At 36.6% G+C, this 62,260-nt stretch overlaps 1 protein-coding gene and 3 pseudogenes across 1 annotated transcript; 1 reads left to right on the top strand and 3 right to left on the bottom strand.

Annotated features, from left to right (window-relative positions):
* Positions 1-209: 209 nt before the first annotated feature.
* LOC124960269 (olfactory receptor 5D18-like) lies at positions 210-1,150 on the bottom strand (annotated as a pseudogene).
* A 7,569-nt stretch (positions 1,151-8,719) lies between these two features.
* On the bottom strand, positions 8,720-9,661 carry LOC124960315 (olfactory receptor 5D18-like). Its single transcript, XM_047519038.1, has one exon. It carries the CDS (start codon positions 9,659-9,661, stop codon positions 8,720-8,722), a length of 942 nt encoding a protein of 313 aa, XP_047374994.1.
* A 23,341-nt stretch (positions 9,662-33,002) lies between these two features.
* On the top strand, positions 33,003-33,617 carry LOC124959205 (complement component 1 Q subcomponent-binding protein, mitochondrial-like; annotated as a pseudogene).
* A 3,606-nt stretch (positions 33,618-37,223) lies between these two features.
* Positions 37,224-56,847, bottom strand: LOC124959206 (olfactory receptor 5L2-like; annotated as a pseudogene).
* Positions 56,848-62,260: the final 5,413 nt, after the last annotated feature.

The raw sequence follows: 62,260 nt of genomic DNA on the forward strand, positions 1-62,260 counted from the left end.
GTGTTATCACAATTTGTGATTAAATGTATTAACGATAAGAGAGATTGGTGAATTTTTACAAAAAGAGAGTCAAGTTTATTTCCTTGAAAGAAAACTCCATTTCTATTATCTTGTACAATATGATTCTATTAATTTTAATGTTATCCTTAAAACCAAACTTCAAGAACAAAACTTAAATATCAGGAACAAATGTCATGCTAATATGATGCTCAAAAAGAAGAGACTTTACTGCCCAATACTTTGCTGACAGTGTCCTTGACATCCTTATTCTCAGGCTGTAGATGAGGGGATTCAGCATGGGGATCACCACTGTGTAAAACACAGAGGCCACTTTGACCGTGTGCCTGGAGTTCTTGGAGTTGGGCACACAGTAGAGGAACAGGATGGTGCCATGGAAGATGGAGATGGCCGTCAGGTGAGAGGCACAGGTGGAGAAGGCCTTGTGCCTCCCCTGGCTGATGGCATCTTGAGGATGGTAACCAGGATGAACACGTAAGATGTGAGGATGATGAGCAGGGTGCTGACTCCATTGAATGTGGCAAAAACAAAGAGCAGCAAAGAGTTGATGTGGGGATCTGAGCATGAGAGGGAGAGCAGGGAGGAGAACTCACAGAAGAAGTGATCAATTGTGTTGGAGCCATGAAAAGACAGGTGCAGAGCAGAGCACGTTAATATCAGGGAACAGGCCGCCCCCCATGCATAGGATCCCGCCACCAGCACAGCACAGAGTTTCTGGGACATGGCCACTGTGTAGAGCAGAGGGTTGCAGATGGCCACAAAGCGGTCATAGGCCATCACTGCCAGCAGAAAGGTTTCGGTTACCACAAAGGTACAAAACAAAGAGTATTGTACTATACACTCTGAAAAAGAGATGCTTCTGTCTTCTGCAACAAGGTTTGCCAGAATCTTGGGAGCAATGGTGGAGGAACAGCAGAAATCCACAAAAGAGAGGTGACTGAGGAAAAAGTACATGGGGGTGTGCAGTTTGGGATTAATTTTGATTATGGCCGTCATCCCAATATTCCCTACCACCGTGACACTGTAGATAGTCAAAAAAAACCATGAACAGTGGGACTTTTAGTTCTGGATAATCTGAGAAACCCTGGAGGGTGAATGTAATCCCACTTTTATTTCTATCTAACAGTACCATGTTTTCTTTGGTCTGTAATATTAAAGTAAGTCTTGAAAATGAAAACAGTGAAGAATGATGTGAGGATATAGGAAACTTGATTCACTTCTTTACAGAGCCTGTAGAATGAAACAAAATCACTTCAGGATCTAGATTTTCAATATTCAAAGTAGACCACATGTTTAAATTTTAAAACGCAGGAACCATTTTTAAATTTTCTTAAGAATGCAATTATTGAAGTGAATCCTAAGTTCTCAAAAGTAATTTGGAATCTTAAGACATATGGGAAAATAATATAAAAATATGTATGACTATATTAAATAGATCTTGGCATAAAAATTTCAGCTGCCATTGAATTTTGTAAATTCACAAAAGTAAAGCCTAATATAGTTTAATGGTTTATCAGGTCAACACTGCAACCAAATTAATTTTGCATTTTGTTTACATGATACTGTTTACTGCCAGCAGCCTTAACACTTCTGTGCCTGCATTGTGAATTCCATATCTGAGCACTTTAATCTGTCTGATCCAATAAATACTATACCAAAATATATCATAATCAAGATTTCAGAGGGTATTCTTTTCAACTCTTTTCACATTGCCTCTGAATAAAATAGATAACAAAATTAGAATGAATTTTAAAGATGGTCTACTTGACTACATTGTTTTAGAGTTGACAAGAGAGAAGCCAGAGAAAGTTCGACCTTACCAATGACACAGCCCAATCTTCTCATCTGCCTTGAGCTCTTATCCTCAGACTCCTAGCCATGAGCCCATTCTTCCCTACACTAGACTCTAATCTGTATTTTAGGTCTAGATGCTAGCACATTTCCTTTGTTAATAATCACACTTTTAATTTGTGAGCAAAACCAAGGATTTCAAATATATCAGAAATAAACACATGGCACTGAAAATGCCACAGAGCATCAAAGGAAGCTACAGAATGAGATCCAGGGAACGTTTTCACGGGAGTATCCAGAGTAACTAACTGTACTGAAGAATCGACCAAAAACTTCCAATTACAAAGGCAATCTGTTTTCTATGCATCTCTGTGTGTCTCACTATCTCTCTCTGTTTCCTTGTTTCTGTTTCTGTCTCTTTGTCTCTCTGTCTCTCATTGGCACACAGTATCTCTTAGTTCCTATTGTACCATAAATGTCTGTCTATTTTTTTCTGGTAGAGTTGTCTGTGATCACATAACACAAGAAACAGTTTTCAGGTGGTGCATCAGTAAAATTTGCAAAATGAATGCAAACACATTCAAAGTCTCTGAGCTTTCTTATATTCATAAATATGGATATTTATGGCAGACTCAAATGTAAGTATTAAGTGTGACCTCAAAGAACAAAGAAATCACAAACACTCTGATTATCACATTTTTCATAACATTTCATTTATCTAAGGCCTTTAAAAATTCATTTTAAACCCATTTTACATAGAAGAGAATGACTCCTGTGATCCAAACGCTATTGTTATTTTGCTATTAAATTTATACATCTCTGTGTTCAGGAAACACAATACTGCAAATCTTCTACCCTATTGGCTTTTTCTCTCCAGTTTGCTTATTACATTTGCTCACTGAAGTCACATGTGCTTCCTGTTTTATAATCATAATGATGTTGGTAAATTTACTTTTTTCCACTAGAGTCTATTCTACCAGAATATATTTCATTTACTTATATCCTTGCCTACTCTACATTGGCTATGCCTCACAATTTGCAGAAGTGAAATAGTCCACATCCCCCCACTTTCCAGTGCTGTTCTTCCTCCTTGCACCATACCTGCTTTGAGGAACTAGGCTGAGCCAGAGCCTCAAATACAAAGCATGGCATGCAGTGCTTTCTTGTTTCTTGCAAACTCACCTTTATTTCTCAATGTAGTTCTAGAGTCACTTTCTTCCCTCTTCAGTTGTCCTTCTGATTGAAATAAATTTCAATCTTTCATTTGAATTTTAAACCTGATAAACCAAAGTTAAGATCTCTCCCGATTGGGAGGGAAACGTGTGTTTTTACACCTGTAGATAAAACCTTGGAGACCTGAGCCCTAGAGACCAGGTATTGCCCCACTCTCTAGAGGGCACAAAGCAAGCAACTAAACTAATCATCTTATCTGATAATTATTGTTTTAATTATGTGTTTTTTGATGAGCACATATAAATTCTGCATTTTATGGAGCTACTCTGTGACATTTCAATGTGTATACAATATATAATGACCAGATTAGGGTAGAGGTCAAATCTATCATCTCATCAGTTATAATTTCTTTATCTTGGGAACATCCAAAACACTCTCTACTAGCTTAGGAAATGTTCACTAATTATTATCAACTATAGTTATTCTAGTCTGCAAGGGAACATTATAAGTTATTTCTCCCACCCAGCTTCAATCTATGAACCAGCTTCTCCATACTCTGCTTCCCCAACATCTGTCCCAGGCTCTGGTAACCCTATTTTGTTGTTTACTACTGCATCAACTCTTTAGTTTCCACATGTAGGTAAAAACCTGTAGTACTTTTTCTGTACTGGTTAATTTTACTTAGTATATTTTTCACTTCCATCCATGTTGCTGCAAATTTGAGAATCTCATTCTTTTTATGACTGAATGTTACTCCATTTTTTTCTTTGCCTGCTCCATCCATCAATGGATACTTAGTTTGATTCCATATCTTGACTATTGTACATAGTGCTGCAGGAAACCTGTGAGTGCAGAAATTGCTTCTACATACTGAATTAAGTTTTTGAATTCATTTTCCAGTAGTGGGATTGCTCAGCACATGGTAGTTCTATTTCTGGTGTTTTGGGTTATACCAAGAGTGTACAAGAACTTCTCGTACTTCTCAGGCTCACCCATATTTATTACTTCTCATCTTTTTGATAATTGTCATTCTAAATGAAGTGAGATAATATATCATTGTGATTTTCATTTGTATTTTCTGATAAAGTTATTGAAATATTCACATAATTCACTCAGAGTTAATTGGGTTATTATGGGATTTTACTGAGTCATTCAAGTTGCTTATACATTGTTGATATTAATCCTTTGTTGGAAGAATAGTTTGTCCCTATTTTTTTTTCCATTTGGTGGGTTGTCTCTTTACTCTGTTGGTCATTTCCTTTGCTCTGCAGATGGTTTTTCATTTTATGTCATATCATTGGTCAATTTTTTTCTTGTCTTGCTGTGCTTTGGGGGTCATACCAAGAAAACCTTCAGCCAGATCAATATCTACAAGAATGTCCCCTATACTTCCTTCTACAACTTTCATAGTTTGGGATCTCTGAGCTATTAATGAATTTTCACTTGATGCTAGTACAAAAGATCAGAGTAAAAGATCCAAGTCAGGTATCTTTTTAAATTTGTTTCTGCACATGGATGTCTGGTGACCCCAGCACCATTTATTAAAGAAAATCTCCTTTCTCTAATGTAGTTTTTTTTTTCTTTTTTCTGTCTTTGCCCAAAGTCAGTCAACTGTAAATACATGGACTTATGTTTGTGGGCTCTGTGGTGCTCCTTATATGTCTACGCTCATTCCAGTAGCATTCTGAATATTTCTTGTACAATTCAGCCATAAAGCTGTCTATCTGATCCTGAGTGTTATTTGCTGAGGAAGTTTGTATTCCTGACACAATCTTGGTAATTACTAGAGTTCTGTTTGGTGTTTCTGCATACTAGTAGTTCAATTTTGTGCAGTTATATGTGTCTACAAATTTATCCATTTATTCTAGGCCTTCAATTTGTTGGTGCGGAGGTGTTCCTCACATACCTAATAATCACTTGTTTTTTTTTTTCTTTATAGAAAAAGAATTTTGAAGAGTTCAATATTAAGAAATAATAAAAGCTTGAGGAGACAGATATATTTAACATGATTTAAACATTACAAAACATACTCATGGTATCTTATTATATCTGCAATTTTTATGTTTTTCTGTATAAGTTAAAAGTAAATTTAATTTGAATAAAATAACTATGATGTAGAATGGAGAAGGAGGGTTTATTTATTTATTTATTTATTTGAGTGAGGGACACACAGCTTCATGGTTTTCAACATGACAGATGCAAAGAGGGTGAGACACCTTACCTTTATTCTCTCTCCCCTGCCCTTGGTAGAAACACCCATGGCTATAGATACTGCGGCCATGGAAACACAATCTGGACTAGAGATCAACACTTCCCAGTTCATCAGCTGATTTTAAGGTTTGCAGGATAAGTACCTCAATAAATTCCTGTTGGAAAATAAATATATACATTTTTCCTGATTACACGTTTTTTTCTAATATCCAGTGGAGAGGAAAGTAGGTTGTTTGGTGTTCCCTAAGTTCAATACAGAACATAATTTTTAAAATTCATTCATATTTTCAAGACTAAAATTGGAGTATTGGACTGCTGGTTCCCCACCGAGCACTGCTCTTTCCAGGAGAATCTGATTGCATTGGGAAAGTTGTCAATGTCTGGGAGAGTTTTGTTCCCACAGCAGGGAGGAAGGGCTACTGATGCCTGGGTGCAATGGTGCCCAGCTCCTCACTGTGCACTTCTGTTCCTTCCCACTACTCTCCCTAGCCCAGCACAGAACATACTATCTGAATTTATTTCATGGTCCCTATGCATAGAGTGAATACTATGAAGGTGCAGCTTTAAAATTTCTCATTGTATTTCATTTTTGATTCTCTCACATTTTATCTGTATGTATTTATGAGATGCAATGTGAGTCTTTTGTTCATGTTCATATTGGGTGGAGATCAAACAAGCTAATGTTCATCTCCATCACCTTTTATCATTTCTTCATAGTGAGTGCATTTGATAACACTCTCTTCTAGCTATTTGGAGAAATACAGTACTTTGTTTTTGATTATACTCCCTCTTCTGTGCCATAGAGCACCAGGACTTCTTCCTCCTACTTAGTGGTAAAAGCTCCTCCCTCTTTACACTACCCAGCCAATGTCAGTTGCTCTTCTATTCTTAAGTACCATGGAATCAACTGCTTAATATTCTACATGTGAATGAGATTATAAAGATTTTGCTTCACTGTTCCTCCCTTATTTCACTTAACAAAAGCCCTGCAGATCTGTGTTGCAGATGACAGTGTTGGATGAAATAGAGTGAGCCACATAATGTAATACCTTATTATTAAAATATTATATTGGCAAAGTTATAGTAAAACACATGAATGGATCAAGAAAATGTATGTATACATTATAAGGTTCTGCTCATCCATAAAGAATGAAATCATATCATTTTCTGATAAATTTGAGAATCATGATATGTTGAATAATGAAGGGTCAAATGTTTTCTCTCATATGTGGAAGGTGAAGGGAAAAAAGGATTTAAAAAATGTGATGAATGAAAATAGAAGAACAGGAGAACAGAGGAAGTGGATCTGTGTTTAGGGAAGAGGGGAAGAAACAGGTTGGCTCTTGGGAACTACATCAACAAAACTATGCTGTGTGCATAAGTGAATATATTACAGTGAATCACATTTTTATATATAATTATAAAGCAACAATTTAAAAAATGAAATAGAAGAGAAACCAGTAGAATAGAGAGAGGGGATCAGCAGGAGGGAAAGACAAAATACCAAAGAATGAAGTGGGGTAAATTTTGAACTCGTGTGTTTGAATATGTCACAAGACAGAACTATCATATATAATTAAAATGCACTAAATGTAATAAAAAATAACTAATTAAATAAAGTGAGATATCATATATCTTTAATAGGTAGGTCATTAGGCTTGAAAAACTCTTTGTGGCTGGCTTCCCAAATTTCAGAAAGCGAGTGACTATAAAGACTGTATTCCAAGACCCTCCAAAAGTCACTGGTTAGAAAGAGCAACATTTAATGGGTGTATCAACCGGATAATTTAATGCAGATCTGATCTGGACATGGCTGGTATTGACTTGGTTTGTTTATCTATATAAGATATGCAAATATTCAAAACGCTCTTTAATACATTTAAAATGTGTCTGCTCATGAGAGTATGATTTATTTCATGTATGTGGTACTGAGGATTGAAACCAACCTGCAAATTGAGCTACATTCGCAGTCAGTTTAAATATTATATTGAAATGGGGCCATACTAAGTTGCCCAGGCTGGCCTTAAACTTGTGATCCCTAGCCACAGTATCCCAAATTCCTGGAATTACAAGTATGTGGCATTGTGCCCAGGTCACAAGAATTATTTGACTCCTTATGGGATAGAAAATTTGGCTTGAGGAAACAACCACTTGAGCTAAAGAAGAACCATTTTATTCCTAATCAAATAGTGTACATGAAACAAACACTTTTAGTATTGCTAAAGCATTTAAAATAGTATCACAATAACAAATAACTATGAATCTACATAAAAGTATACACCAGGTTAATTTTTTCTCATTTAATAAAATATATGGAAATTTATTTTTTGCATTGCATTGATGAGAAATTGGAATTTTACCTAGAAAAACTGAGTAAAAAGAAGGAAAATGTGGCTATTCAAAAAACTAGTTATTAACCCCAGAATTTGTATAATTTAATTAGTGATATTACATAAATTAATGCATAGCTTTTAAATTCATTTTGAAGAAGATTATGTAGGTGGTTAGTTTTAACACTTACAACAAGATAAATGAACTTGTTGCTGAGAAGAATTCAGAGTTTATGTTCATGCTCAGAACAAAAAAGTTTCTGTAAAATCGAGAATGTGTGTGATATCATCAAAGACAGAATAACAGCTCAAAATACATGCTAAGCAGGAACTCAACTCAGTCTTTTATGGCTTAACATAAGAGATTTTCTAAGATCCAGCCTACCATTTCAAAGCCTCTGGGGGAATGTGTCATAGATTATCACACTACCATGCAGAGCTACTTTAAAACTATGTCAGGAAATAAGGCATCTTTAATTCAAATTTCTATCACAACAAGGAAATTGTTTACACTACTCAACACACAGACACATAGCTGTACATATATACTTGTGTCATATTATGTCAATAAAATATTTGTTAAACCTTTGAGTTAGTATTGCATTCTTACTGCTTTGGTTTTATGTATACACTATTCTTTTTTTTTTTCTGACTAAAACTCCTTCCTCACTGAACTACATCTCCAAAATCCTGTCTTTCTCTTTTCTTTGGACAAGTTCACATAATATCTATTTTACAAAAATATCCCTTTCAAGTTTTTAGTGCATTTAAACATTTCTTTTTCTGAAACACCCTATGATAGTTATTATTTTCTGTCTTATGAATTAGCCTCTTATTATATAGGCTTATTGACAGCTTAGTTATGTCAGATATCTTATAAGAAATAAATAAGGAAGAAATATTTATTGAGCTACAAACAGCATCCCATATGATATATAGGCTTTTCTTTAATCTTCACAATATGATCTTAAGTTATCTCATATTATTCCACATTGTAGGTTCAATATGGATAATGAGAAAGATTACTGATGCTTTTAAGCAATAAAAAGAAAGAGTCAAGTTTATTCCCTTAAAGGAAAAATTCATTTCCAGTTCACTGTACAATATTAACTCTATTCATTTTAATGCTATCCTTAAGACCAACTTTCATGAACACAATTTATATGTCAGGAACAAATGTCATGCTAATATGATGCTCAAAAAGAAGAGACTTTACTGCCCAATACTTTGCTGACAGTGTCCTTGACATCCTTATTTCTCAGGCTGTAGATGAGGGGGTTCAGCATGGGGATCACCACTGTGTAAAACACAGAGGCCACTTTGACCGTGTGCCTGGAGTTCTTGGAGTTGGGCACACAGTAGAGGAACAGGATGGTGCCATGGAAGATGGAGATGGCCGTCAGGTGAGAGGCACAGGTGGAGAAGGCCTTGTGCCTCCCCCTAGCTGATGGCATCTTGAGGATGGTAACCAGGATGAACATGTAAGATGTGAGGATGATGAGCAGGGTGCTGACTCCACTGAATGTGGCAAAAACAAAGAGTAGCAAAGAGTTGATGTGGGGATCTGAGCATGAGAGGGAGAGCAGGGAGGAGAACTCACAGAAGAAGTGATCAATTGTGTTGGAGCCATGAAAAGAGAGTTGTAGAGCAGAGCATGTTAGTATCAGGGAACAGGCCGCCCCCCATGCATAGGATCCCGCCACCAGCACAGCACAGAGTTTCTGGGACATGGCCACTGTGTAGAGCAGAGGGTTGCAGATGGCCACAAAGCGGTCATAGGCCATCACTGCCAGCAGAAAGGCTTCGGTTACCACAAAGGTACAAAACAAAGAGTATTGTACCATACACTCTGAAAAAGAGATGCTTCTGTCTTCTGCAACAAGGTTTGCCAGCATCTTGGGAGCAATGGTGGAGGAATAGCAGAAATCCACAAAAGAGAGGTGGCTGAGGAAAAAGTACATGGAGGTGTGCAGTTTGGGATTAATTTTGATTATGGCCATCATCCCAATATTCCCTACCACCGTGACACTGTAGATAGCCAGAAAAACCATGAATAGTGGGACTTTTAGTTCTGGATAATCTGAGAACCCCAGGAGGGTGAATGTGGCCCCACTTTTATTTCTGTCTGTGAATACCATGTTTCTCTCAGTCAGAATCTGAGAGTTAATCCTGAAAACAAAATGTTAAGATGAGTGAGAACATATGCAGTGGGTTTAACTGCCCTTTCCAAGTTCATAAAGTACATCTTTCAGAATCTGGTTATTTATAGGAAATTGACAGCATGTACACAATTTAAAAGTATTACAACCTTTTTAATATTAAAAACATATGATTACTGAATTAAATTATGAGTTCTAAAATATAATTTTAATACTTACAAATACAAGAAATAGAGATGAACATACTAATGGCCATTTTAATAAATCTTCAGATAAAACTTTCAACTGTCATTGAAAATTATAAATTCATACAAGATAAAACTAATTATCAAGTGATGATGATTCTCTCAGCCCTTTAACCAGTAAAAAAAAAATCAGAAATTTTGAAATAAGTTAATTTTTATAAATGTCTGTTCACAAAGTGACTTGCTAATGCTTAATCTTGTGAATTTGTTTTTAATTCCACACATCACTTAAATCTGCTTCTATGACCCAACAGCTGTCATATCAAAATAAATCTGCCTTAAAATTTCAGTGGGTATTCTCTTTGACCTAAGGAGTTCTATTATCAATCTTTGACCAATGTATGAAGGGAAAAGTAAATAAGTAGAACAATTTATCAAAGTATTTATTTTACCTTTTATTCTAGTGCCAAAGAATCCTTGACTTTCCCAAGTACATGCACACAAAGAACCCTCTTCTAATCTATAACTGAAGCCCAGAACCTCAGGCCTACATGATGGATTCATTTCTCAACTAGCGGTTTCTGGTCCTGATTCTAGATTTAGATACTCACATGATTTTTTTACTAATAGTCATTGTTTCAACAAGTGAGCAAACTGGAGATTCTAATCATATGGAAAGTAATTCTGTGACATCCATATGCCACAGAAATGTATCAAAAATCAGTATCAAGATGAAACACATTGGGTACTTTTGTCTTTCAGGAATAACTGACTATAATAAAACTGATAGATTCATCCCTTTCCTGGGTATCATGCTCTCTCTCTCTCTTTTCTCTCTCCTTCTCTATCTTTATGATATTCAGTATTTTCATTCTGTGCCTATTTTACCTGTGAAAGGGAAGAACTAACAATTCCATGTAGTAGTGTACCATGAAGACATTTCATGGGGGGTAGAGGGAGGGTAAAGAAAAACAAAAACATATTTCAGTTGTTGCTGCCCAAAACCTCTCATGCCTATCTATGATTGCAAACTTCCTCTGTTATTTCAGGAAAAGTTATCTCTAGTCACACAATGTAAGAAATTGTTCCCACCCAGTTCATCACTAAAGTTGTCCAATCATATGCAACACTGACATTCAATGAATATATCTGTTACTATCCTTATGAATTTACCTTTTAAAGAAAAACCCCAAACAACCCACAAACCAGACATTCTAGTTATTACCTGTTTTTCTTACTATCACATTTTATTTATGTAAAGAATTTTAAATTTTATTTAAATCTACTCTTACATTTAATGCAATTACTCTATCATCACAAATGCTATTATTAAATCCCTGGTAGTTTTTTTTTTACTTTAACTTTTAGTCCAGGCAAAAATGATAGCTGAAATATCCCTCCCATTATTTTTTCAAAATTGTAATTGTTATTTTTGCTATCAGTGTTTACACTCATGTAACATTAATCAAATAGGGTTGCTTTTAATAGTCTATTCAATGTCTATTTCATTTTAATTATACATCCTATCTTGACAACTCCTTCAGAATTTGCAAAAATGAGACAATACCTAACACCAAAATCCTCAGCGATCTTTCTCCCCTCTCTGGTAACTTTTTTTTGTGATACTGTTGAGGGGCTTAGTTGAGCTGGCCCTCTAATATGAACCTTTGTAGAAAGAGTGTACTTACTGTTCCTGGCTCACTCACAGCTGTCTCCCAAGAAATTTCTAGTTTTAAAAAGGGTCAGTTTCCCATAATGAAATTTAAATCCATCTGTCTTTTGAATGTTAAAACAAACCTGCTGATGGCTAAGCAGAAGCTCTCCTGGTTGGGGCGATGGACTACTTTATATCTACAGTTAGTCTTGGAAATAAGAACCCTAGAGACTATTAACTGCTTCAATCTCTTGAGGTCACACATAAACAATTAAAATTAATCACCTCAATTCGATGCAATACTAACATGTGAGAAAGTTGAGAGAAAAATATAGCAGCATCAGGAGCATTTCATATGTGACATATATTGAATTCACCTTTCCCATACCCTCATCACTGCTATATGGCCCATAAATTTCATAAATTTTATGCTCCATATAATTCATTTATGAAAATATATGAGTCATCATTATCAAACTGATTTCCTAATATTTGCTAGGCATAATGCTTTTCTACCATATTAAAGAATTTGTTCATATTGGAAAGGTGAGAACATTCAGCTTTTCAGGTTGCAATGCTTCATTGATAGTTAACCCAGGAAGTTATACAAAGGTCAACATTCAAATGAATAAATGATCAAGTCCTTGTTAAATCTTGACCCTGGAGACAACAGCCAGGCCCATAGGACCCCTGGATGGACTGACTGAGCCCTGGATCCAGGATCCCTCAGCCCGACAGATCATCCCCTGCCTCTGGGGCCCTCACATTGACTGACTGCTCCCTGCTGCCAGGACCCCCAGACCAAATGAGTGTGCACTATCATCGAGACCCCAGACCGACTGATTGCACCCGGCCTCCAGGATCCTGCAACCACACCAAACTCACCCTACCTCCAGGACCCCTGCCTGACCAACGGCACCCCACCCCCAGCACCTCCAGCTGACCACATCCACAACCGGAGCTGCAGCTCCCCATTTGCTAACACATTTGGAAGCTAGAGTGGCCATCTTGGACAATCCTGGAAGCCATAGCTCCCATTTTTAGATGGGGCAAATCCCATCCTGAGATGCCAGCTGGAGACTGGAAGCTTATTGTCAGGTACCTCTCATGCATCAGGCTACTGAAGACTGGGAGGTTTGATTACTACATGACTGTTATACTGTAGATTTTCTTTTTTCTCCTTATTGAAAAAAATTAAGTTTTATTTCTTTACTTTTCTTGCTCTCAATTCCTTTTGTTTACCTGTTCTCTCAGAGTCATTTTCTCCCCTTTTGCATACTAACATCCAATTTCTTTTGATTACACTCTCACCATTTCTATTATCTAGAACTTCTGTATATTCTTTTCTTATCCATTAAGAGCTACATTCTACATCCCTGCATCCTCTTTGTCCTCCATTAGAAACTGCAGACCTTATTGCAAATCTGTTTGTTTTATTGAAGATAACATTTGAACTCATTCTGTTTATTATGAGAATATTGTTATTTTCCTCATAGGGGCATTTGGTCTAGGATTGCATAGTGTCTGAATTGGGCACCGCTAATACTGATCTCCCCTTAAAAAAAAGGTTTTGGAAACCTATAGGGCCACTATAAGCCTATAGGGGGAAATCTGTAATACTCCAGATCTGCACTGCTAGAGGGGAAGATACATGAACAACATGAAAAAACAAGGGAAGAAAATGATCCAAACAAATCTAGATTCTATATTAATGGGATCCAATGATAGTATGTTAGAAGACATGTCAGAAAAGGACTTCAGATTACACAGGATTAAGATGATTGGGGAAGCAAAGGTTGAGATTAGAGAGCAAATGCAGGCAATGAATGATAATATCAATAAGCTGAAAGAGCAACTGCAGGAAACAAAAGAGCATTTTGACAAAGAGATAGAGATTCTAAAAACAAAACAAACAAACAAAAAAAAAAACAAAAAGCGGTAATCCTTGAAATGAAGGAAACAATAAACCAAATAAAAAACTCAATGGAAAACATCACCAAAAGACTAGACCACTTGGAAGACAGAACCTCAGACAATGAAAACAAAATATTTAATCTTAAAAAGAAAGTTGCCCAGGTGCCTTTCAAGGCTAGCTTCTCGGAGCAGACCACCCAGTGAGAGGCTTTCTACATAGAACCAGCCACAAGCCCCGAACCAACGCAGAGCTTCGATCTCCAAGCAGCCTCTGGGATTAGGGTAGGGCAGCCAGAGACCTCTTCAGGTGGCTCTGCCCACTCCGGCTGCAGGCTATCTTCATGGGGCAATCCAAGATGGCGGCCTAGAGGGTGACTGCACCCCCAGTCACTCCAGAACCCAGGAGTTAAGAAGGGGAGGCATTGAGAGACTCGGACTGAAATAGAGCCACAGGTGAGTTTGCCCACTGGGTAAAGCTCGGCCTGAGTGGCAGGCCCAGATAGAGGTGGCTTATCGGAGCCGGGCAGGGCAGCTAGAGTCTTCCACAGGCAGTCCTGCGCACTCCGGAGGTGGGCCCTGCCCACACAGCCAGCTTCTCCAGGTTCCCTGGAGCGGGCCCGCTAGTGAGAGCCTTTCTGACCAGAACAAGCTCTGAGTCCTGGAGCCAGTGCAGCGCAGTGTACTCTGGCACACAAGCAGCTTCAGGGACCAGGATAGGGCAGCCAGAGACCTCCCCAAGTAGCCTGGACCCCTGCAGTGGGAGGTGCCTTTGAAGGCTAGCTTCTCGGACCAGACCGCCCAGTGAGAGGTTTTCTACATAGAACCAGCAACAAGCCCCCGAACCAACGGAGAGCTTCAATCCACAAGCAGCCTCTGGGATTAGGGCAGGGTAGCCAGAGACTTCTCCAGGCGGCTCTGCCCACTCCGGCTGCAGGCTCTTTCCACGGGGCAATCCAAGATGGCAGCCTAGAGGGTGACTGCACCGCCAGTCGCTCCAGAACCCAGGAGTTAAGAAGGTGAGGCATTGAGAGACTCGGACTGAAATAGAGCCACGGGTGAGTCTGCCCACTGGGTAAAGCTCAGCCCGGGTGGAAGACCCAGATAGAGGTGGCTTATTGGAGCTGGGCAGGGCAGCTGGAGTCTTCCCAAGGTAGCCTTCCACACTCCGGCAGAGGGCTCCTCCCACACGGCCAGCTGCACGATGCAGGCCCACAATGAGAGCCTTTCCGCACAGAGCCAGTTCCAAACCGTGGAACCAGTAGGGGGCTAGGGGCAGTTTTCTTCGGATGCGCTGCTTTATCAGATTCCTCCAAGACATCAGGCTACTGAAGGCTGGGAGGTGATACACTGGAAATCTACCGGGACACTATAAGCCAATAGCGGAAAACTGCAATATCTCAGGGTCCCACTGACAGCTGACCAATATGAGAAAACAAGGGAAGAAAATGTCCCAAACAAACCTAGATACTACATCAATAAAACCCAATGACAGCACAGCAGAAGAAATGTCAGAAAGGGAGTTCAGAATGTACGTAATTAAAAAGATCAGGGAAGCTAATGAGGAGATGAAAGAGCAAATGCAGGCATTGAAGGAGGAGATGAAAGAGCAAATGTAGGCATTAAATGATCACACCAATCAACAGTTAAAAGACCAAATACGGGAAGCAAGAGATCATTTCAATAAAGAGTTAGAGATACTGAAAAAAAAACAAACTGAAATCCTTGAAATGAAGGAAACAATAAACCAAGTTAAAAACTCCATAGAAAGCATAACCAATAGGATAGAACACCTGGAAGACAGAACCTCAGACATTGAAGACAAATTATTTAATCTTGAAAGCAAAGTTGGCCAAACAGAAAAGATGGTAAAAAATCATGAACAGAATCTACAAGAATTATGGGATATCATGAAAAGGCCAAATTTAAGAATTATTGGGATTGAGGAAGGCTTAGAGAAACAAATCAAAGGAATGAACAATCTATTCAATGAAATAATAACAGAAAATTTCCCAAATCTGAAGAATGAAGTGGAAAACCAAGTACAAGAGGCTTATAGAGCTCCAAACATACAAAATTACAACAGACCCACACCATGGCACATTATTATGAAAATACCTAACATGCAAAATAAAGACAGAATTTTAAAGGCCGCGAGAGAAAAGAATCAAATTACATTCAGAGGGAAACCAATAAGAATATCAGCAGATTTTTCAATCCAGACCCTAAAAGCTAGAAGGGCCTGGAACAACATATACCAAGCCCTGAAAGAAAATGGATGCCAACCAAGAATCTTATACCCAGCAAAACTTACCTTCAAATTTGACGATGAAATAAGATCCTTCCATGATAAACAAAAGCTAAAGGAATTTACAAAAAGAAAGCCAGCATTACAGAACATTCTCAGCAAAATATTCCATGAGGAAGAGATGAAAACAACGATGCAAATCAGCAACAGGAGGCTCTAGCCTAAAGGAATAGCCAAATAAAGGAGAAACCAAATCATGTCAAAAACAAATATGAGTCAATTGACTGGGAATACAAATCATATCACAATAATAACCCTGAATGTTAATGGCCTGGATTCATCAATCAAAAGACACAGACTGGCAGATTGGATTAAAAAGAAAAATCCAACAATATGCTGCCTGCAAGAGACTCATCTCATAGAAAGAGAGACCCATAGACTAAAGGTGAAAGGATGGGGAAAAACATACCATGCACACGGACACAGCAAAAAAGCTGGAGTATCCATCCTCATTTCAGATAATGTGGACTTCAAACCAAAACTAGTCAGAAGGGATAAAGAAGGACATTACATGCTGCTTAAGGGAAGCATAAATCAGCAAGAGATAACAATTATAAATATCTATGCCCCGAACATTGGCTCATCCACGTACGTCAAACAAATCCTTCTCAATTCCAGAAATCAAATAGACCACAACACAATAATACTAGGCAATTTTAACACACCTCTCTCACCACTGGATAGATCGTCCAAACAAAAATTGAATAAAGAAACTATAGATCTCGACAACACAATCAACAATTTAGATTAACGGATATATATAGAATATACCATCCAACAAAGAACGAATACACTTTCTTCTCAGCAGCACATGGATCCTTCTCTAAAATAGACCATATTTTATGCCACAAGGCTACTGTTAGCAAATACAAGAAGATAGAGATACTACCTTGTACTCTATCAGATCATAATGGATTGAAATTAGAAATAAATGACAGAATAAAAAACAGAAACTTCTCCAATACCTGGAGATTAAATAATACACTATTATATGATGAATGGATAACAGAAGAGATCAGGAGGGAAATAAAAAAATTCTTAGAAGTAAACGAGAACAAAGACACATCATATCAAAATCTCTAGGACACTATGAAAACACTACTTAGAGGAAGATTTATTTCATGGGGCGCATTCAAAAAAAGAAGTAGAAATCAACAAATAAACAACTTAACACTACAGGTCAAAGCACTAGAAAAAGAAGAGCAGACCAATACCAAAAGTAGTAGAAGACAGGAAATAGTTAAAATCAGAGCCGAAATCAACGAAATCGAAACAAAAGAAACAATTGGAAAAATTAACAAAATAAATAGTTGGTTCTTTGAAAAAATAAATAAAATTGATAAACCCTTAGTCACACTAACAAAGAGAAAGAGGGAGAAAACTCAAATTACTAAAATTCGGAATGAACAAGGAAACATCACAACAGACACGAGTGAAATACAAAACATAATTAGAAGCTATTTTGAAAATCTATACTCCAACAAAACAGAAAACCTCGAAGACATCAACAACTTTCTAGAGACATATGAATTACCTAAACTGAACGAGGAGGACATACACAACTTAAATAAACCAATTTCAAGCAATGAAATAGAAGAGGTCATCAAAAGCCTACCAACAAAGAAAAGTCCAGGACCAGATGGGTTCTCAGCCGAGTTCTACAAAACCTTTAAAGAAGAGCTCATTCCAATACTCCTCAAACTATTCCATGAAATAGAAGAGGAGGGAACCCTCCCAAACTCGATTCTATGAAGCCAATATCACCCTGATACCTAAACCAGACAGAGACACATCGAGGAAAGAAAATTTCACACCAATATCCTTAATGAACATCGACGCAAAAATTCTCAACAAAATTTTAGCAGATCGCATACAAATATATATTAAAAAGATAGTGCACCATGATCAAGTGGGTTTTATCCCAGGGATGCAAGGTTGGTTCAACATTCGGAAATCAATAAATGTCATTCACCATATCAACAGACTTAAAGTTAAGAATCACATGATTATTTCAATAGATGCAGAAAAAGCATTCGATAAAATACAGCATCCCTTCATGCTCAAAACACTAGAAAAAATTGGGGTAGTGGGAACATTCCTAAACATTATAAAGGCAATCTACATAAGCCCATGGCTAATATCATTCTAAATGGTGAAAAACTGAAAGCGTTCCCCCTAAAAACTGGAACAAGGCAGGGATGCCCTCTTTCACCACTTCTATTCAACATCGTCCTTGAGACTCTAGCCAGAGCAATCAGACAAACGAAAGAAATTAAAGGGATACGAATAGGAAAAGAAGAACTCAAACTATCCCTGTTCGCTGATGACATGATTATATATTTAGAGGAACCTGGAAATTCCACCAGAAAACTTTTAGAACTCATAAGTGAATTCAGTAAAGTAGCAGGTTACAAGATCAATGCTCATAAATCCAATGCATTTTTATACATAAGTGATGAATCTTCAGAAAGAGAAATTAGGAAAACTACCCCATTCACAATAGCATCGAAAAAAATAAAATACTTGGGAATCAATCTCACAAAGAGGTGAAAGACCTCTACAATGAGAACTACAGAACACTAAAGAAAGAAATTCAAGAAAACCTTAGAAGATGGAAAGATCTCCCATGTTCCTGGATAGGCAGAATTAATATTGTCAAAATGGGTATACTACCTAAAGTGCTATACAGATTCAATGCAATTCCAATTAAAATCCCAATGATGTACCTTGCAGAAATAGAGCAAGCAATTATGAAATTCATCTGGAAGAATAAAAAACCTAGAATAGCTAAAGCAATCCTCAGTAGCAAGAGCGAAGCAGGGGGTATTGCAATACCAGATCTTCAACTCTACTACAAAGCAATAGTAACAAAAACGGCATGGTATTGGTACCAAAATAGACAGGTAGATCAATGGTACAGAATAGAGGACATGGACACAAACCCAAATTAATACAATTTTCTCATACTAGACAAAGGTTCCAAAAATATGCAATGGAGAAAAGATAGCCTCTTCAACAAATGGTGCTGGGAAAACTGGAAAACCATATGCAACAGAATGAAATTAAACCCCTATCTCTCACCCTACACAAAACTCAACTCAAAATGGATCAAGGACCTCGAAATCAGACCAGAGACCCTGCATCTTATAGAAGAAAAAGTAGGTCCAAATCTTCAACTTGTTGACTTAGGATCAGACTTCCTTAACAGGACTCCCATAGCACAAGAAATAAAAGCAAGAATCAACAACTGGGATAGATTCAAACTAAAAAGCTTTCTCTCAGCAAAGGAAACTATCAGAAATGTGAAGAGAGAGCCTACAGAGTGGGAAAATATCTTTGCCAACCATACCTCAGATAGAGCTGCTAATTTCCAGAATCTATAAAGAACTCAAAAAACTCTATATGAAGAATACAAATAATCCAATCAACAAATGGGCTAAGGAAATGAACAGACACTTCACAGAAGAAGAGGCACAAGTAATCAACATATATATGAAAAAATTTTCAACATCTCTAATAATAAGAGAAATGCAAATCAAAACTACCCTAAGATTTCATCTCACCCCAATTAGAATGGCGATTATCAAGAATACAAGCAACAATAGGTGTTGGCGAGGATGTGGTGAAAAAGGAACACTCATACATTGCTGGTGGGGTTGCAAATTAGTGCAGCCACTCTGGAAAGCAGTGTGGAGATTCCTCAGAAAGCTTGGAATGGAAACACCCTTTGACCCAGCTATCCCACTCCTTGGTCTATACCCAAAGGACTTAAAATCAGCATACTACAGAGATACAGCCACATCAATGTTCATTGCTGCTCAATTCACCATAGCCAGATTGTGGAACCAACCTAGATGCCCTTCAGTTGATGAATGGATAAAGAATCTGTGGCATATATATACAATGGAATATTACTCCGCAATGAAGAATGATAAAATTATGGCATTTGTAGGCAAATGGACAAAATTGGAGAATATCATGCTAAGTGAGATAAGCCAATCTCAAAAAACTAAAGGACGAATGATCTCGCTGATAAGCGGATGAGGATATATAATGGGGGGTGGGAGGGGTTAGCATTAGGTTTAGGGTTAGGTTTAGGGTTAGGGATAAGGAGAGCAGTAAGAATGAAGGAAAGAAGGACTGTATAGAGGGAAAAGAGGGGTGGGAGGGGTGGGGGGGAAGGGGAAAAAAGAAACATCATTGCCCTATGTAAACGTATGATTAAAAAAAAAAAAAAAAAGAAAAGAAAGTTGCCCAAACAGAGAAGATGGTAAGAAATGATGAACAGAATCTCCAAGAACTATGGGACATCATGAAAAGACCAAATTTAAGAATTATTGGAATTGAGGAAGGTACAGAGATAAAAACCAAGGGAATGAACAACCTATTCAATGAAATAATATCAGAAAATTTCCCAAACCTGAAGAATGACATGGAAAATCAAATACAAGAGGCTTATAGGACACCAAATGGACAAAATCACAACAGATCCACACCAAGGCACATTATAATGAAAATGCCTAACATTCAAAATAAAGATAGAATTTTGAAGGCTGCAAGAGAAAAGCATCAGATTACATATAGGGGGAAACCAATACAGATAGCAGCCAACTTCACAACCCAGACTTTAAAAGCTAGAAGGGCCTGGAACAACATATTTCAAACTCTGAAAGAACATGGTTGCCAACCAAGAATCCTATACCCAGCAAAACTAACCTTCAGATTTGATGATGAAATAAAATCCTTCCACGATAAACAAAAGTTAAAAGAATTTACAAATAGAAAGTCTGCACTACAGAATGTTCTCAACAAAATATTCTGTGAGGAGGAAATGAAAACCAACAATGATGGTCAGCAAAGGGAAGAACTACCTTAGAGAAAAACCCCTCAAAAGAGAAACCAAGCCAAGTTAATAACCAAAAATAAGCTCAAATGACTGGGCATACAAATCATATCTCAATAATAACCCTGACCATTAATGGCCTAAACTCATCAATCAAAAGACATAGACTGGCAAAATAGATTAAAAAGAAAGACCCAACAATATGCTGCCTGCAAGAGACTCATCTCATAGAAAAAGACATCCACAGACTAAAGGTGAAAGGATCGGAAAAAAACTACCACACACATGGACTAAGTAAAAAAGTGGGGGTTTCCATCCTTATATCAGATAAAGTATACGTCAAGCCAAAGTTAGTCAGAAGGGATAAAGAAGGACATTTCATACTGCTTAAGGGAACCATAAATCAGGAAGACATAACGATAGTAAATATCTATGCCCCAAACAATCGTGCATCCCTGTACATCAAACAAATCCTACTCAATTTCAGGAATCACATAGACCACAACACAATAATTCTGGGTGACTTTAATGCACCACTGTCACCATTAAATAGATCTTCCAAACAAAATCCAATCAAAGAAACCATAGAACTCAATAACACAATCAATAACCTAGACTTAATAGACATATATAGAATATTCCATCCATCAATGAGCCAATTCACTTTCTTCTCAGTAGCAGAAAAAGCTGCAGATGCATAAAAAGCATTTGACAAAATACAGCACATCTTCATGCTCAAAACACTAGAAAAAATAGGGATCGTAGGAAAATACCTGACATTGTAAAGGTTATTTATGCTAAACCCATGACCAACATCATTCTTAATGGAGAAAAACTGAAACCATTCCCTTTATAAATGGGAACAAGACAGGGTGTCCTCTTTCACCATGCCTATTTAACATTGTGCTCAAAACTCTAGCCAGAGAAATTAGACAGACTAAAAAAATTAAAGGGATATGAATAGGAAAAGAGGAACTTAAGCAGTCACTATTTGCTGATGACATGATTCTATATTTAGAGGATCCAAAAAACTCCTCTAGAAAACTTCTAGACCTCATCAATGAATTCAGCAAAATAGCAGGCTATAAAATCAACATGCATAAATCAAAAGCATTTTTATACACAAGTGATGAAATGTCTGAAAGGGAGATGAGGAAAACAACTCTGTTTGCAATAGCCTCAAAAAAAACACAAAATACTTGGGAATCAACCTAACCAAAGAGGTAACAGATCTCTACAATGAAAACTACAAAACATTGAGGAAAGAAATTGAGGAAGACCTTAGAAGATGGAAAGATCTCCCATGTTCTTGGATAGGCAGAATTAATATTGTCAAAATGGCCATACTACAAAAAGTACTATACAGATTCAATGCAATTCCAATTAAAATCCCAATGATGTACCTTGCAGAAATAGAGCAATCAATCGTGAAATTCATCTGGAAGACTATGAAACCCAGAATAGTGAAAGCAATCCTTAGCAGGAAGAATGAAACAGGGGGTATTGCAATACCAGATCTTCAACTCTACTACAAAGCAATAGTAACAAAAACAGCATGGTATTGGTACTAAAATAGACAGGTAGATCAATGGTACAGCATAGAGGACAAGGACACAAACCCAAATAAATACAATTTTCTAATACTATACTAACGTGCCAAAAATATGCAGTGGAGAAAGGATAGCCTCTTCAACAAATGGTGTTGGGAAAACTGGAAATTCATATGCAACAGAATGAAACTAAATCCCCTATCTCTCACCCTGCACAAAACTCAACTCACAATGGATCAAGGACCTTGAAATCAGACCAGAGACCCTGCATCTTATAGAAAAAAAGTAGGTCCAAATCTTCACCTTGTTGGCTTAGGATCAGACTTCCTTAACAGGACACCCATAGCACAAGATATAAAAGCAAGAATCAATAACTGGGATAGATTCAAACTAAATAGGTTTCTCTCAGCAAAGGAAACCATCAGCAATGCGAAGAGAGAACCTACAGAATGGGAGATAATCTTTGCCACTCATACTTCAGATTGAGCCCTAATTTCCAGAATATATAAAGAACTCAAAAAACTCTACACCAAGAATACAAATAACCCAATCAACAAATGGGCTAAAGATATGAACAGACACTTCACAAAAGAAGATCTATAAGCAATCAACAAACATGAAAAAATGTTCACCATCTTTAGTAATAAGATAAATGCAAACCAAAACTACCCTAAGTTTCCATCTCACCCCAATAAGAATGGCAATTATCAAGAATACAAGCAACAATAGGTGTTGGAGAGGTTGTGGGGGAAAAGGTACACTCATACATTGCTGGTGGGACTGCAAATTAGTGCAGCCACTCTGGAAAGCATTGTGGAGATTCCTTAGAAAACTTGGAATGGACCCACCTTTTGACCCAGCTATCCCACTCATCGGCCTATACCAATGGACTTAAAATCAGCATACTACAGAGATACAGCCACATCAATGTTCATAGCTGCTCAATTCAAAAGTAGCCAGATTGTTAAAGCAACCTAGATGTCCTTCAATTGATGAATGGATAAAGAAACTGTGGTATATATACAATGGAATATTACTCAGCTATAAAGAATAGTAAAATTATGGCATTTGCAGGCAAATGGATGAAATTGGAGAGTATCATGCTAAGTGAGATAAGTCAATCTCAAAAAAGCAAAGGACGAATGATGTCACTGATAAGCGGACGATGACACATAATGGGGGGTTGGCAGGGGACAAGAATGGAGGAAGGAGGGACTGTATAGAGGGAACAGAGGGGTAGGAGGGGTGGGGGGGAAGGAAAAAATAACAGAATGAATCAAACATCATTACCCTATATAAATGTATGATTACACCAATGGTATTCTGTTACTTCACGTACAAACAGAAACATCATGTATCCCATTTGTTTATAATAAAAATAAATAATCAAAAAATCTTGACCCTGCTTATTATTCCTTTCCCCAAGTGTCATGTTTCAGATGTGGAGTGTCCTCGAAAGGTTGTGTGTAAGACAATGACAAACTTTTCAAAGGTGGAATGAATAGATTATGTGAGATGTGATTTAATTGGTGGTTTATTCACCCATATGGATTCACTGGGCAGTAAGAGTAAATATGTATGGTGTGGCTAGAGGAAGGAAGTCAGGGGGTGTTCCCTGGGAATTTATATTTTGTCATATGTGAGCAGAGCTCTCTGCTTCCTAGGTGCCTTGTTCTGAGCTCCTTCCATCCTCCATACCCTACCACCATGATCTCTTGCCTTACCTCAGGCTTTAGCTGCAGAGTTGGCCAACCATGGACGGATCCTCTGAAACCCAAGTCTGAATAAACTTTTGCACCTGTAAGTTGTTTTTGTCAGATGACAGTGATTGAAAACTAATACACCATATGTGCCCTGCAGAGGTGCTGACCTCCTCATTGTTTCTTAAAATAAAAGCACACTCCTTCATTATTGGCTTTTATACTCCTCTGACGAGAATTCTTTCCTTTAAATTTCTGCTTATATATTATTTTCAGTGAAATATTATATGAACACACTATTATCCTGAAGGGATTACCCTATTCCCCAATATTACAATTTAAAGTGTTTATCACAGAGAAATATATGTATTGAATTATATCATAATGCATTTTTCATATATTATTTGTTTCCCTTGCTTAGATAAATTTTCTGGAAAGTGAGAAATTTACTATTGAGTTCAGTGATATATTATAAGCTGGTAGACTAATAACTAGCACAAAGTGCACTGTGAATAATTATTGAATAATAAATATGAGCTTTCATGCAACTGGGAGAGAGTCAAACCTCACAGAGCTATGGGAAAGTAGAGGGCAGAGGGAAGAGTGTTCACAAAGAGAACTTCTGAATATTTCTACATGAAGTGATTATTGTAATAAATATATACAATTATAATTTACCTATTAAATTAATATTTTACAGTGGCCAGCCAAAGTAAAAAAACTTTTTCTAATTACAAGAGATGATGAGCACTTTTCATATATTTATTGATCACCTTTATATCTTCTGTGAAGTGTCTGCCCTAGTTTCTTAACCCATTTATTGATTGAGTTCTCTGTATTTCTGGTGTAAATTTTTTTAAGTTCTTTACAAATTTTGGAGATGAGTGTTCTGTCTGATGTGTGTGTAGAAAAGAATTTCTCCCACTCTGTAGGCTTTCTTTTCACATTATTGATTGTCTCCTTTGCTGAGAAAAAACTTTGTAGTTTGAATCCATCCCATTTATTGATTCTTGTTTTCATTTCTTGCACTCTTGGGGTCTTGTTAGGGAAGTCTGGTCCTAAGCCAACATGATGAAGGTTGGGGCCTACTTTTTCTTCTCTTCGGTGAAGGGTCTCAGGTCTAATTCCTAGATTTTGAGTTGAGTTTGTACAGGGTGAGATATAGAGTTGAATTTCATTTTACTGCATATGGATTTCCAATTTTCCCAACACCATGTGTTGAAGAGGTTAATTTTCCTCCATTGTATGTTTTTGGCACCTTTGTCTAGTGTGAGATAATTTTGTCTCTGTGTCTTCTATTCTTACCATTGGTCTACCTGTTATTTTGGTTCCCATACCAGACCATTTTTGTTACTATTTTTCTATAGTAAAGTTTAAGATCCGGTAGTGTGACACCTCCTGCATCGCCCTTCCTGCCAAGGATTGCTTTGGCTATTCTGGGTGTTTTGTTTTCTCAATGAATTTCATGATTGTTTTCTCTATCTATGAGAAATGTTATTGAGATTTTAATTGGAATTGTGTTAAATATGTATAGCACTTTGGACGTATGTTCATTTTGATAATATTAATTCTGCCTACCCAAGAACATGGGAGATCTTTCCATCTTCTAAGGTTTTCATTAATTACTTTTTTAGTGTTCTGTAGTTTTCACTGTAGAAGTCTTTCACCTCTTTTGTTAGATTGATTCCAAAGTATTTCATTTTTTTGAGGCTATTGTGAATGCAGTTGTTTTCCTAATTTCTCTTTCAGAGGATTTATCACTTATGAATAGAAACACATTAGAATTATGTGTGTTGATTTTATATCATGCTACATTATTGAATTCATTTATTTGCTTTAGAAGTTTTCTGGAGTTTTTCGGATCCTCTAAATTTAGAATCATGTCATCAGCAGATAGTGATAGCTTGATTTCTTCCAATTCACATCCTTTTAATTTTTTTTTGTCTGTCTAATTGCTCTGGCTAGTATTTCAAGCATGATGTTGAATAGAAGTGGTGAAAGAAGGCATCCCTGTCTTGCTCCAGTTTTTAGAGGGAATGATTTTAGTTTTTCTCCATTAAGAATGATGTTGGGGAACAATGGAATATTACTGAGCCGATAAAGAATAATAAAATTATGGCATTTGAAGGCAAATAGATGAAATTGGAGAATATCATGCTAAGTGAGATAAACCAATCTCAAAAAAAGCAAAGGACGAATGATCTCACTGATAAGTGAATGATGATACATAATGAGGGGGAGCGGGAGGGAGGCAAAAATGGAGGAAGGAGGGACTGTATAGAAGTAAAAGAGGGGTGAGAGGGGTGGGGGGAAGGAAAAATAACAGAATGAATCAAACACCATTACCCTATGTAAATGTATGATTCCACAATGATATGCCTCTACTTCATGAACAAACAGCGAAACAAGATAATACCCCATTTGTTTACAATAAAAAGAAATAATGTTGGCCTTGGGCTTAGCATAAATAGATTTTACAATGTTGAGGGATATTTCTACTATCCCTATTTTTTCTAGTGTTTTGAGCATGAAGAGCTGTTTTATTTTGTCAAATGCTTTCTCAGCATCTATTGAAATGATCATATGATTCTTAACCTTAACTCTATTGATGTGATGAATTACCTTTATTGATTTCTGGATGCTGAACCAACCTTGCATCCACAGAATGAACTCACTTGATTATGGTGCACTCTCTTCTTAATATGTTTTTGTAAGCAATTTGCCAGAATTTTGTTAAGGATTTTTTTATGTTCATCAGGGATATTGTTCTAAAGTTTTCTTTCCTTGATGTTTCTTTGTCTGGTTTTGGTATCAAAGTGATATTAGCTTCATAGAATGAGTTTGGAAGTTTACCTCCTTTTGTATTTCATGGAATACTTTGAGGAGTTTTTATTAGTTCTTCTTTGAAGGTCTTGTAAAACTCAACTGAGAATCCACCTGGTTCCGGGCTTTTCTTGTTTGGTAGGGTTTTGATGTCTTCTTCTATTTCATTGCTTGAAATTGATCTTTCTAAATTTTTTATGTCCTCCTGATTCAATTTGGGTGGAACATATATCTCTAGAAATCTGTCAGTGTCTTCTAGATTTTCTATGTAGTTGGAGTATAGATTTTCAGAGTAACTTCTAATTATGTCATGTTTTTCAATGGTGTCTGTCGTGATATTTCCTTTTTCCATCACAAATTTTAGAGATTTGAGTTTTCTCTCTCCTTCTTTTTGTTACTTTGGCTAAGGGTTCATCAGTTTTATATACTTTTTCAAATAACAAACATTTTGCTTTGTCAATTTTTTGAATTGTTTCTTTTGTTTCAATTACATTGATTTCAGTTCTTATTTTAAATATTCCTGTCTTCTATGACTTTTGGCATTGATCTTCTTTTTCTAGGGCTTTGAAATGTAATGTTAGATCATTTAGTTCTTGACTTTTTATTCTTTTCTTGAATTGACTCCATGCAATAAATTTTCCTCTTAGTACTGCTTTCAGAGTGTTCCAGAGATTTTGATATGTTGTATCATCATTCTAATTTACCTCTAAAATTTTTTTATCTCCTCCCTGATGTTTTCTGTCATTCATGCTTCATTCAATAGCATATTAGTAATCTCCAGGTGTTGGAGTAGTTTCTATTTTTTATTTTATCATTGGTTTCTAATTTGATTACACTATGATCAATAGAATACAAGGTAGTATCTCTATTTTTTTAATATTTACTAAGGTTTCTTTGTGGTATAAAATATGGTCTACTTTAAAGGGAGATCCATGTGCTGTTGAGAAGAAAGCATATTTACTCATTGATGGATGGAATATTCTATATATGTCTGCTAAATCTAAATTATTGATTGTGTTTTTGAGTTCTATGCTTTCTTTGTTTGGTTTTTTTTTTGGAAGAACCATCTAGTGGTGACAGTGGTGTGTTAAAGTCATCCAGAATTATTGTGTTGTGGTCTATGTGATTCCTGAAATTGAAAAGGATTTGTTTGATGTACAGTGATGCACCATTGTTTGTGGCATAAATATTTACTATCATTATGTCTTCCTGATTTATGGTTCCCTTAAGCAGTATGAAATGTCCTTCTTTATCCATTCTAACTTTGGCTTGAAGTTCACTTCATCTGATATAAGTATGGAAACCCCAGCTTTTTTACTAAGTCCATGTGCGTGATGCTTTTTCCCATTCTTTCACTTTTAGTCTGTGGATGTCTTTTTCTATGAGATGAGTCTCTTGAAGGCAGCATAATCTTGGGGCTTTCTTTTTAATCCAACTGCCAGTCTATGTGTTTTACTGATGAGTTTAGGCCATGAACATTCAGGGTTATTACTGAGATGTGGTTTTCATTCCCAGTCATTTTGGCTTATTTTTTGATTTGAAACTTGATTTGGTTTCTCCTTTGTCTTTTCCTTTAGGGTAGTTCCTCACTTTGCTGAGTTACATTGTTGTTTTTTATTTCCTCCTCATAGACTATTTTGCTGAGAATGTTCTCTAATACAGGTTTTCTACTTGTAAATTCTCTTAACTTTTGTTTATCATGGAAGGATTTATTTCATCTTCAAATCTGAAGTTTAGTCTTGTGGGGTATAAGATTCCTGTTTGGCTTTCATGTTTTTTCAGAACTTGAAATATGTAGTTCCAGGAACTTCTACGTTTTAGGGTCTAGGCTGAGAAATCTGCTGATATCTTTATTGGTTTCCCCCTATATGTAATCTGATGCTTTTCTCTCACAGTCATTAAATTCTATTTTTATTTTTGATGTTAGGCATTTTCAGTATAATGTGCCTTGATGTGGTTCTGTTGTAATTTCATACATTTGAGTTCTGTACACCTCTTGTAGTTGATTTTCCATTTCATTCTTCAGATATGGGAAATTTTCTGATATTATTTCATTGAATAGGTTGTTCATTCCTTTGGTTTGTATCTCTGTGCCTGCCTCAATCCCAGTAACTCTTAAATTTGATCTTTTCATGATATCCAATAGTTCTTGGAGCTTCCATTCATAATTTCTTACCATCTTCTCTGTTTGGTCAACTTTATTTTCAAGACTAAATGTTTTCTCTTCATTGCCTGAGGTTGTGTCTTCCAAGTGATCTAGTCTGTTGGTGATGCTTTCCTTTGAGTTTTTATTTGGTTTATTGTTTCCTTCATTTAGAATCTCGAACACTTTGTTGAAACAATCTTTTGCTTTGTGCAGTTGTTCTTTCAATTCCTTATTGGTGTGATGGTTCATTTCTGCATTTGCTCTCTTATCTCATCCTTTGCTTCATGAATCATTTTAATTATTTGTATTCTGAACTCCTTTCTGAACTTTCTTCTACCATGCTGTCATTGGTTTCAATTAATACAGAATATTGGTTTGTTTGGAACATTTTCTTCCCTTGTTTTTTCATGTTGTTCACGTATCTAGCAGTTTGGATCTGGAGTATTGCAGTTTCCCCTCTATAGGTTTATAGTGACTCTGCAGGTTTCCAAAACCTCTTTTTTAAGGAGAAGGTCAATATTAGCAGTACCTAGTATAGACAATATGCAGCCCAAACCACATCATCCCTATGAACACATTAACAGTTTTATCATAATAAATATAGAGAAACAGTTTGATTTTTATCTACAGTATAACCAGTGGCTTTGCAATGAGGTCTACAGTTTCTAATGGAGAACAAAGAGGATGGGGAGGGGTGTAGGATGTAACTGTTAATGAGATAAGCAAAGACTATGTAGAAGTATTAGATCACACAAGAATGAAAACAGAATCAAAAGAAATTGGTTGTTAACAAGGGAAAAGAAAGAAAGAGACTGTGAGGAAACCAGTAAACAAAAGGAAACTAGAGAGAGCAAGAAAAAAAAAAAGAAAGAAATAAAAACTTCAAGATTTTCAAAAAGGAGAAAAAAATCTACGCTGTAACAGTCAGTCTATTCAAACCTCCCAGTCTTCAGTAGCCCGATGCATAAGAGGTTCCTGACAATGAGTTTCCAGTCTGTAGCAGGCATCTCAGAATGGGATTTGCCCCACCTAAAGATGGCAGCTTTGGCTTCCAGGATAACTCAAGACAACTTTACTGGCTTCCAAACCTGTTGGTCAATGGGAAGCTGCAGGGCAAGGTGTAGGTGTGGAGTTGATGTCCTGTGCCACTGTTTGGGTAGGGAGTCCTGGAGGCAGAGGGTGGTTGATCAGTCCAGGGGTCTGGCAGGTCCTGACTGTTGTCCCAAAATGACAGCAGCCATGTGTAACCAAACCTGCAGTACTGTGACAATGGACTTCCAGGCAACAGTGGGCAGCAGGTCATCCCCCGGTGCTTTACTTGTGGTCTGCAGGCTACTGACAGACAATTGGCAGGTGAGCCTCAGGTGGTTGATGATGGTTAGGTGAAAGCCAAGCAATCGGCAGGCAAGAGGCAGTTAGACGGACCAATGGTGGATGATAGGCATCAGTCAGTGAGCAATCTGCACTCACAAAGTAGGCGATATGCTTGTAGACAGCAGGTGATCTTAGTGGACAAATGGGGTAAAGAGCAGGGGATGGATAAGCAGCAAAGACTGCCTCACAGAGAAACAGATATTCCTCTGGTTGAAACTCGAGTTATAGAGAAACAAGGAACGCAGCCTCCCTCTAACCTGCCATCTTCAAAAGGACTTTTGACTCAAGTGGAGAATAGGCTGTATTAGGGTCTATGACCTAGGTATTAACTTCCATTTTAGCTTAGACACCAAAGAGTATTTTTTAAACACCTCAAGATGTATTCAGGAAGAGAGCTCTCAAAATTAACTAATTTTCATTCATATAAAAATCTATATACCGATTTATGGTACATATGAGACGTGTATAGCAAGTTTTTTCTTTTCTTTCTGAAATAGTTGTAAATGGACCTGAAATCAAATATTTACATGAGTTTCACATTTTTTCATGGATCAGAATTGAATTGCATTGATATCAACTTTGAACAAAAAGAAAAAGTCAAAAAAATATCCCAGTTACAATATTAGGAAAATAATATTTTCCCAATTTCCTAAGAAACCTTTATAAACTTACCCGTCACAGAGAAACATGACACTACCCTCCTGTTTCTCTGTAGGCTGAATATAACTGGGACACCAAAGATCTTATATCTAACTCTGTAACTCAGGGGACTGTTACTCTAGAGAATCAACAGCAAATTATCCCTGACAAGCATCCAAAGAGTCAAGTAATGTAAATGTCAGCTCTCTTATACCATCCTGAATAACTGGACTTTTCTTGAAATCACACAGAAAAATTGCAGCATGATGTTAACTATGATACTTTGTTTATATATAATTAAAATGCCCTCTATAATTAACAAATTAAAATAAGAGATGAAACATAAAAATCAATGTATGTCTTTAGATTTGGAAGGAAGCATATAGTAGATTCAGGCAGGTTATTCTAACCAACCTACAAAACTCACCAAAATGTGGTCCCTTTTGAGTGGGTCCCATAACAAGAGAAAACTCTGTAACAAGTTCAGTCCACCATGCTGGCTGTTGAGTTATTTGGGCCACATAAACCAGTGTATATGATTGTCCTTGAAGGGTCCATGGCAGATAGATGTTATCAGTATGTTGCACAGGCCACATAATCAATTACAGATCAGACTTTAAGAATGTTAAGGCAAAACAGTGATACTCACCTTTTAAGAAACAGCATTTGGTGGAATGAGACAGACATCTTTACCCTATGTATATGTATGATTACCCAAATAGTATGAATCTACATTGTGCACAACCATAGTAACGAAAAGTTGTACCCCATTTGTGTACAATGAATCAAAAGGCGGTCTGTAAAAATAAAAAAAAATAATTTAAAAAACCTGCTCCACAAAATAAATAAATAAAAGAGATACCTATTTAAAAAAATAGAAATAGCACTTGTCATTTTAACAGATTGTGCTAGAAACAGTGATTGGCAAGTGGTCCCCAAGTTACCGCAAACTTAACTTCCCATTTTGAACAGGGTGTTGGTGACCCTACCAATCCATCATATTAGGTAAGTGCAGCAGTCAACTGCGCTCCTTTCCTGAAGTCACAATTAAGGTGGAACCAACATCCAGGGTTCATACTCTTGCTTCCTTCTGCTCAGCCTGAACTCCTTAGCTCAAGAGTCCATGAACTCATTCCCTTAACAACTTGATCATGAATGAAGCATTGAGAGCTTTTCAGATGATTCTCCACGATATACGCTGGCACAACATAAAGGTCGATTGCTGCAGCACCATCATCCTGCTCTGGGATGGTCCTGAAGGACAGCAGTGAAAGAAAAAATAGTTACCTTAAGAGCCAGAAATCTAAAATGGGGGTCATCTTTTCAAAATTGGCTGAGACAAGATCCATGGTAATATTTTAGAAGGATGGAATAAAAAAATCCAGAATACTATCCTCTGGAATGTGCTCTATAGGCAAAATATACAGACTCTGCCACCAAAATGCATTGTGGTTTCTGTAATATTTTATGAGACCAGGATATATGAGCCCAGAGTGTAAAGGAAGTGACTCTTCTACCTATTGATGATCCAGCTGCTGAAAATTGCTTCCTGTGAGTGAAGCCATGAACTCCAGTAGTTAGGAGGTCTCTTCTCTCCAGGGATACGCTCCTTCTGGGGAACACAGTAAGCAATGGAAGCAATAAATCAGAATTGTGTCTTCCTTGACCAAGAAAGTGCAGTACAAGTACCTTGCAAGATTCCGGAGGGAAGCAGCAGGATGTCTTGTGGCTTCTACTTTCACTCTCTTTAAACTCTGAGAGTGCCACATAAGGAGGCCAGTGGAACTTACAAGCAGGTAAGTGGCTGCTGGAGAGCACAGAGGCAGCACTGCCAACAGCCAGCACCAATTCACCTGACATGAGCCGATGCCATCTTGGGGTGACAAAGTGTGAGCACAGGTTGTGTTCCCATAAGTGCTGCACTGTGCAGGCACACTAGTGGTACTGGCGGAAGATCTAACCAGTCAGCTTGCAGAATGGCAAGAAATACTTTTTAGTTACTGAGCTCTGTTTATTTTTTCCCCCTCATTAAATAATAACTGAAATTTATTTAGTAGAGGGCTGCACAAAAGCATGCACTGCCCCAGCTAAGGAACAAAGAAACACTGCCAGTAGAGAGAGGGGCTTCAGGTGGCGCGTTAGCCGGGCTGTACTTTCCACTCCTAGGCCTCTGCAACCTCTTGCAGGATGCTACCTCTGCTGCACCGAGTTCCCCAGCATTGGGCGCCACCCTTCTGCTGTGGCAGCTGCTGCAGTCGGCACCGCAGCTGTGCGTTTGGTCCTTCGTACTGCTGTCCATGGAGCCAGGTTCCAGCTTGGACGTGGTGGCCCGGCCTTCTGCAATGTCCGGGACCCTGCGGCTGCTGCTGAGGCTGCTGCACACTGCATGTGGATGGAGAAAAAGCTTTTGTTGAATGCCTGACGGATGAAATAGAGGAACCGGAGCCCGAACTGACATCCACTTGCAATTTCGTGGTTGAAGTTAGGAAGAGTGATGGAAAGAAGTCCCTTGTACTGGATGTCACAGGAGGAGAGTGGACAAGAGGAGGAAGATGAGAGCAACATTTTCTGTGTTAAGAAAGTTAGCTTTAAGGCCACCGGCGAGTCTGAATGGAAGGACTCTAATTATACACTGGACACAGAGTCCCTGAACTGGGCCTGGTATGACCACCTATGGGTTTCCTTACAGACTGAGAGGTGGACGACACTTTTGCAGATGAGTTGGTGAAACCCAGCACAACTCTGGGGCACCAGGAGTACATTACTTTTCTTGAGACCTCAAGTTTCATCAAGAGCCAGTAGAGCAATCAGAGACACTGAAGGCTTTAATTTTATGGTGAGCTTTGACCAATGAACAAAATCTACTCTGACTGCAGACTGTGTGCTTCAAAGTGCTTATAATTCTAACATCATGGGTAAAATAATAAGAAAATTTAAATTATTGCTGTTATGCTCTCATTTACTATTCATTTGGGAGTTTTCCTGTACAAATTTATTATTTCTAGATTTTTGTATAACATAGATGGGCAATAAAATTATTTTATCTCCTCAAAAAGAAAGAAAGAAAGAAAGAAAGAAAGAAAGAAAGAAAGAAAGAAAGAAAGAAAGAAAGAAAGAAGGGAGTCCATAGGGTTGAGAGAGGACAGCAGTAGAAATCACAGGGGGAAAATTCTAAGTTTACTCTGTCCCATATGATAGCACTTGCCACAGGTGGCTTTTGAGATCTTGAAACAGAATTCAGACAGCTCTGAATTCAGGTGTACTGCATGTGTGAACTTCACACTTTTTAAAACTTAGTAAGCAAAAGAGAATGTAAAGTATTGTAAATTTGTTTTCTGATTTTATGTTGATGTTACAATATTTTACATATATTAGTTTAAATAAATATCATTACAGGTAAAATAACTAAAATTTGTACTAAGTTGCAATTTCAATGAATTCATTGGTTTAAAAAATAGTTGTAATACGCATGTGGTGGATTTCAAAAGCATCAAGTGTATTGGAAACCACATACCCACACTCGCACACATGCACACTTACACATTCATGTATACAGACAAATAGAAATTGGAATATAAATAAAAGTATGCAGATCATTTCTTGTCATTAGAAAATCATGGAAAACAGATACAATTTTTCAAAATTGAGGTGAACAAATACCTACATACCTTATTCCTTTTACACAGTCAGTGTGTGTACTGATGTGGTTATATTTTCATAAATAATATTTGACCAGGGATGTGTGGTGTGTGTGTGTGTGGGAGGGGGGAGAGAGAGATAGACAGAAAGAGATAGAGACTGAGAGACAGAGAGACAGAGAGACAGAGAGACAGAGAGAGGGAGAGAAAAAGGTGAGGGAGAGAGAGAGAGAGGGAGGGATAGATTTAAAACAACTAAAACATAAAACAGTTCACAGTGAGCCATTCTATATTAGTAGATCTCACGTAATGGAATCATTTATGGTTTGTTTCCATTCTAGTGGAATTAGAGAAGAATACAATATTGGTTATCTCTAGATTCATGGATGAACTCACTGTTCTCTATTCTTTCATCTAATTTGCATAATGTATCCAAAGAGCTAATACATTTAACTTTGCACATAGCTGACTCTATGAAACCTGATTTTACTTTCTATTTGTTTCTGTGAGCTATTTTGTAATTCCTTCTAGACATTAAATGATATTCTAATGTACTTATTTTACATGTCAAACAAAGTTTTAAGCCTTTTTTGATTGATGATGTTGATCAAGAGATTTAGACTTCTCTGCAGTTTTCTGAAATGGTATGATGACTCCTCTCGGGTGTGGCCACCACATGGTGCTCTTCACAGGAACAGGGACTTGCTCCACCCCTGCTTCAAGAGACTGCTCTCCACTTTCTTCCTGCTTTCCTGGGTTGAGGTCAGGCAGAGGAGTGGAGGGCTCTTTTTCCATCTTGTCATGGAATGGTAGGAGCAGACGCTCTTCCTCTCATTCAGGTCACCTGATTGGCTTGTGCTCTTGCCTCCTCCCAGTTAGTGGGTTCATCAGTGTCTTGACTAGTGCTTTTATTTACTAACATTCTGTGTGTATACGTTCTAGGAGTTAAACTTAAATAATGTTTATACAGTTGCCATGCAATGCCAGACAGCAAGCATACCTGAGCCTCTGATCTGTTTCCTGATTACTTATTTTCTTCTTCTTTGCCCATTATGGGAGCAGTATAGTTACATATGTAATATGAAAATTCTGTTGAACTTTTGTACATTGTTTACTTCATACAAATAACCTTCATTTTAACATTAGCCAATTTTTGATAAATTAAAAAAGTTCACACCCATTGCTTCTCAACATTCATACAGTTCAACCTCTACTGTTAACCCTGCCATCCATTGAATAAAAAGAAAACTAAGAACATTTACCATATGCCAGAGGTAGTTAAAAAGATAGAAAGTTAAATAGCATCAGAAATACCTCGATGACAGCATTGATACACACCTTATATATTTTCCAGAATTTTGTGAGTAAACACGCATTATCAAAATTAAATTTGATGAAATACTGTGAGGTCAGTAATATTAGTCAAAATTAGGATGGAAGAAACTGAGGATTGAAGAAGTTAAATTTTGCCAAACTAAAAACTCAGAGTCAAAGTACCAGGTCAGGCTTTCATGAACTCAAGCATATTGTATTTCAAACGTTATTATAGATAAAGGACACAAACTTCATTGAAACAAGTGAATGCAATTTAGAAACTAAAATATTAATGCAGCTACAAAGTGTCAGTGGTATACATCAATCAAAAATGAATGAGTAGATATGATTTAGAAAAACAGTTTCCCTATTTTCCTGGTGAATTATTTGAATGCATAATTTTATTGAACCCAACACATGAAATATAGGTGAACATGAACACCAGATCTGCAGATTTATATTTCAGTTATTTGTGCCTTTGCTTTGCCTCCTTCCCACATTCTAAATCACCCTTTCTATGCTAAATGAAATTTGCAAACAAAGAATATTTTATCAGACCAAAGATACAAGCAAAGAACTTGAACAGAGGTTAGTAATGCACTTGTTTCATCAATCATTTCATCTACAATGAATTGCAGTGTTAGTACGAACAAAAAGAGAAATCATGCAGTGAAAAAAAAAGACAATTCAGAAATTTTGTTGCCCATAATAATGTTTTCTAAATGGTTACAAATATGTATGAGGGAGAGATAGAGAGAGACAGATATAGAAGGATTAATTATCTACTAGGGATCAATCTAAGTTGATGCTTTCAGGCTCTATAATTCAATATTCCTAAATTATTTGTGAAATTATTACTATATTCTACATGAAATGAGATATTATCTTGGGTTCAAACAATACTGAACATCTGGATGACTGAAGTAAAAAGGAAAAAATAGTAAACAATACATATATATATATATATATATAAAATAACAAAACAAAACAAAAACATACATGATTGAGTATGTACATATAGATTTGTCATTCTATGGGCACACTCTCAATGCTATCATCTTCATTATAAAATTATAGAGATTCTTTTCTGACAAGAATCATAGTTTCATGAATCATGGAAACTGATATAATATTGTGATTCTTATGTTCATCTTTAACTTGCAAAGATTTTATACCAAACCCAATATGTGTGTCTTACTAGGCCATTAACATATTCATTTTAACATTACTGATTATTTTAAAATTTAAAAAGGGGCTAAATTTTTTGAAGAATATTTAAGGCCACAGTTGTAAATTAAAAAGACACAAATATAAATAAATCAGAAAGACTCACTCATGACTGTTTAACTCATTCCTCTTCTCTCCACTCCAATGCTACAGCCCACGTATCACCCCTCCAGTTACCTCTGCTTTGCAGCCTGAGTCCTGGCAAGCTCACATTCTCTAGGAATCTGTACTAGAGCTGAGAGCTTTTCTGAGGAGCTTCATTCACATCCTTGTTCCTCAGGCTGTAGATCAATGGGTTCAGCACGGGGATCACCACGGTGTAGAAGACTGTGGTCACTTTGTCAATGTCCAGACTAGTGCCAGAACTGGGATGGCAATAAAAGAACAGAATTGTTTCATGGAAGACAACGATGGCTGTGAGGTGGGAGGCACAGGTGGAAAAAGTTTTGCGCCTCCCCTCTGCAGAGCGCATCTTCAGGATGGTGATGAGGATGAACAGGTAGGAGGTGAGGATGATGGTGATGGTAATGACCTCATTGAAATTGACCACAATGAAGAGCAGCACTTCATTCACAGTGACATCAGAGCAAGCAGATTTAAGAGTGGGGGTAGGTCACAGAAGAAGTGGTTGATCACATTTGACTTGTAACCTGGGATCTCAAGAGTTAAGAACAAGTGAACGAGAGCAGACACTGATGCTAACAGTAACAGCCAGAGACCAGCTCTGCACAGAGCTTCTGGGACATGATGACCATGTACAGCAGTGGGTTGCAGATGGCCACAAAGCGGTCATAGGCCATCACTGCCAGCAGGAAGATCTCCGTGACCACACAAGTGAAAAACAAATAGAATTGTACCATGCAGGCTGGGAAGGAGATGGCTTGTCCTTGGTAAAGATGTTGGCCAGCATTTTGGGCACTATGACTGAGGAGTAGCAGAAGTCCACAAAGGACAAGTGACTGAGGAAAAAGTACATGGGAGTGTGCAGGTGAGAGCTGAGCTGGATCAATGCAACCATGCCCAGGTTGGCCAGAACCGTGGTTCCATAGATGAGAAGGAACACCAGGAAGAGAGGGACTCTCAGCTCCGGGACATCTGACAATCCCAGGAGAATGAACTGTGTCACAGTGCTGAGTTTCTTCAGTCATGTACCCACTTTAGATGTGTCTAAGGAAAAGAAAACCTACCAATTATTTATTTATATATTTATTTATTTATTTTTCAGACTGCATTTTTATTCATTGTACACAAATGGGGTACATCATTTAGTTTCTATGGTTGTACACATTGTAGATTTACACCATTCATGTATTCATACATTTACATAGGGTAATGATATCTGTCTCATTCCACCATTTTTCATACCCACCCCTCATTTCCTTCTACATAATCTAAAGTTGCTCCATTCTTCTCTCATTCCTCAACCCCTCAACCCCATTATTTTTCATCATTCACTTATCATGGAAAACATTCAGCTTTTGGTTTTTTTGGGGATTGACTTATTTCACTTAGCATGATAGTCTCCAATTGCATCCATTTATTTGCAAGTGCCATAATATTGTTCTTCTTTATGTCTAAATAATATTCCATTGTGTATATACACCACAGTTTCTTTATCCATTCATCTGTTGAAGGACATGTAGGTTGGTTCTACAATCTAGCTATTGTGAATTGAGCTTCTATAAACATTGATGTGGCTGCGTTAAAATTTATACTTTATTATGTGATCCAAATTTAGTTTAGGCTGGTATAAATAAATAAATGAATAAATAAATAAATAGATAATTTTAAAAAACAGAAGCAATAGTATAGTTAATATTATCCACAATGAAATAAAGCATCTTTCATATGAAATTTATCAAAAGTTAAGCACAGCATAATGGAGATTCATAGTGTCTTTAGTTTAATTCTGAGATCACATGAAATCATTAATATTTATAAAAACTTTTATATATGCTTTGATTAGTTTTCAAAATTTCTAACTTGGTATTGAGTCATGAGGTATCATGTTATGGTTTTATTTGATCGAAATATTTTTCTGTATAATATTCAAAGCCATTTTACCTAGCTTATTCTATGATCAATGCTCTAAATATTGTGATTGTAGGAAATAAATTTTATAATCTAGGGTAACATTTTCTGAGTTTCCACTCTGACAGCTGACAAGATAGGCTTCTTTGTGATTATTAACCCACAAGAGTTTATGTTTTATTGATTTATTTTATATGGGAAAGTAGTTAGTTATTATACTCCCTATCATCATTCATTTTTCAAAAATTAGCCTAGTGTTTCAGTTTAATAAGATTGTCTAATGTTGGTCATGGTTCAGGGAATTAGTACTCTTGAGAACAGTCTTCCTATATTGATGCATTTTCCACCTTCAAAAGATGTTTTTGATAACTAATTTTACTTTTTGGACTGTATATCAAGAACTTTTCAAAGAATTGTACAAGACGTAATTGAGAAAAATGACCAAAGCATCACAGCATTGTTTATGATACAAAAATTTTAGGAATGAACAGTCAGGTAGAAGGAAATGTTCAAAATCATAATATATATATATATATATATATATATATATATATATATGTATGTATATATATATATACACACACACACACACACACATATATCTGAGAAAATACACTTCTCTTTAAATGACCATTTCAAATAATTTAATGACATAATAATTGACCCTGATAAATTAATACTTTGTGAACAATAAAACTGAGGGACAGCTGTAATATTATGTATATATAATCATATGCCTTTCTTTCTCTAAATGACCAGGAAAAGTGATTTTCTTTCTCTCAGTGCAAAGTAACACATAAATTTGAAAATGTTTTCCTGTTTTCAAGTTTGGACAAATAAATCAGGTGATTGTTTGCTCACAGAGCACTGCTTTTACACTAAGAATGAATGTAACTACTATGTGACTTTGGTCGGTGACATTTTGGTTGTCACCATGGCAGGTGGCATGTGCTGCTGACATCTAGTAAGTATCCTGCTAAACACTCTACAAGGTACATGACCACCCCTGTCCCTCACCCCCACCTCCAACACAGCCAAACTCCACCAGGATGATACTGTAAGTCATTCCACAGTTGAGAAACCTGCCGATAAGAGATATTCTAATGTGGTTTATACAGAACTAACGTAATTCTTCCCTTTTCTGCTTCATGGGTGGTTAACTTGTATATGTCCCTCCATGGAAGTTCTCATGGGTGTCTCATTGCCACCCTCAGTATTGGGGTGACCATCAGGATCCTCTCCATGCAGACTTGACCAGGTTGCACAGATGGACATATTGTAAGAGAGATGTGAAGGGAGGGTGGAAAAGGCATTTATCCCCCTTGTTCACATTGATTTTCCTCTCTTGCTGACATTTCTTATGAGATATGTGCTTCTGCAGATTAAATTGTTCCCATTTCCCATTGAAAATGTCCTTTACCTCAAAAGGAGAAGTATATTTTCTTAAAGGAATGATTAAAACTTGGCATCTCTCAAAGGATTCTTCAGAAGGGAAGGGAATAGTACACAGATTTAAAACAAAATCTGTAATACTATTTTCCTCCTTTACACATCATTCTTCTATCATAAAAGAAATCAAGTTTCTAGTTCCCAGAAAATATTATTCATGTCCACACCCGACAAAGTAATGAGCATGTATTCCAACCCACCGAGGAGTAGTTATTCAATTGCTTTGCCTGTTTCTGAAGATGTTATGATGGAAAATGTCATAGACTTAATGGTTCTGGATGTTTCTCTGGGATGCATGTTCCCTAAGCTTCTCAACACAATTACTGATCTCTGTGGAATATCCACAAAAAATCAGGAAAACTCTTGAGATTCAATTTTTTCCACTGTGGAATATAAATGGGGAAAATAAATAATGTGGTACACTTTAGAGTTCTGTTTTTTTCATATGTTATTATAGGTTAACATCATCCATTCAGAGTTTCTGATGAATTTGAAACACTGCACCCCACAGCCATTGCATCTTTGAGATCTAACCTTGGCATTATGAACTGTATGAATAAATCTATTTATTTTAATTTTTTTGAATTGTATTTGCTCTTTTTAGTTATACATTATGGTAGAATGTGTTTTGGCATATTATACTACATAATTAGGATTCTATTTTTGTGGATGTATATGATGTAGATTTTACTAGTCATATATTCAAATATAAGTCTAAGAAATTTATGCCTGATTAATTCTCTGTCCTTCCTATTTCCCTCCCCACTCCTTTCCCTTTGGTTCCCTTTGTCTAATCCAGTGGACTTCTGTTCTTCCCCTCCACCCTATTTTGTGGTTGAATATTTGACCTTTTTGTTTGGGGATTGGCTTATTTCACTTGGCATAATATTCTGTAGTTCCATCCACTTACTGGCAAATGCCATAATTTCATTCTTCTTTATGACTGAGTAATATTCCACTGTGTGTATATAATACATTTTCTTTATCCATTCATCCACTGAAGGACACCTACATTGGTTCCATAGCTTGGCTACTGTGAATTGAGCTTCAATAAACATTCCTGTGACTGTATCACTGTAGTATGTTGATTTTAAGTCCTTTGGGTATAGACCAAGGAGTGGGATAACTGGAGAGAACTGTGGCTTCATTCCAGGTTTACTAAGGAATCTCCATACTGCTTTCCATAGTGGTGACACCAAAGTGCAGTCCCACCAGCTGTATGAGAGTAACTTTCTCCCCACATTCTCACTAGCACTTATTATTACTTGCATTTTTATTTATTGTTCTGACTTGAGTGAGATAGAATCTCAGTGTAGTTTTAATTTGCATTTCTCTTAATTGCTAAAGATGTTGAACATTTTTTCACATTTCTTATGATCATTCCTATTTCTTCTTCTATGAGATGCCTGACCAGTTCCTTTGCTCATTTATTCACTTGGTTATTTGTTTCTTTGGTCTTTAGTTTCTTGAGTTCTTTGTATATCCTGGAGATTGCTTTTCTGAGGTACAGGTGATAAAGATTTTGTTCCATTTTGTAGGCTCTCTCTTCACATTCTTGATTGTTTTCCTATAAGGTGCAGGGTCTCTGGTCTAATTCCAAAGTCCTTGATCAATTTTAAGTTGAGTTTTGTGCAGGGTGAGAGACAGGGGTTTAATTTCATTTTGCTACATATGAATTTCCAGTTATCCCTGCACCATTTGTTGAAGAGATTATCTTTTCTCCAATGAATGTTCACAGTGCCCTTGTCTAGTCTGAATAACTCTATTGGTGTGGGTATGTCTCTGTGTCTTCTATTCTGTTTCATTGGTCTTTATCTTCATGTTTGTTCTTGTGTCAATACCATGACATTTTTATTACTATAACCCTGTAGTATAACTTAAGGTCTAGTATTGTGATGCCTCCTGCTTCAATTTTATCTCTAAGGATCGTTTCAGCTATTTTGGGCCTCTTATTTTCCCAAATGAATATCATGACTGCTTTTTCTATTTCTATAAAGAATGTCATCAGAAATGTAATAGGAATTGAATTAAATCTGTATAGTGCTTTTGGTTGGTAGTATTTCTGTTTTGATAATATTAATTCTGTCCATTCAGGAACAAGGTAGAACCTTCCCTTTTCTAAGGTCTCCTTCAATTTCTTTCATTAATCTTCTTCAGTTTTCATTGTAGAAGTCTTTCACCCTTTTGTTAGATTGAATACATCTTACTAGTTTTTTTTTTCTATCTTATACACAACAGCTTCTTCCTGCAAAGTATAGAGTCTGAAGATACATCATTCTCCACAGAAAGAATGGGGACAATGAACATTCATTAGTGAGAATAATAGCCATTTCTCACATTTACTGACCAATTCCTACATGCCAGGTACTTTTCTAAATCCAACATATTTATTCTCTATAAAAAAATGATATCAGTGATTTTATGTCCCTTGCAAATGAAGTGACTGAGGCATAGGCAAGTATAATTTTCCAAAAGTCACACGAGGAATTCCTGGTGGAAATGGGCCACATGCTGCTTGTCAGTCTGCACCACCACAGGACTGTGGGAAGAGCATAGTTGCAAGGGCTTCAGGAGAGCAGAGACCCTGTGCAATGCCAGAGGCTGTTGTCCTGGGAGCCTCACCAGCTCTCCAAGATGGAGAACTCAATGTTCAAACTATAGTCTGTGCACCCCTCGATACAACAAAATTTAAACATTACATGATAGTAAGTAGGTACAGATAAGCCTTTCCTAAATTCTCAAAAAACTCTCCCTAGATTGATCTGAAGATTTTCTGAATTTAAGATATCTTGGGTTTCCTTTCAGAGCTATCATTCACACAATACCTTTTCTCCTATTCTTCAAATTCAAGGACTTTCTTTATTCATTAACATCTTCCTCTGGGAATTACTCTAATATGAAAAGAACAAAAACCAACAGCCAATGTCGGGGTACTGCAGACCCCCAGCCCTTCGGCGTGGCCAAGATGGCGCCTGGCAAGGTGCCAAGGAAGTGCTGAGAACAAAACCAGGTACCTCCAGCAGACTAATACTCTCTGCCAACAAGTGGCGTTATTTGAGGAAGTTAATGTGATTGGTTATGGGTCCTCGTGGACACTGCATGATTGCTATATCCACACTATTGTGCTCCATTACTGTCCATGCTTTTCCCTCGTGATCTATAAGCTGATTGGTTGTTGTATGTAATGTAAGGTGCTTGCAAGAGCGGCCCGCCGCTGCTGGCCAGCCAGAAGAAGCAGACTGCAGAAAATAAAGAACTTGCCCTGATCCGGTTTCGTGTTTCTCTGCGGGCAGGGGACGCGATAGATGGTGCCGAAACACCCGGGAACGAGAAAAAATATAAGGGTAAGTTCACATAAGTTTTCAAATCAAGAAAAATTAGTTTGAGAGTTCAAAAGGTGAGACGTCTCGAGGTTCGTGGAGCAGCGACAATTCATTACAGGAGGTTCCCCAGCAGAGGGACAATTCATTACAGGAGGTTCCCCAGCAGAGGGACAATTCATTACAGGAGGTTCCCCAGCAGAGGGACAATTCATTACAGGAGGTTCCCCAGCAGAGGGACAATTCATCACAGGAGGTTCCCCAGCGGAGGGACAATTCATCACAGGAGGTTCCCCAGCGGAGGGACAATTCATCATAAGAGGTTCCCCAGAGGAGGGACGATTCATCATAAAAGGTTCCCTGTGGGAGGGACGATTCAAGTGGTACCAAACTGTGTGCGTGTGTGAGTGAGCGTGTGTGCGTGCGCGCGCCTGTCTTTTGTTTGTGTGTTTAAACTAGTAAACTACCTCGTAGTCATGGGAACGGATCTGTCTAAGATTAGAATGCAACGGCCTCTTAGAGAACTTTTAAAAAATCACGGAACACCATTCAAGGCAAACACGGCCTTCAAGTTCCTAGATACTGTAGAGAAAGTCTCTCCGTGGTTTTTAGACGAGGGATTATTAAATCTTCCTCAGTGGGAACAGCTAGGAGAGGATCTGCATGACGCGGAGAGACGTGAGCCTTTGCCAATGGGAACTCTGGCAATATGGTCACTTGTTAAATCTTGTTTGATGCAGCAAGGTAAATCAAAAAACCCTTTTAGGGATTTAAAGGGGCCTTTAGAAGAAGGAAGTCAGATCTTAGAAGAAATTAAAGAGGAACGATCATGTTCTCAGACTTCAGAAAGAGTGGGAACATAATATAGTAGCCATAGTCCCCACAAGTATTGGGAGATAATTGTTTCATGATTTTCTGCATTTAAACCTAATCTGATTTCTCAACCAGGTAAAAAAAGGGTTAAAAAGTCCTGGGTGATCCTCCCTCCCCCCTGCCTGGCCTTGTCAAAGCCTACAATGGATTATAAATTACAGCAGTCTCAGCGGGAAGGAGGAGGGGTAACCTAAAGAAAAGAAAAAAAAAAAAAAAAAAAAGGGTGTCCGTTTTAAACTTAACTAACTTATTTTCTAGGATTCTTTGTTTGTTTTGTTTTTCTTTAATGCTGTATTTTTGAGCTCATAATTTTGATCCTACATACCTAGGTTAATGATTTTTTTCTTTTTGATCAGTTCTATTTTTTATTCAACTGAAGTTTTTAAACATCTGTTTCATTGCAATGAACATTTACCTATAAAGTTACAAGGCCTTTGATTTTATGTTATCTGTATGTCGTGCTGTCTAATGTCATGTTTTGTCAAAACTGAGCGCTCTTAAAATTAAAATTTAAAAATGGATCCAAATACTTTTATTCACGTGATTTAAAAAGGTTCAATTTAAATTGGGTAAACTAATAAAAGTAAAATATCTTTAAAAATAACTTACAAGTCTCCAGGTGGTCAAACTAATGAAATGTTAATGTTAAACAATGTCTAATATCAATTGCTTCTAGGACTTTTCTTCAGCAGGAAAGAGGCAACGGATCCTGTTCAGGACACTTGTCTGATATCTTGATTTTTATAAAATAAATAAATTGGAGTTAACATGTATGGGATTACTCAAATGTGTTTGTAGAGACGTCTGGTTAATTTACAAAGTTAAAATGCTAATTGTTAAATAACATCAAGTACTTTTAACTTCTTAAATTACATGGGGTAACATACTTAAACATTATTGGTGTTTTCATAGGTTGGTAAATAAAAAGGGTTTAAACTTGCTTTGTGTCGGGTCCCAAAAGTTTCACCTGTGTTTCAATTAAGAGTACTATAAACAACAAAATATTTAATCTTATTAAAATAGAGTGATTTATCTAAATTCAAAAATTTCATAAGAGTTGTATCACAATGTGAACAAAAAGGGGTCAAGAGATAGGAAAGAAAAAATAAAAGGTTCCAGGTTTGAAAATATATTTAATAAATAAAAAAAAAATGTTTCTGGGTAAGAAAGTCTGTGTGTAAGTAAAGGGCCAGTTTCAACAAGTCTGTGTATAACTAAGTTGGTTGTATGTATGTAAAACAGCTAAAGCTATTTAAGGTTTTTCCTAAGGTAAAATACTAATGTTCTAATATAAGCCAAAGTTTAATCTATATGGTAAAATGACATAGTAAAATGACAAGGATTTCTTAGAAACACTAATTTACTCTTAACTTTGTGTCTCTTAAGAACAATTAGTCTTAAAAATTGGGGTGTATACAATTATGGTTAAACAACTGTTAAAGTATTGTACTGTGTTACAGAGTCTAAATTTTTCTTTAAAAACTAAATTTGGTAAGAAAAAAGGTGTCAAGGTAATTGTAAAATGGTTTCTAGTTGTATATTAAATGTGTTCATATTTTTCAGGTATACAAGTTTTAAAGCAGGGAATTTATCAAGCTGCTATTCTCCAGATAAACTTGTCTGTAATGGTAATTTTAAGCTTATAAAGAGTAAATTTCATTGGGGATTAATTTCTATCATTTAGTGTTCTATTAGAGGACCTGTTATCAATAGGGTATATGTAAAATTGGTTATATTTTACACTGAGATAAAAAATTTCAAATGTAAATGTATTTCTAAACATTAGAGCCTGACTTGTTTAAAGGTTAATTTTGTGAAACATGAAAATATTTTGCCACTTTGACACACAAAAGGAAAGTTAAAAGCTCTCTCAGCCTTTCTTTGATTCATGTTTTAGATACAATGTTAAATTGTGTTAATTATAAAGTTTATATAGACTCAGGAAACAGTATATGTAAACTACTTAATGATATTTAAGGAAGAAGCAAAGATCTACATCAGAATTAAAACACTTAAGATCTATAAAGAGTCACGCCTTACCTGAGATAAGGCTCTCCCTCTCACCTTACTACATGTTAGAGTGACTCCAAAATAAGTCAGACTTCAGCTTATTTAAAGTTATAATCAAAAGATTGGTTCTTGTTGTAAAATTACTATGATCTCAAATAGGAAATATAATGTGGTTCTCAGTCAAAATTCAAGATAGCTATTATACAAGCAGAATATATTTTTACTCTTGCTAATTTCATTTTGTAAAACTGTTACCTGTTAATGTTTTACAAAAGTAGCTGCTTCAAAGACACGCAACCTAGGTAACTTATGATAATAAGCCATCACCTATAAAACAGATAGTGGTAACTTCCAGAACTAATGCAGACTCCAGTTAGATAAAAGGGTAAATAACTGTAAAGTTATGAACATTAAAGTTAAAGCCCAGTACTCTCACTCTATGACTGGTAAAACTGGCTTGCTGGATGATTAAGATCAAACTTAGAGATTGGAATTAAATACAGAAGGCAAGATAGGCCAGTATTTGGATCTTTTGCCCTCGGTCAGCCTGAACCCAGGGAATAAGAGGACTTCTCTAAGGAGTGCTGCAACTCTGGGTCACACAACCTCCTGATCAAGGAGGTTGTTGAGACTAGAGGATCCTGGACACCCAGCAAAACAGTAAAAACCAAAATATAGCCATTCTTGGGCATTTAAGAGAAATAATGATTAAATGTAACTTAAGATGTACACTTATGTTAGTCCACTAGAATAAAGACTGGAAGCTACAAATGAAAGAAAGATTCTTCAGCAAATGTGCCTGATAACAATCAAGAGAAACTGCCAGAGTCAGAAGTTTTTAGTCACTTTAAGGCCTGCAGATCTTCCTAAGCTACACAGGTAGACTTAATCTATGTTTGCTCGTATGATTACCTAGCCCTAAGTAACAGAAATATAGAGCTCTCTACTAAACACAGGTTATACCAATAAAGGGATATTTTACACAATCAGATGACTTAAGTAGCTTAACTATATTTTTTGGGATATCTATGACATTAAGAGTTAAATGTTGTGTTTACATTCCTGATAACCTGGACTATGTTAAAGTTCCCAAATAAAGGCCTTGTCCTTTCCAGCCTTTGCTAGGTCTAGTTATGGGAACAATTTCTCAGTTCTTCCACCTCCTGGTGAAAGATTGACTTCTGTCATTTTCATGATACTCAGTGGCATGTTCCAGATGCTGCAACATTTACTTTGTACTAATTTCATTTCAGTACTCATGTCTTTTTGTTCTTCTATCATAGAAGCACCCACCCCCAGATGACTTTACAACCTGCTCCTCCCCAACCAGACTTCTACCTTGGACCCCTCGATTGACCTGATTTTTAAAAAAGGAACTCCAAACTGCTTGCCCCTCACTGCCCCCTTTCAGCTTCGAAGCAGCCAGAACGACCGACGCCCCCTTTTCCTTGAAGCAGTTGGGAGTTCCTCTAGCTAAAGCGGAGAATGAAGCCAGAATTAAGAACAGGTAGTTAGTGTAGAAATAGGGAATCGGGTCAATTCGAGGAAATGAAGCCATGAAGCCATCTGCCTTTGCAAATGTCAAGGATCTCCGGAGCCCATTGATTACCAAATTTACCTGCCTATAGGGGATGTAGGGTGCGCTCACTTCTTGGGACTTTCAAAATATCAGCTTTCTCCCTGCTGGGAGAAGTCTGTATTATTCCCTTTAAACAATCCAAACTATGGTCCTTACTCAACAGTACCAAATGATTAAGCAAACTGATAACCGAGGCAGGATAGACAAATGGGTATAAGATTCTATCCATGATAAACAAAAAGGGGGAATAGAGGAGACCTTCAGGTCCCCTAAAGATAAACTTTCTCTTTGTCTCTTTGTTTAGGTTTTTTTTTTTTTTTTTTTAACTCTGGGTAATAAGGGTAACCCGGTGCTTTACTGGAGCTGCGACTCAGTTTGTGTGTTTCCACGGAATAAACTAACTTACAACCTCTTTTTAGTCTCTTAGGAGGAACAGTTCAACTATGTAACAAAACAACTGCTTCTCTCAATTGTACTTCAGATTTGTGCTATCTCTCAATGTTAAAATGCTTCTAGGTTCCTGCTGGCAGACTTAATGTGTGTTCCTACCTTCCTACCAGTCCCAGTCTCTGTTACAGATGATGAATTGCCAGTATTGCTTTCCAGAAATAAGAGGGACTTTGGAATCACCGTAGCAGTCATTACCACCATAGTTGCATCAGCAGCAGCAGTCGCCGCAGCAGCTGTAGCCTTGACGACATCAGTACAGTCAGCAACTAAGCTTAATGAAGTGGTCCAGCAGACAGCTACTGCTCTGTCTACTCAACAAACAGTGGATCAACACCTAAAAGCAGGACTACTTTTGGTGAACCAGCGTGTGGACTTACTTCAAGAACAAATGGACCTTATACAAGAACTGTTAAGCGTGGGGTGTATTTATCATCTGCCGGGACTGTGCATTACACCTGTAGCTTATCATAATCTTAGTTATGCAGCAAATTTGTCTAAAATCATATCTACCCAGCTACGTGCCAATTGGTCTTATAAATTTGATAATCTTACTGCCATTCTTAGATCACAAATTGTTAGCCTTAATTCTACTAGAGTTAATGTAGCCCCTATATCTGAAATGCAAAATTGGTTATCTTCTTCCTTCAGTTTTGTAAAGCAATGGGCAGGAATGGGAGCATTGTGTGTGTTAATGATTATTACAATTATCTTCCTCACACGCTTTATCATGCGTATACGCCAAGTTCATGCCAGAGATCGCATCATTTTCCATCAAGCCATGATGGCCTTAGAGGCTGGCAGCTCTCCTCAAGTCTGGCTGAGCATGCTGGATCGGTAGTCAACGACGGGTAAGGAAGGAGGTAACCGCGTACCGACCTAAGACAGGAGCTGTAGCATGCTCTGCAGTTATCCGATGACGGGTAAGGACGATGGTTGACCACTCCGCCTAAGACAGGCACGATCCCAAGCCAGCATTCTTTTAATAAATAAAAAAGGGGGAGCTGTCGGGGTACTGCAGACCCCCAGCCCTTCGGCGTGGCCAAGATGGCGCCTGGCAAGGTGCCAAGGAAGTGCTGAGAACAAAACCAGGTACCTCCAGCAGACTAATACTCTCTGCCAACAAGTGGCGTTATTTGAGGAAGTTAATGTGATTGGTTATGGGTCCTCGTGGACACTGCATGATTGCTATATCCACACTATTGTGCTCCATTACTGTCCATGCTTTTCCCTCGTGATCTATAAGCTGATTGGTTGTTGTATGTAATGTAAGGCACTTGCAAGAGCGGCCCGCCGCTGCTGGCCAGCCAGAAGAAGCAGACTGCAGAAAATAAAGAACTTGCCCTGATCCGGTTTCGTGTTTCTCTGCGGGCAGGGGACGCGATAAGCCAAAACCTAAGGCAAAAGGGCAACTTGAAATGTTATTCATTAGCTGAAATTCTTTCATCATGACAATTCAAGTCTTTTTTTCCTCTGGTGTACATGAATATATTTTCATGGAAAAGAATATTTTACATGTATTCTAGTTCATGGGGGAATATTTTGAAATTAGATATAAATTAGACAGATGAAAATATTTGCTTAATACCAATTCAGTGTTCTCCTGGTAAACCCAAAAACATTTGTCACAAAATTGATTACTACTGAATTGGAGGTTGCATGAGAGCAAAGTTAAAAGAACACCTGTAAAGACCATGTTTAGCTATGATGCCTAATTCCTCTAACAAATGCCACACAGAAAGCTATTTGCTTTTCAAAATCTTTTACTTAAAGACACGTGAAGCATTTGTGAAAGTTGGGTGATTGTTATTGCTTGAAGACAAATGTAGGCTCACCAATCCAACATATTGGAACAGTCATCAACTTCTTTAATGAGATTCCTACAGTGCAAGAAATAGAATCAAAACTCAATAAATGAAATGGAATAAAACTAAAATGTTTTTCTTCACAGCAAAAAAAAAACAAGTAAGAGTATGGAGAGAGAGATTGTGGAGTGGGAGAAAATCTTTGCTACCTGCTCCTCAAGGGATTAATATTTAGAGTACATAAGGAAACCAGAAAAGCCTAGCTCTAAAACTACCAAAATAGTTCAATTAATAAATGGGCAAAAGAACTAAACACACACGTCTCAAAAGAGAAAATGCAGATGTCACCTAAATACCTGAAACAAAATCAAAATTTCTAGCAAGCAGGAAAATACAAATCAAATCCACACTGAGAATTCATCTCACTCTAGGCAGAATGACAATTATCAAGAATACAAATAATAATAAATGTTGATGAGGATATGTGGATAAAGGTACACTCATACATTGTTGGTAGAACTGTAAATTAGTACACATACACTCGGAAGTAACTATGAAGATTTCTAAAAAAAGCTAGGAATGGAACCACCATTTGACCCATCTTTCCCACTCCTCGGTATATATCCAGAGGATTTAAAATCAACATACTATAGTGACACAGCATCACATCAATGTTTCTAGCAGCACCATTCACCATAGCCAAGCTATGGAATCAACCTAGGAGCTCTTCAACAGATGAATCAATAAAGTGTGGTACATATACACAATGGAGTATTATTCAGTCATAAAGAAGAATGGCTTCATGGAATTGGTCAGTAAATGAATAGAAGTGAAGACTATCATGCTAAGTGAAATAAGTCCAGCCCAGAGAATCAATCTAAAGTTCCTCCATTCTTCTCTGAGCCCCCACCCTTCCACCCCATTATACATCATCATCCAATTATCAGGGTAAGCATTAGGACTTTGTTTTTTTGGGATTGGCTTATTTCACATAGCATGACTATTCTTTATACAGCATCAATTCTTTAGTTTTAACATATAGGTAAGAACCTGTAGTACATTTTCTGTACCAGTTTATTTCACTTAGTTTATTTTTCTCTTCCATCCATGCTGCTGCAAATTTGAGAAATTCATTCTTTTTATGAGTGAATATTACTCCATTGTTTTCTTTACATCCCCCCATCCATCAATGGATACTTAGTTTGATTCCATATCTTGACTATTGTACATGGTGCTGCAGGAAATATGTGAGTGCAGAGGTCACTTCCACATACTCACTTCAGTTTCTGATGTAACTGTCCAATAGTGGGATTACTCAATCATATAGTAGTTATATTTCTGGTCTTTTTAGAAAACTCTATGATAATTTCCATAATGCGCTATACTGATTTTGATTCCACCAAAAGTGTGTAAGTATTCTTACTTCTTAGGCTCATTAACATTTGTTACTTTTCCTCATTTAGGTAACTGCTATTCTAAATGGGGTAAGATAACACATCACTGTGGTTTTAATTTATATTTTCTGATAATATTATTGAGCTCTTCAGATCATTTGCCCAGAGTTTATTGCACCATTTCTAGGGTTTGCTGAGTTGTTCTAGTCCCTCACACACTGTGAATATTAATCCATTTTTGGAGGGATAGTTAGCCCTTATTTTTTTCCATGTGGTAGGTTGTCTCTTTACTCTGTTAGTCATTTCCTTTGCTCTACAGATGTATTTTTCTGTTTGTTATCGCACTGGTCAATTTTTTTCCTTGTCTTGCCTGTGCTTTAGGGGTCATACCCAAAAAACCTTCCACCAGGTCAATGTCCTGATGCATGTCTCTAAGTTTCCTTCTACTACTTTCATAATTTGTGGTCTTTGTTTAAGATATTAATGAATTTTCAATTGATGTTGGTTTATGGTGAATGATTGGAATCTGGTTTTATTTTTTGTTTCTGCACATGATATCTAGCGACCCCAGCACACCATGTATTAAAGATTTCCTTTCTCCAAGTTTTTTTTTTTTTTTTTTTTTTTGATCTTTGCCAAAAGTCCATCAGCTGTAAGTACATGGATGTATGTTTGTGGTCTCTGTGGTGCTCCTTATTTGTCTACTCATTCCGGTAGCATTCTGATCATTTCTGGTACAATTCACCCATGAAGTCATCTATTTGATCCTGAGTGTTACTTTGTTGAGGAAGTTTGTATTGCTGACACAATCTTTGCTGAGGAAGTTTGTATTACTGACAGAATTACTAATGTTCTATTCAGGTTTTCTATGTACTAATGGTTCAGTTTTGGGTAGTTATATGTGTTCAGAAATTTATCCATTTATTCTAGGCTTTCTAATTTGTTGGTGCAGAGGTGTTTATCATATTCCTAATGATCACTTGTTTTTTTCTGTAGAATAAAGAATTTTGAATAGTTCAATATTAAGAAATAGTAAAAGTTTGAGGAGACAGATACATTTAACCTGATTGAAATATTACTTGATGTGCAAATGGTACCCTATTATATCTGCAGATTTTCTGTTTTTCAGTATAAGATAAAAGTAAATTTAAGTTGGATAACAAAACTATGATGTGGAGTGGAGAAGGAGGATTGATTTTTTTTTTCAATGAAGGACATGTGGCTTCATGGCCTTTGACACATAATAAATGCAAAGATTATTTATTCTCTTTCCTCAGACCACGGTGGAAATATCCACAGCTACGGGTAATGAAGTCATGATATTTCGGTGTTTGTAGCCATGGAAACACAATCTGGACTAGAGACCAACACTTCCAAGTTCATCAACTGATTTCAAAGTTTTGCAGGAAAAGTACATTAATAAATCCCTATTAGGAAAAAAAATATTTTTTGATTACATGCTTTTTCTAGTATCAAAAAGATAGGAATGTAGGTTGTTTGGCTTTCCCTGAGTTCAATGCAGAATATAATTTTTTAAAATTTATTCATATTTTCAAGACTAAAGTTGGAGTATTGGGCTGCAGGTTCCCCACAGAGCACCACTCTTTCCCTGGAGAATTTGATTGCAATAGAACATTTTTCAGTGTCTGGGAAGAGTTTAGTTCTCACAACAGGGAGTAAGGGCTACTGATGCCAAGGTGCAAATCTTCCCAGCCCCTCACTATGCACTTCAGTTCCTTCCTGCTATACTATCTAGCCCAGCACAAACACATTTTCTGAATTAATTTCATGGTCCCTATCCATAAAGTGAATAATATGAAAGTGCAGCTTTAAAATTTCTCATTGCATTTCATTTTTGATTCTCACATTATATCTGTATGCATTTATGAGGTGCAATGTGAGGCTTTTATTCTTGTGCATATTGGGTGAAGGTCAAACAAGCTAATGTTCATCTCCATTGCCTTTTATCATTTCTTCATAGTGAGTGCATTTAGAAACACTCTCTTCTATCTAGTTGGAGATATATAGTACTTTGTTTTTAATTATAGTCACTCTTTCATGCCAAGCGGCAATGAAACTTCTTCCTACCTAATGGTAAAAGCTCCCCTCACCCTACTCTCCCCAACAATGACAATTGCTCTTTTATTCTTAACTGCCATGAAATCAAATGTTTAATATTCTACACATGAATGAGATCATGGAGATTTTGTTTCACTGTGACTCCTTATTTCAATTAACAAAATTCCTGCATGTCTATGGTATGAGATAAATATAGTTAAGTCACATAATATAATAATACTCTATTAAAATGTCTTATTGGCAACATTAAATTAAAACACATGAATGTATCAAGAAAATGTGGTATATATACATAAGAAAATGAAATCATCATTTACCAATAAAGGGATAGAACTGGAGAATCTGATAAGTTGAAAAGTTCAGACTCAGAAAATGAAGGATCAAATGTCTTTTCTCATATGTGGAAGCTAGAGGCAAAAAAATGGGTTATTCATGAAAATAGAAGGAGAACAGTAGAAAGAGGAACGGGATTGTTGTTTAGGGAGGAGGGCAGAAAAAAGATAGGCACTTGGGAATTAAATCACCCAAACTATCCTGGGTGCAAAAATGAATATATTACAGTGAATCACATTTTTATATGGAATTATAAAATGATTTTTGAAATTAAATAATAGGAAGACCAGTAGAATAGAGGATGGGGATCAATGGGAGGGAAGCAAATGCAGTGAGGTGAATTATGTATTTGCATGTATGAAATGTCACAAAGAATTTAACTATTATGGAAAATTAAAATGCATTAAAGGTAATAAAAAATGAATCATTAAATAAAGTGAAACATTATATATCTTTCACAGGTATGCCATTAGGCTTGAAAAAGTCTTTGTGACAGCTTCTTGGATTTGAGAAAGTGAGTGTAAAGACAATTACATAAGACCCTCCAAAACCCACTGGTTAGAAACAGCAACCATACATTGGATGTGTCAACTGGATAATTTAATGCAGATCTGATCTGGATATGGCAGGTTATGACTTGGTTTATGTATTTGTATAAGACATAAAATATTCCTAACACTACTACATTTAAAATGTGTCTGCTCATGAGATTATTATTATTTTTTCATGTATGTGGTACTTAGGTTTGAAACCAGAACCTGCACAAACTGATATAACTGACACTTAGCTACATCCTCAGCCATATTTTACATATTATTTTGAAATGCGGTCCTATGAAGTTCACCAGGCTGACCTTGAACTTGTGTGATTGTCTTCCTGCAGTCTCCCAAGTAGCTGGAATTATAAGCATGTAGCATTGTGCCCAGGTCACAGGAATGATTTGATTCCTTTCTAAGAGTGTATATGAAAAAACATTTTTAGTACTGATAAAGTATGTAAAATTATATCACAATAAAAAATTACTGCATGAGCCCACATAAAAATATACCCCAGGTTATTTTTTCTCACTTAACAAATACATGGAAATTTATATTTTGCATTGTATTGATGAATATTTGGAATTTTATCTGGACACATTTAGTAAACAGAGGAAAAGGCAGAGTAAGTTATTCAAATAGAAGTAGTGATAAACTGAATTTGATATTTTAATTAGTTATAATAATTAGGTGATATATGGTTTTTAAATTTATTTTGAAAATTATATACGTAGTTTTTGATACATAAAATAAGATAAATGAAATTTTTCTTGAGAAGAATTAAGAGTTCATGCTCAGAACAAAAAGTTTCGGTAAAATCGAGAATATGTGTGATATCTTCAAAGACAGAATAACAGCTCAAAATACAAGCTAAGCAAGAACTCATCAATTCAATCATTTATGGCTTAACATACGAGATTTTCTAAGAAGATCCAGATCCAGTCTGAGCTTCTAGTGGGGTCCATTATAGGTTATCACACCAGCATCATACAGAACTACTTCTAATCTGTATGGCAATAGAACATCTTTAATTCAAATTTCTATTCATACAGTGGAAATCATTTACAATACACACCACACATAGACACATAGGCATACATACACAAATGTGTCATATTAGCTCAATAAAATATATGTCAGACCTTTGACTCAGTATTGCATTCTTACCTCCTTGGTATTCTGTTGATACGGTTTTCTTCTGACTGAAACTCCATCATCAATAAACTATATCTCCAAATTCCTACCTTTCTCTTATTTTGGACAAGTTCGCATGATGCTTATTTTACAAAAACATTCCTTTCAAATTACTTGGTGCATTTAAACATTCCCATCTCTGAAGCTCCCCATGAGTGTTAATATTATCTGTTTTATGAATTGGCCACTTACTGCATAGGTTTTCTGAGAATGTAGTTCATGTCAGAAATCTTGCAAGAAATAAATACAGAAGTAATATTTCTTAAGTTACAAACCATATCCTATATGATATGTATGTTTTCTTTAATCTTCAGAGTATGATTGTAAGTGATCTCTTTATTCTAATTTTTTAGGTAAAATAAGAAAAATGAGAAAGATTACTGATGATTTCAAGCAATAAAAAGAGCAAAGTTTATTCCCTTGAAGGAAAAATCCATTTCAATTTCATTGTACAATATTAACTCTTCATTTTAATGCTATCCTTAAAACCAACTTTCATGAACATGATTTAAATATTAGGAGCAAATTCCATGCTAATATGATGCTCAAAAAGAAGAGACTTTACTGCCCAATACTTTGGTGACAGTGTCCTTGACATCCTTATTTCTCAGGCTGTAGATGAGGGGGTTCAGCATGGGGATCACCACTGTGTAAAACACAGAGGCCACTTTGACCATGTGCCTGGAGTTCTTGGAGTTGGGCACACAGTAGAGGAACAGGATGGTGCCATGGAAGATGGAGATGGCCGTAAGGTGAGGGGCACAGGTGGAGAAGGCCTTGTGACGCCCTCTGGCTGATGGCATCTTGAGGATGGTAACCAGGATGAACACGTAAGATGTGAGGATGATGAGCAGGGTGCTGACTTCATTGAATGTGGCAAAAACAAAGAGCAGCAAAGAGATGATATATATAATATATCTATTATAATATAATATAATATATATTATATTAAATTTAATATAATTAAATTTCTCTTGTATGAATTTACAATTTTCAATGATGGTTTTATGTGAAGATTTATTAAAATGACCATTAATAAGTTGATCTGTTTTTCATATTTGTAAATATTAAAGGTTCTCAGGGAAATATAAAAGAAACATATTTCTGTTATTGCTACACAAAACCTCTCAGGTCTATCCATGCCAGCAACCTTTCTTTTGTATTTGTAGAAAAGTTATTGCAGTCTCACAATATAAGAAATATTTATCATATAGTCCATCAATAAAGATATCTCATCATATGCAATATTGAGATATGCCATATTTGTTCCTGTACTTATAAATTTACCTATTAAAGACAACCCAGAAACCAGTATAATTAGCACATATTTTCTTACTACCACATTTTATTTATCTAAAGAATTTCAAATTTTATTCAAAATATTTTGACATTTGTTGAAATGAATCTTATCACAAATGATATCATTAAATCCCTGGAAAAAATTTTTATTAACTTTTACTCCAGGCAAAAATGATAGCTGAAATATCTCTCCCAGTATTTTTTCCCAATTGTGGTTTTTATTTTTGCTGTCAATGGATACACTCTTGTAACCTTAATCAAATAGTGTTCTTTATTTTTTTACTGGTCTTTTTCACTTTAGTTAAATATTCTATCTTGACAACTCCTTCAGAATTTGCAAAAATGAGACAACACATAACACCAAATCCTCAGAGATTTTTTTCCCCTCCCTGGTAACTTTTTTTTGTGATACTGTTGAGGTGCTTAGCTGAGCTACTCTCTAATATGAACCTTTGCAGAAAGAGTACACTCACTGTTCCTGGCTCACTCATATCTATATCTTCAAAAAATTTCTAGTTTTAACAGGGTCACTTTCCCATAATAAAATTTAAATCCATCTGTCTTTTGAATGTTAAAACAAACCTGCTGATGGCTAAGGCAGGAGCTCTCCTGGTTGGGGTGATGAAGTATTCTTATATGTACAGTTAAACTTGGAGGTAAGAACCCTAGAGACTATCAACTGCTTCATTCTCTTGAGGTCACACATGAACAATTAAAATTAATCACTTCAATTTGATGCCATTTTAACACCTGAGAAAACTTAGAGGAAAATATAGCAGCATCGGGACCTTTTCATATATAATATATATTGAATTCACCTTTCCCATATCCTGATCACTGCCATATGCTGCATAAATTTCATGAACTTTATGTGCCATAAATTCCATTTATGAAAATACATGTAAGAATCCTCATTTCTGGAGAGTGATGACGGAGAATGGAACAGCAGTGACTGAAATTGGGAGTCTCCAATGACCTCATGGCTGTGGTGGGCTTGCTGCCTGGGAAAGTATTTGGGCAGGAGCATAGGATGCCTAGCTGCTATAGTAAAGCCCTGGCTGAGGAGGCTCTGCCCAAGAACCGCATCAGCTTCGACCTTGATCTCAGGCACATAGCTCCCGGAGACAGATGAATTCTCCTGCCAGACATCCACAGTGTTTCACCATTTCCCCAAATATAAATAAAGATTGATGGAGTAACTCTTTAGATCTGCTTCTCCACCAGAGAGCAGCACTTTACCGACTCCAGTTTAATCTTCACAGTCTGTGTGTGTGAGTCTTTTTTTTCAAATCCTCCTTCACCCCTCATGAGAACTGCAAGTTTGGCCATGCAGTTAGCAACACTCATTATCAATAATTTGCTAATATTCATGAGGCTTAAATGCTTTTCTACCATTTTAAGGAATTTGTTCATATTGGAAAAGTGTGAGTACCCAACTTTTCAGGTTGTAATGCTCCATTGAAAGTTAATCCAGAAAGTTGTACAAAGGTCAACATTCAAATGGATAAATGATCAAGTCCTTGGCCGTTTGTTATTCCTTTCCTCAACTGTTATGGTTCAAATGTGGAGTGTGCGCAAAAGGTTATGTGTGATACAATGTCAAACTTTTCAAAGGTGAAAAGTTTATATCATGAGAGATGTGATTTAAATGGTGGTTAATCCACTGATATGGATTAACTGGGCAGTAAGAGTAAAGAGATACGGTGTGGATAGAGGAAGGGGGTCAGTGGGGTGGTCCCTGGGAGTCTACATTTTGTCTTAGGTGAGCAGAGCTCTCTGCTTCCTGGGTTTCTTCTTCTGAGATCCTTCTCTCCCCTGTACCCTACTACCATGATCTCTTGCCTTATGTTAGGCCCTCAGTGCAGAGTTGGCCAACCATGGACTGACCCCCTGAAACCACAACCCTAATAAACTTTTCATCCTGTAAGTTTTCCTTATAGGTCACAGTGTCTAAAAGCTAACTAATACACCATATGCCCTGCAGAGATGCTGACCTCCTCATTGTTTCTTAAAATAAAAGCACACTCCTTCATTGTTGCCTATTATACTCCCTCTGACTGGAATACTTTCCTTTAAATTTCTGTCCATACAGTTTTACAGTGAAATGATATATGAATGCACTATTATACTGAAGGCATTACCCTATTTCTCAATATTACCATTAAAGTACTTAGTATAGGAAAATATATTTCTTAAATCATTTTGTACTTCAGTTTTAATATACTTAGTTTTAGTTTTGTTTCCCTGCTAAACTAAATTTACTGTGAAAGTGAGAAATGCATTGTTGAGTTCAATGATATATTATAATCTGCTAGACTAATAACTAGAACAAACTGTACCATGAATAATTATTGAATAATAAATACGACCTGTCATGCAACTGGGGTAGATCAAACCTACAAGAATTGTGGGAATGTAGAGGGCAGAGAGAAGAGAGTTCCCAAAAAGAAATTCTGAATACTTCTACATGAAATGATTGATTATTTAAAGTAAATATATGCAATTATAAATTACTTATTATAAGGTGGGGAGTCAAAATTTAAAAAAAAATATATATATATATTGATATTTCTATTTCTCGCCAATATTCAAGTAATAAATTAATCAAGTAATAAATTAATCAAGTTCCTTATGATAGAAATATTTTATCTTCAAAATAACATGTAGGATTTATGTTATCTTTCCAATTAAAGTTGTACCTGCAAGGTAATAATAGGCATGCTTACTGGAACTTAAGTTTCGTCTGCAGAAAGGAGCCATCTTAAGTTTGGGAACTCTGTGGTCAGAATGGAGCCATGTTTAAAATTCGCTGACAAGTGTCCAATCACAACTGAAGCCCTTTTTCAGGCTGGCCCCCAATTTAAATTAGCTAAACTTGTGGAGGGTACATGGAACTATTCTTCTCAGGAGCCAGGAATGATGGGAAATATCTCTTTAGGGATGAATATTGTCCTACTGCCTGCCTAGGCGTGCTTGCCCTCCAGATTCCCTTTGTGAGTTCACCCTTCTGCAGAAGTACAATCATTCTTTGCCAACACACTTCCCACCACCTGTATGATTTTTTGTGGCATCTCAGTATTTTTAACAAATATGCAGCATGGAGAAATTACTTGCAAATCAAAACTGATATCTCAATTATTCTCTTCTAGAAAAATCTTAAAATAACTTCATCAGAATATTTTCATGCCCATTCACTGAGCAACCATGCTAGCATACCATTTATGTCCAAGGATATGCTATTGATGCAAGAATACAAAAATGGAATCTCACTGAAACATTCCTCTCCAAAGATATCTCATCCTTCTGTAGTAATAAGCAAAACCATTGAGCACAGATTGTTTTAAGTGTATGAATTTCACAATCAGGATAACAACATTTACCATTTCATGATCACTGTTTTCTGGTACAGGAATCAGAGAAAGGAGATTGAGTTCACATTGAAGATCTGTAATTATTCATTTAATTTTTCATTGAACTTTTCATTAAATAAATATTTAAGACAGACTTACAAGCCAGATCCTGTTTGAAAAATTGGTAAGATAGTGTTCCTGTGCTCATCAAAGTTATATTTAAAGTAGGATGTAGAAATAAATAAATATGTGATCATTTCCCTTAGTGCTAAAATACATACTAACTTCGTTGTCATTTTAATGAGAAAGGTCAGGTAAGCCCATAGGAAGGTGACTTTGTGCAGGAGAAGAGTTTCTAGTTTGTTATAAAGAGAAGAACAAATCAATTTATTTTGAAATAGAAGGTCTTTTCTTGATGTATTTTAACAACTCTGGAGTAAGTGAACCTGCTGTGCCTTTCCTGAATCTCTTTGTAAATATATAACAAGGACAATACAGGATATATCTGTGTTTGTCCTTTGAGGCTGCATTTATGCCACTAAGTTAGTTTTTCACAGGACAATGAAGAAATATTGCATGGCATTAGTAGACTTCTATTGTGGTACACTTTTGTTAATCCATTACTGGTAAAAAAAATTCAGATCAGCAGAAATAATCTGCAATTATAAAACCAGAAACAGTATATCAATGTTACAGTAAAACTTTCAGTCATTTGAAGACTTCCAAGGAAATGACTGTAAAATACTGTTGTCAATACCACAAGCCCCAAAGGAGGAACTATGGGAATTGTTGAAGAATGGATTAATTTTCCCTGTCCTGAATGTATTTCTTGAGCATTCCTATATGAAGCCTATGTGAAATGAACTTTGCATGTAGGAACAGTGAGCGTCTGAAGTTTTATAAGTTTGGATGATTTAATTTAAAAAATTGGATCATTTAAATCAAAGTCATATTGCATAAAATAATATTTCTTTATCGATTTATCTCACTAAGAAGACTAAATCAACCCAGTTTGGTGGCACAGTCTTGTAATGCCAGCTGCTGAGGAGGCTGAGGCAGTTGGATTACAAATTCAAAGTGAGTCTCAGCAACACAGTAAGGACCTATGCAATTTGTGAGACCCTGTCTTTAAAAAGAAAAAAAAAATGGTCCTGTGGAGGGGTCCTGGGGAGGTGCCTCTTGGTTAAACATGTACTACCAAAAATATAAGAAAAACAAAAGGGACTTAATCAATGATAGTTTATGAAAAAGTGTAACCATTCACAGAAATAGACATTTGATTGAACACTCACACCACCTGGCTGGGGTGTAGGTCATGGGCGGGTATGTGTGTAGCCTGGGCAAGGACCGGCGTTCATTCTCTACACCCAAACCAGAACAAATGTACAAAAATAGCTCCTGTCAAAGTTGAACTTACCAAATATAAAAATACCATCTTAATAATACTCAAAATTCAAACCATTTTGAATTCTCTTACTTGTCCAAAATATATTTATTTCCTGTTAGGTTGAAAAAGTCAAATTTGATTGTCACCAAATGTCCCCTTTATCATGTCACCAATCTGTGT

Source organism: Sciurus carolinensis, chromosome 11, assembly GCF_902686445.1.
Source record: "Sciurus carolinensis chromosome 11, mSciCar1.2, whole genome shotgun sequence".
Classification (NCBI taxonomy): domain Eukaryota; kingdom Metazoa; phylum Chordata; class Mammalia; order Rodentia; family Sciuridae; genus Sciurus; species Sciurus carolinensis.

Excerpts from the sequence above, each read along its gene's own strand:
- LOC124960315 (XM_047519038.1), bottom strand. The coding sequence starts at position 9,661 with ATGGTATTCACAGACAGAAATAAAAGTGGGGCCACATTCACCCTCCTG.